General features: G+C 49.1%; 1 protein-coding gene across 2 annotated transcripts; it reads left to right on the forward strand.

Annotated features, from left to right (window-relative positions):
• The first annotated feature begins 12,480 nt into the window (after positions 1-12,480).
• UPF1 (UPF1 RNA helicase and ATPase) lies at positions 12,481-51,402 on the forward strand. Of its 2 annotated transcripts, none has more exons than XM_063147230.1 (24): positions 12,481-12,959; positions 22,875-23,017; positions 24,526-24,615; positions 25,755-25,922; positions 26,086-26,266; positions 28,043-28,204; positions 29,291-29,375; positions 29,576-29,674; positions 30,097-30,208; positions 30,318-30,477; positions 31,484-31,602; positions 32,956-33,120; positions 34,614-34,728; positions 35,054-35,197; positions 36,405-36,618; positions 37,536-37,653; positions 39,260-39,416; positions 40,462-40,604; positions 42,166-42,340; positions 43,719-43,800; positions 44,218-44,379; positions 45,792-46,009; positions 47,037-47,156; positions 48,822-51,402. In XM_063147230.1, exons 1-23 carry the CDS (start codon positions 12,687-12,689, stop codon positions 47,151-47,153), a joined length of 3,402 nt encoding a protein of 1,133 aa, XP_063003300.1. In that variant the 5' UTR covers positions 12,481-12,686; the 3' UTR covers positions 47,154-47,156; positions 48,822-51,402. The 2 variants fall into 2 exon arrangements, with proteins under 2 accessions (XP_063003300.1, XP_063003301.1); XM_063147231.1 differs by having other exon boundaries at positions 12,482-12,959; positions 30,100-30,208.
• Positions 51,403-52,734: the final 1,332 nt, after the last annotated feature.

A 52,734-nucleotide genomic window follows, 5' to 3' on the forward strand; every position in this document is an offset into this window, starting at 1 on the left:
TCCGTGAGCCCCTGCCAAAGGAAGTGAGGCAGGGGGCTACCAGGAGCAGGGCCTTCTCTGCTGTGGCACCCAGGCTGTGGAATGAGCTCCCTAAGGAGGTTCGCTTGGCACCTACATTATATGCTTTTAGATGCCAGGTGAAGACCTTTTTATTCTCCCAGCATTTTAACAGTCTATAAATAAATTTTAACTTGGTGTTTTAAATTCGTAATTTTGCATGGCTGCTGTTTTTATCTGGTCGAGCTTTTATATTGTTTTTTATATTATGGTTTTATACTGTTGTTTTATACTTTGAATGGTTTTAATTTTTGTGAACCGCCCAGAGAGCTATTGGGCGGTATAGAAATGTAATAAATAAATAAATAAATAAATGGTGTAGCCCCATGGGCTACACGATGTCAGATTTCGGTGGGATCACCGGTATGGAAGAAACAGATGCAGCCAGCAACAACGACATTGAACAAGATGGAGTATTAACGTAGTGACATTCCGAACCATCAATTGGAAAGTTAGGAGTATCCCACAAAGCCCTGCTTTTTAGTTTTTATACTGTTGCTGCTGGGTGTTTTATTGGTGTTGTTGTTGTTATTATTATTATTATTATTATTATTATTATTATTATTATTATTATTATTTTGTTTGTGGATCTGAATATTATGCATTTATTTAAATGTGATGAGTTTTATTGTATGACAATGCATTGCTCAGTCTGGGCGTTTGGGGATCTTTTTCTGTGGGCCCTGGATCTCTTCCACAAACTCCTGAGTGTCCTTTGAGGTCAACAGGAAGGGTTCCCCCCCCCCCTCAGCTTGCCAGGGAGGAGACAGTTTCCAAGAGGGATTGAAACTGGAGAGAGAACTATTAACTTTCCTCTTTTCACATGCTGCAACTCCACCCCAGTACAAAAATCTTCACCTGCGTGGCAATTAAGTTAAGGAGAACGAGAAGAAACCTTTTCCATTCATTTGGGATGATACGCCAATTAACTGAAGAATGTTTATTTTACTGGAGATAATTTGGATGAGAAATTAATTAGCCGTTTTTGCCTCCTGCGAAATCTAAACACAGCCGAGTGAGTATTTCTGAATTTGCATACATAGTTATCCATTAATGTAGGCAGATTATTATTATTATTATTTATTTATATAGCACCATCAATGTACATGGTGCTGTACAGAGTAAAACAGTAAATAGCAAGACCCTGCCGCATAGGCTTACATTCTAATAAAATCATAGTAAAGCAATAAGGAGGGGAAGAGAATGCAAACAGGCACTGGGTAGGGTAAAACTAACAGTATAGAGTCCAAACAACATCAGGTTTTAAAAGCTTTAGGAAAAACGCATCCCCGACAGATGATTGTCCAGCTGCCTCTTGAATTCCTCTAGTGTGGGAGACAACCTCCCTAGGTAACTGGTTCCATTGTTGTACTGCTCTAACAGTCAGAAAGTTTTTCCTGATATCAAGACGGAATCTGGCTTCCTTTAACTTGAGCCAATTAGTCTATGTCCTGCACTCCGGGATGACTGAGAAAAGATCCTGGCCGTCCTCTGTGTGACAATCTTTCAAGTATTTGAAAAGTCCTATCATGTCTCCCCTCAATCTGATCTCTGTCCCAATCAGGCCCTGGGCCCTAAGTTTTTGTAAGTGCCTAGAAACATCACTGCCTGTCCCTGCTCTATCTACCCGAGAATGATCAGGGGTCTGGAAACAAAGCCCTATGAAGAGAGACTGAAAGAACTGGGCATGTTTAGCCTGGAGACGAGAAGACGGAGGGGAGACATGATAGCACTCTTCAAATACTTAAAAGGTTGTCACATAGAGGAGGGCCAGGATCTCTTCTTGATCCTCCCAGAGTGCAGGACACGGAATAACGGGCTGAAGTTACAGGAAGCCGGATTCCGGCTGGACATCAGGAAAAACTTCCTGACTGTTAGAGCAGTACGACAATGGAACCAGTGACCTAGGGAGGTTGTGGGCTCTCCCACACTAGAGGCCTTCAAGAGGCAGCTGGACAACCATCTGTCAGGGATGCTTTAGGGTGGATTCCTGCATTGAGCAGGGGTTGGACTCGATGGCTTTAGAGGCCCCTTCCAACTCTACTATTCCATGATTCTATAAAGCAGGCAAATTTTGGACACACAACACGACAAACACAGACAGAGCCGCGTTAGAGTCTCGGAGGGACAGAGGCCAGAGTTGGCTTCCCTGTTGACGGCAGACGCATCACAGAGAAAATCCATTTATTCAGGAAACAGGATGAGTGAAGCTTCCAAGATGTAGGTTTTTGGTAACAGGGAGGCGATTTTTCTCCTGCCTCCAGGACAGGGTCTGGAAGTTATTTTCTCTCTCGGTTTTTTGTGGCAGCCAGCAAGACACGGTAGCCAGCACAGAGCCCCTGTGGATTGTTTCTCAGAACACATGGCGTCTCAGCAGGGTGAGATCACTCCCTTCCTTTATTTTCCTTGGAAAAATAATTTTAAAAAACCCACCCTGCATCGTTGTGCAGTTGGGTCAGGGAACTTGCCGATCCCTCCCGAGCCACTGTTTTCAGACAAAGACTGTATGTCCAGAAGTGGTGAGCAAGGAGGAGACGGTGGGCCAGCGGCAGCAAGAGATGAAGGCGATGGCGGTTGGTGCCCGTTGGAGCTGGTTGGTGCCCGTTGGCCAAGCAGGGCAGGTGCTACATATTGTATTGAGATTGTTGGAGGACTAGAAGAGAAGAACCCGGATGGCACTTGGAGCCAATATGCCTGTTTGTAGAGGGATCTCTCAGCCCCACTTGCCTCAAATATTGAGCTGCTTTTAGACACAGGAAGCTTAAGGACAGCCCGCAGGCTGCCCACTCCTGCGGCCTGCAGGCTGCCCACTTCTGTGACCCACAAGCTGCCCACTCATGCAGCCCGTAGGCTGCCCACTCATGCAGCCTGTAGGCTGCCCACTCATGCGGCCCATAGGCTGCCCACTCATGCAGCCCGCAGGCTGCCCACTCATGCAGCCCGCAGGCTGCCCACTCCACTCATGCAGCCCGCAGGCTGCCCACTCATGTGTCCTGCAGACTGCCCACTCATGTGTCCTGCAGACTGCCCACTCATGTGTCCTGCAGACTGCCCACTCATGCGGCCTGCAGACTGCCACTCATGTGGCCTGCAGGCTGCCCACTCCTGTGACCTACAAGCTGCCCACTCATGCGGCCTTCAGACTGCTCACTCATGCGGCCTGTAGGCTCCCTACTCATGCGGCCCCGTAAGCTGCCCACACATGCGGCCTGTAGACTGCCCACTCATGTGGCCCACAGGCTGCTCACTCTTTAATTGGATTTCCTGCATGTTGTAGAGGGTTGGACTAGATAACCCTTGTGGTCCCTTCCAACTCCACAAATCTATGATTCTATGATTCTTCTGTGGCTTTCTAGAGAACTAGATCCTGGTGAGATGGAAGCTTTGTGTTGCTTTCTGTGGCTGTGTCTTAACAGAGGCATGGCAGGTGACATTATTTAATGTGATGCCACTGAGCTGCCAGCATGGCTTCTTGTCCCAGGGGGAACGTGGCATGTCACTCAGAAGAGGAATCTTTTGCTCAATCGAAAGGTTAAATGTTACACGTTTATTTTTAATTGATTGCTTCATACATTTGCTGAATAGCTTTTAGGCCTCCTGTTTTGCAATTCCGTTGTTGTTCTTGTATCATATTTGTCTTCCGACCCCATGACATGCGCCGCCCTGGGGTCCCTTATGGATGATCAATTAAACCCATAGAACAAATGAATCAAAACATACATCCACATGCCAACCTGGATTTCAACTCAGGACGGCGGGCAACGATAAGAGGACTGAGTCAGTCAGAATGTGGGCCGGGAACGGGAAGCCGTGTTGTTGTCAGGCTGCGAAATTCTGGTAAAAGCCGGGATCCAATGGTGAAACGTAATGCCGAAATGTGTTTTTATGACCTGCTCAAATTCGGTCAGAGGTCCAGCAGTGGGCGAGGAAATTCCACATCAGCTGCAGAATTTTGCCATCTCTTCTTCTTCTTCTTCCAGACACCATCTTCTTTTGTCCGGGGTCAGTCGACGTCATGATTTCATTGCCATCTGCTCCCCGTCCCACATTTCCATCCCGTGGGACATCGCCTTTCCAAGCAGTAGCTGAACGGCTGCCTACGGAGTTCAGCCCAGGCGTTCTGGGGAGAGAAAAATATGTGATTGTCTTTTAATCGAAAACGGCATGAGCAAGGAAGGAAAAAATGCCTGACGCTTCCTGCCAGGCCCTTCGCTAACGGCTCCTCTGGGCGAGCGATTACGCCACACGCTGCATTGGGTGTCGGCGGGAGGGGGCAGGTTCTGGCAGGTGCCCCGGCGTCGCGAACGGCTGCAAATCTCATCACGGCGAAACGCTTTGCAAGGTGGAAGAACGAAAAGGCAAAAACACGCAACCATCAGCGTTCTCCGGGGCCAAAGCAAATCAGTCCACCGGAAGATCAAGGAGGAAGCCAGTGCGCGGCAGCTGTAAAGAAGGCAAACTTCGTGTTAGGCGTTATAACAAATTCAGAATAGAACTGCCAGTATCATACTGCCTTTATACAAATCTATGGTGTGACCACACTTGGAATATGGTGTACAGTTCTGGTACCCTAGAAAGGGATATTATAGAGCTGGGGAAAGTGCAGAAAAGGGCAACTCAAACGATTAAGGGGCTGGACCTTCTCCCCTAGGAGGGAAGGTGACAACAGCTGGGATTGTTCACCTTGGAAAAAAGGAGGCTGAGGGGAGACATGATGGAGGTGGACAAAATGATGCCTGGGGTGGAGAAGGTGGATATAGGGAGACATTTGTCTCCCTCTCCCATGATACTAGAACCCAAAGGGGTCATCCTATGAAGGGCGGGAGAGTCAGGACAAATTAAAGGAATTCCTTCTTCGCACAGCACAGAGTTAAATTATGGAATTCACTTCCACGCAATGTAGTGATGGCCACCAATTTGGATGGCTTGAAATAAATTCCTGGAGGAGAAGGCTCTCAAGGACTACTAGTCCTGATTGTTCTGTGCTACCTCCTACAACAGGTTCTCAGCTATGACACGCTGGAGGTTCCAAACTATGAGAAGAACTTTGGAGGTTCTGAGCTATGAGAAGAACTTTATGTGGCTAACCAACAAGATATATAAACACAGCTGGGAGTGGGGGGGAAGTGGCTGGGGGGGGGGGGCCAGAGAAGAGGCCGGACGGCTCACCGGCATGCACACAGGCCTCAGGTAATTCCTGGGGGTCAGCGGGCAGGGGGGAGCAGCTGGGAGGGAGCAGTGGGAGGGCCTGGGAGGGGAGTCCAGTGAACTCCTGGTCGGCCTCATGACCGGCTTTTCTGGGCACCCGCAGAAAAGCCAGAAAAGTTTGATACTGAGCAATAAAGTGAAAGTACGCAGATGGTCTGTGTGAGTCCAGTGAGTTCATTATATTTCTAGACTGCCCCATAGTTGAAGTCCTCTGGGTGGTTCACAGCAACAATAATAATATGCACCTCCCCCCTCCCCCACTCCAAAATTAGTCCCAGATATGTTTCTCCCAAGGAAATTTGTGAATTTGCAGAATTTGTGGTGTCTTTGTCTTTTTTTTTTACAGATGCTTAAGAACATCAGAAGTGCCCTGATGCTGGATCAGACCAAGGGTCCATCTAGTCCAGCACTCTGTTCGCACAGTGACCACCTGTATGAAGACCAGGAACTCATGAGCAGGACAGGGTGCAACAGCACCCTCCCGCCCATGTTCCCCAGCAACTGGTGCACACAGGCTTACGGCCTCTGATACTGGAGACAGCACACAACCATCAGGGCTAGTAGCCATGGATAGCCTTCGCCTCCAGGAATTGATCCAACCCCCTTTTCAAGCCATCCAGATTGGTGGCCATCATGACATCTTGTGGTAGTGAGTTCCATAGTTTAACTATGTGCTGTGTGAAGAAGTCCTTCCTTTTATCTGTCCTGGACCTCCCACCCATCAGTTTCATGAGATGACCCCATTGGGTTCTAGTATTTTGAGAGAGGGAGAAAAATGTCTCCCTCTTTCAGCCATTTTGTTCATTCATGGCCTCGTTCATCCATACGGCCGGCTCAGAAAAGCTCCCATATTTAGCCACTTGGGTTAGCATCAACCCAACGGTTGTTAATTCAGTAAAGGCGGGCAGCTCTGACAGCTTCCAAGATTTCACACACACACAACCCTACAGTTTCCTTTGCTCATCCACTGCTCACATAAAGCATCTCTTTGTGCTGCCTCTGTTTGCGGCCGGCCGGAGGTGGTCCGGGTTACCTTTCCATTCCTCCGGCTCATTCGCGGCTTTTCCTTCCACGACGGCGTCTTCTTCTACACTAGCCCCTTTCTACGGGATTGACGCCGCCTGTCCGCTCGCGACGGAGGAGGGAATCCAGATGGCATCGCTGCCAAACCGTTGCATTCCAGCATCTGCTGGGTCGTTCGCCTGTCTTTTTAGACCCCCTTTCTCTATTTCCCCCCTTCTTTTTCCGGATTTAGCTCATGGTGGGTTCCCCCCACGACTTGTACCCTGGCCAGCAAGGAGTGTCAAAGCACTATTGAGGCAACCGGTGTGAACCAGTTGCAGATGGGAGGCATGTGTATCCCACAATTCCTGTTGCATTGCCAATGGAATCTCCACCATTAATTTTGTTTGATCTCCATCCCGTCTATCCAGGACCGCACTGAGGCTTCCTCAGTTGTGGCACCCTCTTTATGAGTTCCTGTCCACAAGGAGCGTTGCCTGGCGCCTGCGTTGTTATCTTTCCAACCCAGGAGCAAATAAGAATAACTCAAGACCAGGGGTGGTATAGTGGTGTAGAGTGTTGATCAAGGCCTGGAGGCCCTAGCTTCCACACCTCGTTCAGCCATGAAGCGCATGGGGTGACAATGGGTCTATCTTACAGGCTTGTTGTGAGGTCCAGAACAAAGTCATTGCAATACCTTGCCCTGGAGTTCACCCCAAGAACATTGTATTTAAGGAAGTTTTGTCAAGATAAATGGTTTGGCTGTTTCAATAAACACAGTGAATTGCGTTAAACCACGGCGGCAGTCGTACGGTGACCACACGGAAAGGAGGACCGGGCTCCTGCATCTTTAACAGTGGCATAGAAAAGGGAATTTCTGCAGGTGTCATTTGTATGTATGCAGCATCTGGGGAACCCCCCTCCTCAATGCAGGAATCCACCCTAAAGCATCCCTGACAGATGTTGTCCAGCTGCCTCTTGAAGGCCTGTAGTATGGGAGAGCCCACAACCTCCCTAGGTAACTGGTTCCATTGTCGTACTGCTCTAACAGTCAGGACGTTTTTCCTGATGTCCAGCCGGAATCTGACTTCCTGTAACTTGAGCCCGTTATTCCGTGTCCTGCACTCTGGGAGGATCGAGAAGAGATCCTGGCCCTCCACTGTGGGACAACCTTTGAAGTATTTGAAGAGTGCTATCCTGTCTCCCCTCAATCTCCTCTTCTCCAGGCTAAACATGCCCAATTCTTTCAGTCTCTCCTCCTAGGGCTTTGTTTCCAGACCCCTGATCATCCTGGTTGCCCTCCTCTGAACCTCCTTCCAGCTTCTCTGCATCCTTCTTGAAATGTGGTGCCCAGAACTGGACGCAATACTGGAAGCCAGCAATCGATCCACCCTCTCTTTCGTCCTTCCCCACTGTCATGAGCTATGCTTCAGGGCCCAATGTGGAATAGGAATAGGACCCGGAGCGTGGATGAAACGCTTCAAACTTGCAGAATCGGGGATACTATAAATCCTATCTTTTCAGATTTGAATGGTCAACCTTCTTAGCGGATGGCAAGCACAGTTTTTTCTTAACACTTTTATTGAGCTTGTAATTTTTATTGCAATCAAAGTTGTGCATTGGGAAAGGCTTCTTTTTAACTTCTACATACATTGTAAAGGCCTACGCCCTACCAATCAAAACGTATCGTGTAACAGTCCTTCCTTCCTTTCATCCTTGAGAGATTGTTTTCTGGTAAGGGGTGGGGGAGCCAGAAGTGGGAAATTGCAGGAGGTCTCCAAATGAAAGCCGTTGTCCACATCTGGATGCCCACAAAATTCAGCAAAAGATCTTTGACATCCCTCTAGTGGAAGAAGAACGAAATGGAGTGGTCTGTTAAGACGCCAGGAATATGAACCGCCCACCGCCTGCGTATAGAATTACTACGGTGGCAATAAAGGCATTTTAACAGAGTTTTCGTCTGTCAGTTTGATGGATCTATTGATTTAAATGTGCATAGGGGTAAAAACAATATCCCCAAAGCAAGAATCCAACTTTCTGGGAGGTTTAAGACAAGGCGCCCACATGTCTTAGTGATTTCCAGGGAGGCAACTGTATTTGTCTACTGCAGCAGAAACAATTATTTCCAGGCCCGCGATTCAAAATCTCACAGCTGGCTTAGAGGCAACTCCCTGCACTTAGTGTAAGAGAGGAAAGAGAATGGCTCTTTTAAGAGGGGGATTCCTTAAAGCAAGACTACCTCTTACTGTTGCATCCAATAGCAGAGGCAGTAACCCTATGTACAGCAATTGCTGGGGAACATGGGTGGGAGGGTGTTGTTGCACTCATGTCCTGGTTGTGGGTTCCTGGTCAACAGCTGGAACTGCCTCATCTATGCCCCACTCCACAAAAAAGTATAGGCTTTTTTCCTGCAGAACTATTGCAGACATTTTGCTGATATGCAAACGTGTACAGAATTTTGTCTTTGCACTCGTAGGTCCATCCGGTGGCAATCCCAGGAAATGCTCTTTGAAGACGTACCTCTCCTTGCCGCTGTCACTGTTTGGGTGGGACGACAGCTCCGGATCGTGTCCCACTGGTGCTCTACATGCGCCACGAACAGCCATAATCAGTGAGCCAATATATGAGGGAACGTTACAGCAGCTGGGATTGTTCAGCTTGGAAAAAAGGAGGCTAAGGGGAGACATGATAGACGTGTACAAAATGATACCTGGTGTGAAGGTGGACAGGAAGACATTTTTCTCCCTCTCTCAAAATACTAGAACCCAGTGGGGTCATATCCCATGAAGCTGATGGGTGGGAGATGCAGGACAAATCAAAGGAAGGACTTCGTCACACAGTGCAGAGTTAAATTATGGAACTCACCACCACAAGATGTCGTGATGGCCACCAATTTGGATGGCTTGAAAAAGAAAAAGAAATCTGTTAGAGGTTTTTCTGCTGGGCTTCAAGTGGATATATATAGAATGATGTCTGGAACCCCTGCCTTTTCGGCCACAGCATTATCCCTATGGTTGTTGTAATTCTGAAGAAGCAAATCAGTGAAAACAGGATTAATTCACACCGGTAGCCTGTTTAATTTAATTTTTTTTTAAATTGTGAGATTTTGTCATTCTGCGAAAAGCCTATTGAAAGAAGTTTATTTATGTTAATTCAAAAAGTATTGTTGAGGTTTTGTTATTCTGTGAAAAGCAAAGAAGTTTATGTTAAAAGCCTATTAAAAGAAGTTTATGTTAATTCAAAAAGTATTGTTGAGATTTTGTGGTTCTGTGAAAAGCCTATTGAGAGAAGTTTATGTTAATTCAAAAAATATTGTTGAGATTTTGTAATTCTGTTTTTCTACAATTGCATAAAAGCGTATGAAAGAAGTTTATGTCAAATTAAAAAACAAAAAAACCCGTTATTGGCAAACCTTTGCTTGCCTTATCATGGTGCCCCAGGACAGGAGGGCGGCTGTGCTGTGCGGGTTCATTTTCAGACCTGCAAAGCGTGGTCGCAAGTGGTCTTTGCATAGGGAATGGATGAAAGAACCCACCAAGTTTCAGCACCCTGGACAGCTGCTGAGACTCACCACACGAATACAAAAGGCCTTGGTGGGAAGTGGGTCATGAAAAGAATTCGATTGCAGATTATCTTTTAATGTGTAATTCAATGCTGCTAGCACAATAACCAAGACTAAAAATCGGGTGGAGAAATGACTTGCACCGCTGTTCACGGAGCTGCGTGGGAAATACTATTTTTACCGTGGACAGGCACCTTCATAGTTGCATAAGGTGGTATTCAGTGCTCATTCAACATGGCAGAGTACCTAGCGGTTGCAGGAGAGTAAGGGAAAGTCTCACGGCATGAGCAGAGGTCTGCTGACGTGTCACTGGTTGTCAGCCGTAGGAAACACAGGCAACAGCAATGGTAGTATCTCACCTAGACTACTGCAATCCATGGTACGTGGAGCAGCCTTTGAAGACTGTTCAGAAACAGCAGTTAGCACAAAATACAGCCGTGCATGTGTTGAATGAGACTGGATGAATTGATCATTTTTATTGCTATTTTGAAACAGGTATATACTGGCTGCATGTACATTTCTGCCGTTCAAAGAGCCGATTTCGATTACCACACTGGTATATCAACATGTGGGACCTTTTGTTCTTGGGGGGAAATTACACACCCAATACACCGCTGAAAAATGGCCGCTCACATAGCCAGAGTCATTTGGAGCTAAATGACTCCTATTTATTCCATCCTCAACCAGGATCCTTCCATCCAAAGACGTGCTTTGAAACGGAAAATATTCTGGACTGAGTTTAGGTCCATCAAGTCAGCAACCACAAATGGCTGTATCGGTAGACTGGAAACGTTTCTCCATACCCTGGAGAAGAATATTTTTCATATTTATCGGTCAGGACTCCAGTCCTCAATCTCCGGACTGAAAAAAGTCCCAGTATTCCCAAGCCAGCATGGGAGGTGTAGGACTTTTTTTCGGTCTAAACATGCGTGGGAATTTGCCCAAAGCATCAGAACCCTCCCAGAGCCATCAGGACTAGTAGCCACTGGTCGCCTTCTCCTCCTGTGGGAATTCATCCAACCCCATTAAAGCCATCCAAGTAGGTGGCCATCACCTACATCTTGTGGTAGTGAGTTCCATAGTTTAAACTCTGCCTTCTGTGAAGAAGTCCTTCCTTTGATCTGTCCAGAATCTCCCACCCATCAGCTTCATGGGATGGCCTTGTTGGGTTGTAGTAGTATTATGGGAGAGGGAGAAAAATGCCTCCCTATATCCACATTCTCCAAACCAGGAGTAATTTTTTTATTCCCACAGGGGTAGCTGTTGCTATTCTGTTGCAACAAAACCAAGGAAGACTGGGTCTTTAAAGACTACAAAATCGATTATGGCACAAGTTTTCATCAACCGGCGTCCATTTCACTGCATCCATGAAAGCCATAAAGACTAACCTCTTCCAGAAGGCCTATCCAGTGGAATTTTAGGGTGTTGTTTAGGATGTTTTAACAATGTATACTGTGTTTTTAATCTGTATTTTATACTTACTGCTGTTCCTCCGCCTTGATCAAAATGGAGAGGCGGGTGAGAAATAAATTATTATTATTATTATTATTATTATTATTATTATTATTATTATATGAAGTTTTTTGTTACACACACACACACATATAATATGTATGACCAGATCCAAAAGAGGGCAGGGCTCCTGCAGCTTTAACAGTTGTATAGAAAAGGGCATTTCATTAGGTGCTATTTGAATGCATGCAGCACCTGCTGAAATTCCCTCCTCATCACAACAGTTAAAGCTGCAGGAGCCTTGCCCTCTTGACCAGATGCAAAAGAGGGCAGGGCTCCTGCAGCTTTAAATGTTGTGATGAAGAGGACATTTCACCCATTGCTGCATAAATACATATGACACTTTAAATTTATTTTATTTTATTTAGAGCGGAAAAGCATGGTGTGGACATATTAATGCGCATTAACTTGCTCCTCAAAACCCTTTAGCCAATCACAATCCAGCTATTGGCTTTGCCCCGCCCTCCAGCCTCGGGGAAGGGGCGTGGTCTCTATGAAGGCCGTCAAATTCCAGATTCGCTCCGGCTGAGTAGCTCGCGCATGCGCGTTACTGCCACGGCGTCCCTCCCTCGCGCGACTCATGCGGGGTTTACTTTACGTGCCCCGTCATCTCCCCTCACGACGTGTAGCGTCATCTACGCCTGGGCGTCGAATGTATGCGGCGCGCCTCAAGAGTGACAGGGGAGAAGGGCGGGGTTGAGTTGGCCGTGAAGCCCCCCCCTCCGCAGCGTCCTCATTCTGATTGGCTAATCGGCAGCGTCCTCTCCCGCGCTGGTTGGGCGGATCCTCCTCCCTCCCCACCCCTTCCCTAAGTTTCCTCGCCGATTGGCCCTTTCCTCCCTCCTCTCCCGCCCTCCCTCCTCTCAGGGTGAAAAACGATTGGGTAGCCTCTGCGTCTGTCCTTGTGCAGCGTCCCACCTCTTTTCTCACCCTTTCTTCCTTGGCTCGCCTTAGCCCCAAAAAACGGGGCGGAGCCGGCCCGCTGCGTGGCCGTTGGAGGCGGCGCGCGCACTCCACGCAGGCGCACGTCCGCGACGCCCGCGCGCCGGCACGCGTGCGCAGTGAAAACTATTCTTCTCTCCTTTCTGCCTCCCCCCCTCTCCCCGCGCGCTCCTTCCTGCCCCTCTTCCTGGCTCGCGCCACTCGGGCAGACGTTAGGCCGCGCGCTTATTGGCTGGCTCGTCCCAGCGCCCGGGGAACGGTTTGCGGCCTAGCGTGCCGCGCAGGCGCAGAAGGCCCGAGGCTCTGAGGGGGGCCTGTCGCCGTCGCCGCCGCCGCCGCCCGTCCTGAGGGGAAGGAGCACCGAGGAGCCGCCGCCGAAGACCTGGAGGACCCCGCCGCCATCATGAGCGTGGAGGCGTACGGGCCCAGCTCCCAGACGCTGACTTTCCTGGACACCGAGGAGGCCGAGCTGCTGGGCGCCGACACGCAGGGCTCCGAGTTCGAGTTCACCGACTTCACCTTGCCCAGCCAGACCCAGACGCCGCCCGGGGGAGGCTCCGCAGGCGGCGGAGGAGGCGGCGGAGGCGCGCCGGGAAACCCGGGAGCCCCAGGAGGAGGAGGAGGAGGGCCCGGCGGGCCGCCCCATGTCGTGGCGCCGGGGCAGCTGGACGCCCAGGTGAGGAGGAGGAGGAGGAGGAGGAGGAGGCCCCGCCAGGCCTGGAGGGAGGGAAGGAAGGAATCGCCGGAATCAACACACGCGCAAAACCCATTCCCGTATGTGTGCGTGTGGATTTGGTGACACGTGTCAACCGCGGAAGAGGCCGGAAGGAGCGAGTGCGTGCGTGTGCGTGCGTGTGTGTTTAAAAACGGGAATCGGGGCGTGTGTGCACGTGGGTGTAAGACTTTGCCTCCCTTTCCTCTCTCCCCCACCTCTCTTTCGTGTGTGTATGTGTATGTGTGTATACACGTGTACGCAAGCACGGCATGTGTCTGTAGTCCTCATGGCGAAAAGTCGGCTTTTCTAGGCAGGAGGGATTGGGGGGGGGCTCTTGTTGGCACGTGGGTGTAAGTCTGTGCCCAACCCCACTCACTCTCTCTCTCTCTCTCTCTCTATATATATATATATATATATGTGCTGTATTTATGTGTGTGTGTGTGTGTATGCGTGAAGGTTTACACACGCACATGCAAACGTGTCATGAATCTGTGTACAGGTAGCCTTTTGCCGTGAAAAGTAGGCTCTTCTAAACGGGAGGTAAAAGGGATATTGGGCAATTTGTAAACCACCCAGAGAGCTTTGGCTATGGGGCGGTATAAAAATTAAATAAATAAACTGTGAGCATGTGGCTCTAGGCCTATGTCCCCCTTTTCTCCTCCTCTCTCTAAATATACATATTGTCTGTGTGTATGTGCCTTGATGCATGCAAACAAATGTGTCATGTGTAGCGTGAAAAGTAGGCTTTTCTAGACAGAAGGTAAAAAGAATATTGGGCAGCTGTGTGAGCACATGAATATAGGTCTTCACACACACACACCCATTTCTCCTTCCTTCTCTATATGCATTGCATGTGTGTATATAATGTACATATACACACACGCAATGTGCTGTGTCAGATGCACACAAGCAAATATGCCATGTATCTATGTATACTTCTAGCTTTCTGTGGCAAAAAGTAACCTTTTCTAAACAGGAGGTGTTTACATTGTTATTTCTGTATATGTATGTATTGCGTGTATAATGTACCGCATGTGTGCCAGGGTGGTATGAGACATGTATCCTATCATGTCTTGTGTTTCTGTTTCTTAAGTAGAGCTATTTGTGGCTAGAAGACATTTCCGGAGGGGTAGCTGGGCTGGTCTGTTTCAGTAAAACCAACAAAGTCCTTACCCACTTATTATGGGATAGGCTTTTAAGCGGAGACACATGTCTATATAGTTCTGTCTATATACAACGTGTGTGTGTTATGACTATGCTGACTGGGAATTATGGGAGTTGCATTTCAACACATCTGGAGAGCCCCAGGTGGGGGAAGACTGGAGAACACATTGTATACACTTGTGGGTATGTGTGGATATTACATACAGTACGGGTGTACATCATGTCTTTTGGTTAAAAGCAGGTTATGGTGGCTTTTTAGTGGAAATTAGTCCCAACTAATGTTAGTTTGATTGGGCCAATGTGTACCTCTTTGTGGCTTTGGAGGAGATGTTGGAAGAATGTTGTTTTGTGTGTGTGCATGTCTATATTAGCAAGGAAATATTGGAGAAGTGTAACAGTCTTACAAATACACACACACGCACACACGCGCGCGCGAAGTCACTAGTTTTTATTGTTACTAGCCTGCCTCTTCTATACATAACTTTTAAGCTGCAATCCTATATGCACTTACTGGAAACTTACTTCTAGGGTTGCCCTGGTTGTCATTTTGTGAGTTCCAGAGCAGAGACCCAGCTCTCTCTCAGTTTCCAAAGTTTCCCTGTCAGGTCACCTGAAGGCAACTCTTACTAGCCATAGAGGACTGGGTGCATGATTTTTTGCAAGAGCAGAATATAATTGTGAATAACATTTAAAATAGTGAATTAAACAGTAGATTATTTGTGTACGTAGAATCTGGGGAGAAGAACAAATGTTGTGTGGCTGTAACGGAGGGGGCACTACAATGGAAATTAAGGGAAGTTGCATCCTTCCTCAGCCAAGGGCAGGGTTTCTTATCAAATTATGTAAGGGATATATTAATGCTGGGGGGGAAATGCAGTGTGGATAGAGCAGCGTCAAGATCAGTAGTTAACTCTGAGTAACTAGGTGTGGTTATAATCCGGAGGCAAGGTGTGTGCATGCATAATGAATGCATCTTAGCCAAGCAAGCGCCCTGGCTATTAAGAGTAGATTTCCACTCTGCTCTCTGGATTTGCTCTGCCCCTCAGCCTTCCTTGCAAGGTTTCTGGAAATTTAATCACCTCCTGCCGGACAGCTTGAGGCCTGTCGTATCTCTTTTAGAAATGCTTCTTTAAGGGTAAAACATCACTCTGTACGTGAGTTTTCACAGGTGCACTGTGTTGACTTTGCAGCTCCCTTTTAAGAACGGGTTTAATCGCGCTGCAAGCTCAGTTTTCACCTTGTACCTCCTCCATTGTGCGCTGTGAAAACAGACCACGGCGTTTTCTCTCTCTCCCTCTCTTGGCCAGGCAGTTTCAGGAAGGACTTCATGGTTGTCCCCATCCGGCTCTTATCTTTGCCCAACAGTTGGTGGCGAATGTTACAAAACACTCACGTATGAGGAGTGACATAATACGAGAGCAAAACTTGCTGCAGTGTTAATTAATGCACAGTTTCCTCTGATCGACCACCCAAAAAATCCTCCATGGAGTATGTGTGCAAATAATAAGTAGTTCTATTTCCATGGGTGTTGGGGTTTATTCAGACGTAAATTTGAAACCTTTGTGTCTCGTTTGCAGAAACCCTGTGCTGTGTGTTAACGAACAGGGGTCCGCAAATTCAGTAGCAACCGGAAACTTTAATCCTGTTGGTTGACAGGGAAAGACATATATTCCGACAGCAGCGTGAAGGTTTTGAAGTACTTATCACAACACAAGGGATTACAGTTGGTAGGTTCACATATAACGCTAACCCATGATGGGCCACTATGTCCTTTCTGCAGAGCATGGGTTCTCAGAGTGGAGTGTTTGGGGCATCATGGCTGGCGGAAACATCTCACAAACCCATCTTGGGTTCCGCCAGAAAATGAACCATCATGGCGTTGTGTGAACCCAGCCGCTATCTCTAGACTGCCGTGTTCTGTCTCCTGATGGAGCGCGGCGGCGTTAGTGTCACGAATCGGATGGGAAGTTTCCCCCCTGCACGCACCCTGCTTGTAACTGCTCAACTCTTTAAAAACAAACACCCCTTGTTGGGCAGGAGGTACAGTTCAATGCCGAACCTGAATAAGTTGCCCATCAGTATCTTAGAATAGCTGGTCCACAGTTTAATATCCGGATGTGGAAGTAAAGAGGTTCTACTGCCTTCGCTGTCAGTAACCTGGACCATCAACATTTCTCTCAAACTCTGTTTGCTGCATTTGACTTGCCTTAACTGGGCCTTGGTTGGTGATTTTTCAGTCTTTCAAGAGGCCTTTCCCCTTTGCTTTCGAAAGGAGGGGAGACCAAGCCCTAATGCAGAATGAGCATTTGGGTTGTGCCTTGCGTATTTGATCCCTGTTTTTGGAAAGCCTTTTCCATGTGAGTGTTTTTAAAAACAGTCGCTGTGTGGTCAGGTTATGGTGATGCAGGGTTTTCCCAGTACTAGCTGCCTCCACCCCTGAGCGCCAGAAGGACAATAGTTCCGTCTACTGGTGTTCACTGTTGCACAAATAAAACTCTACCAAACCCCGACCATAGCGAATAAAACACTTTTTCTTCCTTCCAAAATGTTGCCTCTTTTTTTTTTTAAGCAAAAGTCTGTAGCTGAACAGAATCCAATTATCTCTTTTGAAAGAGTTAAACGTAATAGATGATCACCCTGCCATTTCTTGTAGTTATGTGTGCAGAGATTGGCTCAAAAGAAGTGCGTGAGGAGCCCTGCTTCCCCCACAAAATCCCTCTTCCAGCTAAGAAGTGTTTTGGGACAAGGCCCTACAGACTGGTCTGTTCAAGAGATGGTGCAGAGGTGATCTTGTCAGCTCTTTTTTGACACCCCCCCCTCCAATAGCACCTCTATCATGTTGAAATCCATATTGTTGGATGGCACATTTTGTCTTAGGAAGAAGGCGAACAAAATTCGTTTCCTTAATCTGGTAGCAAATCTCCACTTTTGCATGCTTTTCAGTAGCTGCTCAGCTTGATTTTCTCTTTCCTGTTGCTCAGTGACTTCTATTTCACTCTTTCTGTGTGTCATTGTCCCTTTACTTCTGTTCTTTAGGGAGGATTTTAATGCATCTTTTAGTGTTTCAATTAATAGACGTTTAATCTGATCACATGTTACACTTCTAACGAGGCCCCAACTCAGGATGTAGCAGGGGAAGTACTATAATGGAACATTAAAATGCCCCCTCTTCTCCTATCCAAAGCTGAAGTGAAGGCTGTGTTTTTATACAAGGATATAACACACTTCCTCTAAGAAACTCAGTGTGATGTGCATCATTTTCTACACAGACACACACAACTTATTAAAACATTTGTATCCTGCCCTATATCATTAGGACCTCAGGGTGGCGTGCAGATAAAATCAAACAGTATAAAACAAATAACGTACACACCTAAAACATATTAAACCATTAAAATGCTAAAAGCAGTTAGAAACTTTAAAAGCATTAAAAACAATTAAAGCTATGGGCAACTTTAGCCCTCGAAGTCTTTGCTAAAAAGCCAGGTTTTAACTTGCCACCGAAACGAAGCCAGGGAGGGCGTTCCACATCCTGGGTTGCCTCAACCCTGTGAGGTAGGTTAGGCTAGGAAATATTGACTGGTCCAAAGTCACCAAGTGAGCTTCATAAGTGAGTGAGGATTTGAACGTTGGTCTCCCACGTCCTAGTTGAGTGCTCCAGTCAGTCCTGGATCCAGGAGAGACTGTATGTGTATCTGAGGATATTTACGTACCTGTGAGTGAGAATACATGTGCGCTTTCCTTCTTAATGTGACCCCTTGGTTAATTCTGGCTGGATGGTGGGTGTTCAACCCCTTCTGGTTGGGGTTGCACTCCCCTTGAAGGAGCAGGTTCGTAGCTTGGGGGTTCTCCTAGGTGGCCTCAGTGGCACGGAGTGCCTTCTACCAACTCTGTTTGGTGGCCCAGCTACGCCCATATCTGGACAGGGATAACCTAGCTTCAGTCGTCTATGCTCTGATAATCTCCAAATTAGATTACTGCAATGCCCTCTATTTGGGGCAGCCTTTGAAGACGGTTCAGAAGCTGCAGCTTGTGCAAAATGCAGCGGCCAGATTCATAACTGGAACCAGAAGGTTTGAACATATAAAACAGATTCTGGCCCACTTGCATTGGCTGCCTGTACGTTTCTGAGCCCAATTCAAGGTGCTGGTTTTAACCAACAAAGCCCTACATGGCTTGGAACCACAATACCTGACGGAACGCCTCTCCTGACATGAACCTGCCCATACCCTGCGCTCAACATCTAAGGTCCTCCTCTGAGTGCCTACTCCGAGGGAAGCTCGGAGGATGGCAACAAGGGAGGGGGCCTTTTCAGTGGTGGCCCCCCAATTCTGGAAAGATCTCCCCAATGAGGCTCGCCTGGCGCCAACGTTGTTATCTTTTCGGCTCCAGGTCAAGACCTTTCTCTTCTCCCAGGCATTAAACAGCATTTAACAACATATGCTAAGATTTGTTTGTTTTTTAATGGACCCCAGAACTGTTGTTGTTGTTGTTTAAATGGATGCTGTTATTTTATACTGTTGTTTTTTATGTTTTTTATGGTTTAAAATTTTGTATACTTTTTAATGTCCACTGTTTTTAACTTTTAAACTTTTGTAAACCGCCCAGAGAGCTTCAGCTATGGGGCGGAATATAAATTTAATAAATAAATAAATTGAGAATGAGCAAGGCCAAGCAGGAGGTCAGTACTTGAGCGTGTCTCCAGCCAGCAGGATAATTAAACACATGCAAGACCTCTTCCTACTGATACATACTCACTTTTCCTCCACATAGGCTGGGGGCAGAGGGGAAAACCATGTCTAGGGCCCAAAGGTTTCCTTCCATCAGTCCCCAAGAACAGACCCAGGTCCGAGGGTCACTGCTCCAGTGGGGGTATAAAATCCACAAGTTCCACTCCAGTTTAAACTAGTTGTTCCCCCTTCTCCGTAGCTTTCTAAAATTAGCAGCTGGGGTGGGGGGCTGGTTTCCTCTGTTATTCAAGCCCTGGCAAGGCCTCACACATTAATACTCTTGCCCCTTTCTTCCAGGCAAGAAAGAGGAGTGAAGGGTCTCGGGATGGATCGAAATCCATTGTGTGCGTTCAAAAATAGCTTGTAATTTTTTAAAAAACAACTTTAAGTAATGGTGCTATTTTAAATGATGTGAAAGGAAACTTGGATTTAGTACAGATGAGAAGCAGAATCATGATGAACTGTCAAGCTCCTGGGTGCCAATGAGTTTCCGGGTGAAGTGTAAAGTGTTGGTTATCACCTTTAAATCCGTACAGGGTTTGGGTCCAGGCTACCTGCGGGATCGCCTTCTCCCCCGTACAATTCACCCCGCACACTCTGGTCCTCTGGGAAGAAGCTACTTCAGTCAGCAAAGACTAGGCTGACAACCATTACCCAGAGGACCTTCTCTTCGGCTGCTCCCAGACTGTGGAACGGCCTGCTGGAGGAGACAGTCCTTTAGCATTTAAAAAAGCAATAAAGACTGATCTATTCCGGCAGGCCTATCTAGGGGGATTTTAGAATGTTTTTAGGATGTTTTAATCATGTATGCTATGTTTTTAATCAGTTTTTAATGTGCTTTATATTCACTGTTGTTCCCCGCCTCGATCCAAGTGGAGAGGCGGGTAAGAAATAAATTATTATCATTATTATTGGCTGCTTTTCAGTGTAAGAGAAAATCAGGGTGCCGGGGGGGGGGGGAATATGACTTCTAAGGTTAAGCTCTATAAATGGCACGAGCCAGTTCGCACCTAATGGCTGCATATTGTGGGCTAATTAGTTCTTAGGTTAATTTTAGGCTGTTTAACCCACAAACGACCCAAAGTGCACGTCAAGGAGCAGCCTATAGTAGGGCTGCATCGGAGGCTGCATATGGAATTCGGAAATGCAGCCCTGCGAATAATTGGTTTATTAACCGAGGATTTGCTGCCGTGACCAGTCCTAGAGTGGGTCTTAGCTCAAAAGCTGTGGAGTTGTTATTGATGCTTTAGGCAGCCTTTGACTTCAGGTTCTCTGGTTGCCTTGTTTGTGCATTTTGGGTAGCAGATAGACAATGCCTGGTTGAGGCTCCTGAGGGGAGTTTGTGCATTTGTAGGAGATTAATTCGGCAGGTTGTGCAGTTCTGTCTGGGTTGGGGCCTATAAAAGGCGGCCCTGGTGAGTTGTCTCAGCCTCTGTATGTTGTCTAACTTGTTCGTGATGATGACAGGACTTTATTTCTTGGCTTCTTTAATTATGATGTCAGTAATTTTCCGAGGCTGCAATTTATCGAGAGCTCAGCTCATATCTTTTCTGGCTTGAAAAGGGACAAAGGTTTTCTAGCATATTACTTGTGTTAATTAATTCACCAGTCCCAGGATGTCTGTTTTAAGTCACGGGGTTTTCCTTCCCCTATTCTCCCCCTGCTTTTTTGTAATGCCTTGTCTGGTGAAGAGATCTGCACATCTCAGAAGCTTGCATGTGTTCTGTGAATCTTAATAAAGGTATTTTGGAATCTTCCTTATGGCCAGCATGGCTACCATTGCTTTTTTAGGGTGCCTGTGCTATCCCCCATCAGCTGTTTTGTGAATGGCTACTGTTCGTAACAGCCTTGTCACTCATTTTCCTCTGAGCTCACTGTTGACAATTCCCCTCTCTAACAGTGTGTCCATATACCTGTAACTCAGAACAAGGCCTCGTGCTTCCAATGACGTGGACTGTAGCCCACGAAGGCTTATTGTGCCATAATGACTTCGTTAGTCTTTAAAGCGCCACAAGACAGCTTGTTTTAGATTTAAAGCAGTTATTTAAGCAAGGCTTCAAGCAAGGCTTCGGTTGCTTTTCGTTCTAGGGAGGGCTGTGTATGAAAGAGCGCTTTGACTCACTCCTCCGCAAGCTGAGATACAAGCAATGATGGCGGTCTGTCAGCCCTAGCTGTGGCCCTCTTAAAAGTGAACTTGCCAAGCAAGGCTTGAGGCTGAGGAGCTGCAAAAGTTGCCCTGCTTGCTGAGCAGGTGAAAATGCTGAGAGGTGTGGGCTTTTCCCAAAAGCTCCTGCCTTCTTTATTGCCGCTCAGGCATCCTGTGACTTTCGGTCTCTAGTTAGCCTCGTGCCTCAAGTAGTTAAGGATCAGCCCAAGGGAGGGCAGGAACCTCGTGTGGCGTGTGGCTTGTTCCGATAAAGTCAGGCTTAGAAAGTTAGAAAGTTGAAGCGTCTTTGTTTTGGCATGCGGGGCTGCCCTGAGGAATGTGAGCGAGCCGTGACGTGTGATGACCGAGGGGGATTGCGCTTTGAGACGAGGGGCAGCAGTGCGGAGAGCCGGAAGGAATAAGGCTTGTTGGGTGGATGGCGAACTCAGGTTATTTATTTATTTTATTTATTTAAAATAATAAATAATAGCCTGGCCCCAACCCTAAACAGCTTGGGACCAGGCTGTCTGAAGGAACGCCTCCTCCCATATGTATCTGCCCGGACCCTAAGGTCATCCTCAGGGGTCCTTCTCCGCGAGCCCCTGCCAAAGGAAGTGAGGCAGGGGGCTACCAGGAGCAGGGCCTTCTCTGCTGTGGCACCCCGGCTGTGGAATGAGCTCCCTAAGGAGGTTCGCTTGGTACCTACAGTATATGCTTTTAGATGCCAGGTGAAGACCTCTTTATTCTCCCAGCATTTTAACAGTCTATAAATAAATTTTAACTCAGTGTTTTAAATTTGTAATTTTGCATGGCTGCTGTTTCTATCTGGTTGTGCTTTTATATTGTATTTTATATTATGGTTTTATACCGTTGTTTTATACTTTGAATGTTTTTAATTTTTGTGACCCGCCCAGAGAGCTCCGGCTATTGGGCGGTATAGAAATGTAATAAATAAATAATTTAGAGTATTTTTATCCCACACCTCAACCAAAAAGGCTCTCGGAGCCTTTACATTCTAAAAAAGACATGACACGCAAGGAAGAGGGGGTGGGGAGGGAAGAGGGAGAAAATGAAAAGAAATTAAGGACACTGTTCAGGCTGGTGGGAAGGCTCTCCTCCGCCCTCTCATCTCCCGATGGAAAGGCAGACCAACAGCTCGTTCTTCTTCCCCACAGGGTCAAGATGACAGTTAGCCCTGTGTGTGTGTGGTGTGTGTGTGTCCCCAACTGAAGCAGGCTCTGATGGTCTCTGCGTGCTCCCGTCTCCCTCACTTCTATATGTAGGGCCTGTTCAGACAGCATGCTAAGCCACGGTTAGGCCACCAACTCTTTTGCAGCAAATGGTGAGTGAGCTTGTTTACACCGTGGTTAGGTAGCCACCATGATTAGGAAGGGTTCACACGGCACGCTAAGCCAGAAGGCTTAACCACCGTGGCTCAGCGTGTCATCTGAACAGGGTCATAGATATATTTACTTGCTGCTTCTTTCTAAAAGGGCCATGAGTTATTTTTTTTTTTAATCTGGCATTACAGTAACGAATCGTGTGCCTGCTTGTTAAATAGCCACTTGCTTATGGTATGTAAGAATTGTCTCCAGGCGACCAAGCGGGCAGCCTGCTCAAATACTTTTTGGACTAACAACTTACTTGCAAGGTTGGAGACTGCTGCGCCTGGCGAGGTCCCTCACCCCACTCGGGCTGGCTGTGTTGGGTGAACGGCAAAACGCCCTAGATTGCCTGAGTTCATGCCTGCGTGCGCGTGACATTGAAGCCGTTTCCCTCCTCGCCGTTGCTTCTGTGACTCTGGGCTGCGTGACTGAACGGCCTGTCTTGCTCCAGGTCAACGGGCCTGACGGCATCCTCCAAAATGGGGCGGTGGACGATAGCATGCCGAAGACCAGCCAGCTCCTTGCAGAGCTCAATTTTGAGGAAGATGAGGAAGACACTTACTACACCAAGGACCTGCCTGTGCACGCCTGCAGGTAAGCTGGTGGGGCCTGCAGCAGGGGGAGCCGGATAGAGTCTCCGGACCACAGCAGAGTGTCTCCACGTGCCCCGGGAGCCATGCCCGTCCTAGCCTCTTCTACCGTGTTGCCGCTGTCCCCCTACTGACCCGCTCTAGCAACTCCCTTCTCAGGCTTCCGGGGCCTACTGGTGTCCTCACCTACAGCTTTGGGCAGGGAGGCTGGGTTTGCAGGTGCGATCTCTGTCCAGGTGACAGGAGGTTTTGAATTTGGATTGGGCTGAGCCAAAGTTCTCTTTGTGATCCGAGATCCCTGCTCTTGGTGGTTCCACATGGACCTGTGGTCGGGTTGGAGTCCCACCAGGAGAAGAGCCTTCCGTGTGGTGGCCCCCTTCCTATGGAATTCCCTGCCTTTGGAGGTCAGGCAGGCGCTAATGTGGCATTGCTTTCTGTGCCTCCTGAGAACATTGTTGTTCCAGGAAGCTTTCCCTGAATGACCAGCCACGGTTCATTGCTTTGAAATCTTTGGATAGGGAGTGGTATATTAAATAAATAAATAAATAAATAAATAAATAAATAAATAAACAAAATAAGATGAGGCACCAAACCAGACAGCTTGGGAGCTGTCTCCCACTCCCTTCATTTCAGCACCTCTCCTGCAGTCCCCTCCCTGAACGCCAGGAAGAGGGGCCCTCTTCTGAATCCTCTCTGGCTGTGTGCGTGAGACCCTTTCCCCAGCTCGGAGCACCCGATCACCCTGGAAGCTGTTGCCTGCGGCACTATGAGAGCTGTTGATGCATCCACCAGGTTCAAGCTGCACCCCTCGTCTTCCCCAAGCTTAGGGGTTGTGAGCCACACATAGTGAAGTATTGCTCCGATGGCCAATTGCCTTTAGATGGCTAGGCATCAAAATGGGTTATTTATGGGTCTTTCAGATGGCAAGGGGTGAGGGAGGGAGGGGGGCTATTATCATTTAAAACATATACAATTAAAACATAAATAGAACTATACACAAGTTTAAATATAATTAAACCCACTGTAATATTTTTTTAAAAATCCAATGAAAACATTCAAAATTGCTGAAGTTCCCTAAGGCTTTCATAGGAAAGAAGCAAGCCTGTTTTCTTCAGCCTGCTTCATTCGCCCTGTTCTTTCTGCCCCGTTCCACCAAGCTCTCGAATTCTTCACCAGCTCGCTCCCCTGGGCGTAAGGTGGCCTCTGGCACAGCATTCTGCTTTCTTGAACACCTTCGCATGCTGCGGTGTTTCCAAGTTCAGGGCCGAGGGCTTTGGCACTCCAGCGGCAGACGCGTCCAGTGGTCAAGGCGCAACTCGCACTGTGATGGTGCAGAGGACTTTTCTGCTCGGGCCAGCTCTTCGCCGCGCAGAGAAATGAAGAACGCAAAGCATTTTTCCACAGCGGTTTCGTATCAGATCAGCTTGTGTCAGGGAGGATTGGGGGAAAACACCCTTATTTTTCTTTCCTTTGAAGCAAAACAAACTTACGGTCTCTCTGTGTTCTCCTTAGCTACTGCGGCATCCATGACCCAGCTTGTGTTGTCTACTGTAACACCAGCAAGAAGTGGTTCTGCAATGGACGTGGGAATACATCCGGCAGGTAACTCCGGAACGGCGATGCTAGCTTATGTGCTTCTCCTCTGTTTCCTGCCTGCTGTGACTGGCAGCAGCCTGCCAAGATCAGAGGGCCCCTTCCTTTCTTCCCACCTCTCAGTGGGGAGGCCAGAGATTGGATCCGGGACTTTTAACATTTAATGAATTCATTTTATGAGGCACCACCGGGGGCCTAGGCATCCCGAGACAGCGTCCGTCATACACGTATCAAATGTCAATATTTCATAAAACAATTGCCACGAACACACAGTAACTGCAGTGCAAGGCACAGCTTAAAAGCAGCCGTCGAAGTCAACAACACTGACAGTTCAACATGTTATCGTTAACGCAAATTAAATGGCTAAGCACCAGATCAAACGATAGCAGCTTTTTTCACATCAAGAAAAGCAGTACAGAACATGTAGGCTGTTTGAAGGCTTGCGACATTATACGAGCCTCTGTTGGAATACATTACGGGAAAAGGGGGGGCCACGACTAAAAAGGCCACCTTTCCTGTGCTTGTGCTGGTGGGGTGCAAAAGCGGCCCTCTGACGACGATTTCAAAGCACGGGCAAGTTCATACGGCTGTAGGTGGCCCTTCGCGTAACCTGGTCCCAATCTATGCACCATCGTGGAATGCAAGTATTATTTCTGTAAGGAGCCTGTCCCCAAACGCGTTGGGCTGTTATTTTCGGCATTGGTGCTGCTGAGAACGCGTTCCTCTTTTTAATAATAATAATTATTAATTATTTCTTACCTGCCTCTCCATCTGGATCAGCCTTCCTCAACCTGGGGCGCTCCAGATGTGTTGGACTACAACTCCCAGAATGCCCCAGCCAGGCTGGGGCATTCTGGGAGATGCAGTCCAACACATCTGGAGCGCCCCAGGTTGAGGAAGGCTGATCTGGATTGAGGCGGGGAGCAACAATAAGTATAAAATACATTAAACTGAATTAAAAACATAGTATAAACCGTTAAAACGTCCTAAAATTCCACTGGATAGGCCTGCTGGAATAGATCAGTCTTTATAGATCAGTCTTCTGCGTTCTTCCTGGGTTTGGTGCTTCTCGCTTGGTTTCGGGTGCTCCCCTCTCCGGGTTTTGCCGTTCATCCCCGGTGCGCTTTTTTTGGTCTATGTTTCGTCAGCCACATCGTGAACCACCTTGTGAGGGCGAAATGCAAAGAAGTGACGCTTCACAAGGACGGCCCTCTGGGCGAGACGGTCTTGGAGTGCTACAACTGCGGCTGTCGCAATGTGTTCCTCCTGGGCTTCATCCCCGCCAAGGCGGACTCGGTGGTCGTCTTGCTGTGCAGGTGAGAGAAATGCCTATGTGTGGAAGCAACTTCCTGGGCCGTGACGGGCACCCTCTTGCCTTCGGCAGCCTTAACGAACGATGAAAACATTTGCTTCTTTGTTTTGCTCCTTTTCTCATTCTTCCTCTTGCCTAATATTTTCTCTGACATCTTGGTTACGCAGGCAGCCGTGTGCCAGTCAGAGCAGCTTAAAAGATATCAACTGGGACAGCTCGCAGTGGCAGCCTTTGATCCAAGACCGCTGCTTCCTGTCGTGGCTGGTCAAAATTCCTTCTGAGCAGGAGCAGCTGAGAGCGCGGCAGATCACCGCTCAGCAAATTAACAAGCTGGAAGAACTCTGGAAGGTGTGTGTGAGAGAGGGAGGTCGATCGTAGCGGGAAAGACGGTGGAGCCGGAAAGGCATAGAATCACAGAATAGTAGAGTTGGAAGGGGTCTGTAAGGCCATCGAGTCCAACCCCCTGCTCAATGCAGGAATCCACCCTAAAGCATCCCTGACAGAGGGCTGTCCAGCTGCCTCTTGAAGGCCTCTAGGGTGGGAGAGCCCACCACCTCCCTAGGTCACTGGTTCCATTGTCATACTGCTCTAACAGGAAGTTTTTCCTGATATTTTGTCGTCCTGCTCTAACAGTCAGGAAGTTTTTTCCTGACATCCAGCCAGAATCTGGCTTCCTGTCACTTGAGCCCGTTATTCCGTGTCCTGCACTCTGGGAGGATCGAGAAGAGATCCTGGCCCTCCTCTGTGGGACAACCTTTTAAGTCTTTGAAGAGTGCTCTCATGTCTCCCCTCTGTCTTCTCTTCTCCGGGCTAAACATGCAGTCTCTCCTCGTAGGGCTTTGTTTCCAGACCCCTGGGACACTGGGCATAGAACTCAACTTCCAGAGAATCCCAGTTTGCTTTTTAAAATCAAGTTTCTAGCCCTTCTCGCTGTGACGATAGGCTTGAACAATCAAAGTCTGTGATGCCGGGGACGGGACGGGATAAGAGTTTCAGTTCTTGGGAGTTCAGCGCTCGCTCGCTCGCTCGCTCCTTGCACCTTCTGCCCGAGTAGCAAAACCTTAGGAATTCTGCCTTTGCTATAGTGCAGAGCTTGGGCTGTCTGGGTGCAGAATTTTTAAACGCTTTAGCAGGAATAACACTGTTGTAGGCAGCTGGGGAGGGTTTCTGCATGACCACCCCCCCTTAAGATATTTGATAGTCTGAATCGACCACCCTTTCCAATCCACCAAAGTCAGCAGTCCACTCAAGCCCACGTAGTTTGGTGTAGCCACCGCGGCTCAGAGTGCTTTTCACCATCTTCGGTTGGTTCGCCAACTACGGCCTCTCCTGGACAGGGATAGCTTGGCCACAGTGGTACAGGCATTGGTAGCCTCAAGATTGGATTACTGCAACGTGCTCTGTGTGGGGCTTCCCTTCAAGCCGCTCCAGAAGCTGGAGCTAGTGCAGAATGCTGCAGCTCAGCTGTTGTCCGGAGCTGCCCCTTTCCAGCATGTAACTCCTCTGCTGAGGGAACTGCACTGGCTGCCAAGGCCAGGTTGACGGTTCTTGTACTTGTGTACAAAGCCCTAAACAACTTGGGACCAGGATCCCTGAGAGACCTCTGCCTTCTCCCCTACCAACCTGCCCAGTCACTGAGGTCATCCAAGGGCCTGCTTCTGGTGATTCCACATAGACCCATCCTCTGATTGGAGTCCACCAGGGGAAGAGCCTTCAGCATGGTGGCCCCCCTCCTGTGGAACTCCCTGCCTCTGGAGGTCAGGCAGGCGCCAACTTTGTACTCCTTTCAGCGCCTCCTGGAAACATCATTATTCCAGGAAGCCTTTCGTTAATATCCAGCCACGAGTCGCTGTATTTGCTTCTTTTAAAATCTGTTTTAAGTGTTTTATTCTGTTTTTATTTTTTGTTTTATCTTGTACACCGCTCCAAAATTTTCGGTGGGGGAGCGGTATATAAATACTCTAAATAAATAAGTCATAAGTGTGGAAGGAGATCTTCAGTGTCCGTATTGGGGGCTGCTGTCCCTAGCTTTCCCCCTTGATTGAGGCAGGCCCGCTGTGAAGCCAGGTGAGTTGTGGTGTGGCCTCGTTCAGCCGCTGAACGCTCTCTTCTCCGTGACGGCAGGAGAACCCATCCGCCACCCTGGAGGACTTGGAGAAACCCGGCGTAGACGAAGAGCCGCAGCACGTCCTCCTCCGATACGAGGATGCGTATCAGTACCAAAACATCTTTGGGCCTCTGGTCAAGCTTGAGGCAGACTATGACAAGAAGCTGAAGGAATCCCAGGTGAGGTGCAGGATGGCAGAAGCGGCTGCGGCTTCAAAGCCGCCGGCCCGGTGGTCATTGGACTTGCTTGCTGGGTGTTCCTTTGGTTGAGGCCCCCTATTTGCATCGGGCAAAGCGCTCTGGGCTGGAGAAGAGTGGATGTCCTCTGTTCCTTGCAGTGCGAGAGAGAGTGTTTTTACTAGCTGTTTCAGTTGCGTCCCGGCCTATCCCGAATGGCGTACACGAAGGAGGGGGATTTATTTTCCCTGTGGGTGGGGTTCATCCTCCCAGGAGCCTCCTTGGCCTTCGGTCACAAGACCGCTGGACAACTGCGGCCAAGTTATTTTGGGGCAGCGGGAGAGGAAGCCGGCTCCCGGGCGAGCGATCCGTCCAGCCTCCTTGTGAGTGATGAGTAGAGGAAGAGCTGCCTTTGGAAGGAAGGAGGAAGAGCGGCTCTTCTGGATCCTACGTTGAGATGCTCTTTTCCTTGACACCGTTTCTATCGGGTCGTTTGGCATTCCCGGTTAGATCTTCTGACACCAGGCTTCGTGTCATGACCCAGGAGTCCAGCAGTGACACGGACTCGGAGGTCAATGATCCGGTGGTGCCAACAGAGGAAACTCCAGGTCTGAGCACTGCTGCAGAGACCCCGGAGTCCCAGTACTCGACCAGCACCCTCTATAAGAGCCCCACCTTCCAAGACCTTGTGCTAGGCATGAGGTCTTGGAGAGACGGAGGAAAGCTAGGCTACGAGCCAGACGCCTGTCCCTTGAAGACTTCCAGCCTGAGGGAAAGGGTGGAGACTGGGACCATAGCGTAAAAAGGCTTCTGTTTGACCTCGACCTTTGTCAGACCCCGTTGCTCACTAGGAACTCTCCTGGGCACTGCAATGTTCTGCTTTGCTGCCCTGGTTCCCGCTTCTTCTTGGCCAAGAACAGGACACTTAGCTCTGAAGTATCACCAGGGAGCGTTAGCAGCCCTTCCTGGGGTCGTTCAAGCCAGGAGCCAGCTCTGTAGCACCAGGGTCCAGGAAACAGAAAGCTCCAGGTTGGCTGAGGGCCACGCCTTGCCCGTGTGTAAAGTTGGGATCTCTTCGTTTACGTTTAGACCCAAGACAACATCACCGTGAGGTGGGATCTAGGCTTGAACAAGAAAAGGATTGCCTACTTCACCTTGCCAAAGACTGATTCAGGTCAGAATGGAAATTACCAAGGTTGACGAGCCAAAAAGTTTGGTTCAGGAGGACTTTGGAAAGGGTGGGGGGCAGATGCTGACCACACAGTGTCACTGCTCAGAAAGGGGGAGAGAGCTTCGGCTATTGGGCGGTATAAAAATGTAATAAATAAATAAGGGCGGGCTGGATGTCCGTAAAGCTTCTCCCTGCCTCCACAGATATGCGCCTGATGCAGGGCGACGAGATCTGCCTGAGATACAAAGGGGACCTGGCCCCGCTGTGGAAAGGAATCGGCCATGTCATCAAGGTTCCTGATAGTATCCTTTTAAGTTCATGAGAGAGTAAGGAGGGCTTGGACGGACACTTCACGTGGAGTCCTTGACGTGCCGACTGCAGGCATTTGAAGCAGAATTATGGGGGGGCCACAGGCTTCTCTTTCTCTGTGCCGTATCTCAGAATATCATCCAGTCACGTAAAAGGAAGTAAAAGGCCTGGATGTGTGGCTATTCTCCCCCCCCCCCCCCCATTCTTCCTCTGAGGAGGTCTGAGCAGCTTACATGCAATTCCCAGGCTGGTCTCTCATCCAGACCGTTAACCAGGGACCACCCATGTCAGCTTCCACAGCGGAAACGCCGCGTGACGTCTGCGCTCTGGAGTTGCACCGCAAGAAAAGGTCCAGGGAGGCGGGCGGAAAGAAACGTGCCGCTGTTCTGGGCAATTGCTACTTAACACGGTTTTGAAGATTACGGTGACGAAATTGCGATCGAGCTGAGGAGCAGCGTGGGTGCTCCTGTGGAAGTGACCCATAACTTCCAGGTGGACTTTGTGTGGAAATCGACGTCCTTTGACAGGTGGGTGAAGCCTTTTCTAGAAGGCAGGAACCGGTTGTGATGGGCCCTGCAAAACGTTTTGGCGGGGGCTGGTGACACGACGGTGTATCACAGCGTTTCCGCCTTTCAGAATGCAGAGCGCCCTCAAGACGTTCGCCGTGGATGAAACCTCTGTGTCTGGCTACATCTATCACAAGCTTTTGGGTCACGAGGTGGAGGATGTCATTATCAAATGTCAGCTACCAAAGCGCTTCACGGCACAAGGACTTCCTGACCTCAACCATTCTCAGGTAACCTTATCCTGTCCCACGGCAAAGGCAGGAGTTGGAACAGAGAGACAGCGAGAGCGTCAAGTGTCCTTTTCATGCTTTTTTATTTTTTATTGTGAATTTAACAAAACAGAACAGAAAACAAATCACGGAGAGAAAAAAAGACACACGCATAGAAATGTTGGGTGTGTTTTCTCTTCATCAGATACGCCATTATTTTTTAAAAAGGTAGAGAGTTATGCATAGGTTTCAAGAAAAGCAGACCAAATACCCATGTATTTATCCACTCGCACGTGGTGGCATCTATATAACACCCTCTCAAATGTTGATAGCGTTGTCCATTGCATTGAGGGAGGTGAACGTTTATCCTTCCAAAGTAATCATATACCGTATTTTTACGATTGTAAGACGCCATCGATTGTAAGACGCACACTAATTTCAGTACCACCAACAGAAAAAAAAACCCTAAGACACACCCGTGATTCTAAGACGCACCCCATTTTTAGAGATGTTTATATGGGGGAAAAAGTGCATCTTAGAATCGAAGAAATAGGGTAAGTCTTTTAGCTGTCATAATGGCTCAGAAAATCTCTTTGCACTGACCCTGCGTTAACTTCCAAGAAACCCGGTAGGCAGTTCAGAAGGACATGAGCTTCCTTCCGTATTAAAGACTGTTTCAATACAAAGTTTATCCTTATTATAACCTCCTCCCAAAAGGGAGTAACTACTGGGCATTGCAAAAACACGAATTAAAGAAGCATTAGGTGCGTTACATCTCCAACAATTCTGCAAATTAGACCAAGCTTTATTAAAAAGGTGTTGCGGCGTCCAATAAACCCAAAACAATTTTTCCTTGTGATGAATAAGGCGTAGCCTAAGATCAGTCGAAGCTTCAGGTACAGACATGAAGATAACGATCCATCGACTAGGCAAAACAGGGCACTCCAATTCTCTGCCCCATCCCTGTCTTAGTCCGTTTCATAACCTGTGCTCAGCCTCTGTGCATTCACAATCTCCTCCTCCTCAGGTGTATGCGGTGAAGACCGTCTTGCAACGCCCCTTGAGCCTTATCCAGGGCCCCCCGGGGACGGGCAAAACCGTGACGTCGGCCACCATTGTGTACCACCTGGCTCGGCAAGGAAACGGGTAAGGGCCCCAGAGCAGAGGGCGTTGAATCTTCCTCGCCAGAAAAACGTGCAGGGCTTCCAGGGCGGGACGACCGCTGCTAGGACAACCGAGCTTACATTTACAGAGCGTTTTCTGTTTATATAGCACTTTCCTTAAAGCTGCACCTGGGACCTATGGTCTGGTGCAGATGAAACACTCCAAACGCGTAACCGTGCTTGCAGTCTAGTTTGACGGTTTAGCTAGAAGTCATAACAAAGCAAAAGAAGATTCCAGTTTGCGCCCCCAAATTAGCTCTCTGTTTCCTAGCTTCCAGCCCAGGTAAGGGCCTGTCCAGATGACACTTCAGGTTCTGGTGTTAGCGAAACTGTGGTGCTCCGGGGTTAGCGCTAACCACAAGCCGTGCCGTCGCACACAACACTTCAAGCCATGGTTAGAGCTGCTCACCCTGCTGCAGGCCGACGGTGGTTCGTGAGAGAGCAGGGTCTAGCAAAACGCATCGTGCAAGACCCCTTAAACCCTGCTGCTGAACCAAAAGCCTTAACCTGCAGGTTTTAAGGTGTCTTCTGAACAGGGAGAGGCGGAAGGGGAAAGCACCACTGAAGCTGAGCAAGGAAGAAGAAGCGAGGCTCTGGTGCTGCTTTCAACAGTAAAACTGGCTTTAATGTGGGTTTTTTAAAAAAGTTTTTCTTGTATCAAAGATGCGCTCAACGTTTCGGACTACTGAGGACCCTTCTTCAGGACCTGTAACGCAAAATGTTTGTCAAGTATTCTTTTGGCGTTCTCTTGTGCGAGGCAGTGGCCCCTCTAGAATAACGGTCTGTCTGCATCCAGACTGGATTCTCAGTAATCCGAAACGTTGAGCCCGTCTTTGATACATTGTCAAGAAAAGCTTTTTCAAAAAACCACATTAAAGCCAGTTTTACCGTTGAAACTAGCACCGGAGCCTCGCCTCTTCTTCCTTGCCCGTCTTCTGAACAGGCCCAGAGGCAGCCAAGTTTCTAGCTCTCATGACCATGGAGAGAACCCCAGCCCGCGTTTTTCATTATCAAACAGCAGGAAACTTAATCACAGTTAGCGAGCCGCAGGGTCATGGATTCTGTTTCTTCTCAAGCGGCCTTATTCCCTCTGACAGCTTTAATCCTGCTTATGGAATGTGCCCGCGCTGCCCTTCGCAAGAGTAACACAAGCCAGGGCTTTGTAATCCTTCCCATCTCTTGAGTAACGTTAGAACAACGGTTTAAAGTTGAAGCCGGCGCAGCCCTGAACCGTGATGAAGAGCAAAGGGGGATCTTTCGTGGGGCCCGGTTGTTTTGTCTTGAATTCCCGCCTGATCAGTGCTTGTTTTCCCCTCTTTCCCGCTCTCTTTCGAAGGCCCGTGCTGGTCTGTGCCCCGAGTAACATTGCCGTGGACCAGCTGACCGAGAAGATTCACCAGACGGGGCTGAAAGTGGTGCGTCTGTGCGCGAAGAGCCGCGAGGCCATCGACTCGCCCGTCTCTTTCTTGGCGCTGCACAACCAGATCAGGAACATGGACAGGTGAGACGCGGCCTGAGAAGGTTCGCTCTCCTCATCCCCTGGATTGCCTGCCTGACACCAGCAGGGCTTTTATTTGTTACACTGCTAATTCCATCAGCCTGGACTTGTAAACCTCAATTTGCCACTGCTCAACCAGATGCCAGCCTTCCCCACAATGTGGCCAAGGTCCCGTATTTGTTAGGGCTGTGCTCGGCTCTGTTTCGGTTCCCCGAATCTGGAGCGAAGCGACCCGATTCGCCTCCGCCAAAGGCAGATCCGAATCGGGTCAGGGGAGCTGCGGATCGAAGTGAAGCAGTTCGCCTCAATACAGAGCTCCGAACATAGGTCAGTGGGGGGGAGGGGGGCTCACCTGGTGCTGCCGCCGCAGTCCATGCGGCAATAGCAGTGGAGCCAGGTAAGGGGGCAGGAGGGAGGGGGGCTTACCTGCCTCCGTCGCGGTCTGGTGGTGGCTTCAACTGAGGCCCAGGCCTCAGTTGAAGCCACCGCCAGACCGCGATGGATGCAGATAAGTGGGGGGAGGGGGCTTACCTGCTGCCGCCGCTGGGGGAATGGGGGACAAAATCTCAATCCGGTCCTCCAGATCTCGCTCCGCAGAGCGGGGGAGGGTTGGATCGACCTGAATTGGTTCGGGCCCGATCCAGAAGTTCCGGATCGGGCCACGAAGCGGTTCGGGGTGTGTGTGTCTGTGTAAAGCCCTAATACTTGTGGCCTCCCCGTGTCCTTCCAAAACGTAAAGCCCTCCCGGCTTCCTTAGCCACCTAAAAGGAGTTACAGCAAGACCACGCCAGGTGGGTCCTGCCCTCCGCTCCACTGCCACAGCCAAACTTCCACTGAAAAAGTCTACTAAACCCGGCGCTGAAATCCGTCTCCGGAGACGATGCAAAACCCCCCCGCCGTTACTGCAAAACGTCCCGCCAGTTCTCTCTCCGGAGCAGGCCTTCCCCAACCGTTTGCCCTCCAGGTGCTTTTGCATTGCAACTTGCCATTGGTCGTGCTAGTTGTGGCTGATGGGAGTTGGAGGCTGGAAACATCTGGAGGGCCCCAGGCTGGGGGAGGCTACGCTGAGGGACCCCTCTGAGAGGGCATCCCGTTGATGGGAAACTCTCTCTAACAGGACTGACTTCGTTAAGCATTCTAGGCCCCAGATCGACATCTCTTTATTTTCCTGAGCGTTTAGTTCTTTAGCAAACAGTAAACTTGGATATATATTTTTTACCTGAAGATCATTTTCAGGCAGGCCTTTTTTTTAAAAAAAAACCCCACTATTCCCTGATGCTCGTATTTATATCGCTGCCCAAGTGGTGCCTTTATTTCCTGCCCGCCGCTTCGCAGATCAATTTTTGCTTGTTGCTTCATTTTAATTGTCATGTCTTCATTGATCGTTACCCGTAAAAGCAGGATACCGCTTCTTTAAACAGGAACTTTTGTCGGGCCTTGGGGGTTTAACTGGAGTATTCTAGCATCACCAGTGTCTGTGTGTGCTTTCTTCTCAGTATGCCTGAGCTCCAGAAACTGCAGCAGCTGAAAGACGAAACCGGGGAGCTGTCGTCTGCAGACGAAAAACGCTACCGGGCGCTGAAACGGACAGCTGAGCGGGAATTGCTGATGGTAAAAAAACAAGACAGAAAAGGCCTCTTACTGGCTTTCCCTCTCGCAAGTCTGGGGCTGGCAGTTGCTCAGACCGAGCGAGTGGCTTGTGGCCAAATCCATTCGCTGCTGGAGACTGAGTCTCATCCGTGTTCACCCTCAGTGCAACAACTCCAAAAGGACTTTGATCAGGAAGAATCCCCGTGGGTCCAATAGATATGACGAGGGAACCTCACCCCATAGGTTTCGCACCCTCCCAGGGCTGCCGTTTGGGGCGGGGATGGGCGCTTGGGACCCCCACGCAGGCCGCCCTCCTCACATTCCGCGGCTTCGTCTACCCCCTTAGAACGCCGATGTCATTTGCTGCACGTGCGTGGGAGCTGGCGATCCGAGGCTCGCAAAAATGCAATTCCGCTCCATTTTGATCGATGAAAGCACGCAGGCGACCGAGCCCGAGTGTATGGTGCCCGTTGTTCTGGGGGCAAAGCAGGTGAGGTTGGAGCAGCTTTAAAAAAACACACCAAGGAGCCACCAAGTGGGTTAAAGAGCCAACGGGTTCCAACTGCTTATTGCTGTCTTGATATCCCCGTCGGCTTGGGCACGGGCGGTTTTTCTGAAGCGTTTGTCTTTCGGCAGGAGGGTTTTAATGATTCAGGGCCTGTAACATCTGAGATTGAGACCTGCCCCCCCCCCAAAAAAAACTTCATCTGCGTTTAAATTCAGCGCGTGTGCCGGGGCTGGAGGTGGCGTCCAAGGTTAGGGAAGGGATGGCGCTAGGAAAAAGCGTGTGAGGGATGGCTGTCGAGGCGGAGGGTGTGTGTGAAAGGGTTTTAAAAATCGACAGGCAAGAATCCGGGCAGTTGTGGAGAAGGGCAGCAGGCAGCGTCAAATGTGTTTTACATGTTAACTGGTGTTGTTTTTAATGTTTTTAAATTTAGTATATTGATTTTTAACATTCGGTCTTTTTAATCCAGTCTTTTTAACCTTTGTAAACCGCCCAGAGAGCTTCAGCTATGGGGTGGTATATAAATGTAATGAAATAAATAAATAAAGGAGGGAGAAATGCGAAGCAAGCGGAAGAAAGGCACGAACAGGGAGAGTGAGACACCGCAAGCCTTTAACTGGTTAATAATTCCAGTATTGTAGAGGCTTGTAGAGAACAGGGGCAGGGTTGCTGATGGAGAGGTTGCAGGGTTGCTGATGGAGAGGTTGCAGGGGAGGGATTGTGCAGGGACCGTTCTTCTGTAGCAGCGGCCGTTCCAACCCTGCCCTCCAAGGCGTTTGACTGCTGACGGAGACGGAACGAACGCGGCTGCGATCTTGTAAATAATAATAATAATAATAATAATAATAATAATGATAATGATGATGATGTTTCGAATGTAGAATTACATAGAAAAGTCATTCATTTCGTTGTGCAGCTCCTGACGAAGGATCCACAAGATCCGAAACGTTGAGCGTTGTACAAGTTTGGTTTAAAGGTTTTTAGAGCCTTTTTTTTCAATATTTCGTATAGAAAAATAAAGAAACCCTTCTTGACATTTCATAGCACCGGAGAGTAGTTGCCTCTTTTCCCTGTGCCCCGAAACCCGCCTCGAGTCTTTCGGCCCCCTGCCTCCTGGGGTCCAGCACCCCTGTGCCTCCTCAAGAGGCGGAGCGGCGCTCTCCTCGCTGACTTTGGCCTCCGTTTGCCTTAGCTGATCCTGGTGGGCGACCATTGCCAGCTGGGCCCCGTCGTGATGTGCAAGAAGGCGGCCAAGGCCGGCCTCTCCCAGTCTCTCTTCGAGCGGCTGGTGGTGCTGGGGATCCGGCCGATCCGCCTGCAAGTGCAGTACCGCATGCATCCGGCCCTGAGCGCTTTCCCTTCCAACATCTTCTACGAGGGGTCTCTCCAGAACGGCGTCACCGCAGGTAAAGGGCGCTCGCAGCGGTGGGGCGGGGAGGAGGAGTGTCAGCAGTGCAGGTTCCTGAGCAGGCTTCGGGTAATCCAGGTAGCTCCTCTCCCGGTGGCCCTCGCAGTGCTGCGCAACTTAGAAGGTGGCGCTTCCGGTCTGAAACAGATTTGACTCTAGCAATGCAGAAAGCCGGGGGAAAGCTGGGATTTCCCCGCCCCCCCCCCAAAAAAAATTGGGGGGTGTGTGTGAATGGATTATGAAATGTGTTATTTTAGCACGCTGAATAAAATGTTTAAGACACGGCGTTCATGTATTTACTTCTCGAAACGATTTCTAAAAACTATCAGGTTATCACAATTTCTGCGCACCAGGAAATTGTAGCTCCCTTCGTTAACAAAAAAAAGGAAAAGAAAAAAAAGAAAGAAAGTAAATTCGATTTGTGATAATTGAACACAGTGTACTTTTAATACACCAAATGTGATAATTTTATGCCAAGCCAACACGTACGAAATTACAGTTTATGTTCCTAAAGCAGCCTTCCTCAACCTGGGGCGCTCCAGATGTGTTGGACTACAACTCCCAGAATGCCCCAGCCAGCTGCTGGGGCATTCTGGGAGATGCAGTCCAACACATCTGGAGCGCCCCAGGTTGAGGAAGGCTGTCCTAAAGTAACAAAGTGACTTACAATCTATAAAAGGTGCTAATAACTGTATTCCCCCCCCCCCAAAAAAATCATTTTTTTCTGGGGGAGAAACCTTTCCCCCCGCCCCTTGGCTTCTATTTGACACAAAGCCTAAATGTGTCGAACTGCAGCTCCCACCATTCCCATTTAGCAGCTGGGGATGATGGGGGTTGCAGTCCAGCCCGTCTGGAGGGAGCCGTGTCTGAGAAAGGCGCCGATGCTGACAAGACGGCTTCTGTGTCCCTCTGCAGCGGACCGTGTGAAGAAGGGATTTGACTTCCAGTGGCCCCAGCCGGACAAGCCCATGTTTTTCTACGTGACCCAAGGGCAAGAAGAAATTGCCAGTTCCGGCACGTCCTACTTGAACAGGTAATGAACTGAGAAAGAGGGGCGGCTCCAGACGAGCCCCTGGAAAAAGGGATGCGTGTGTGCGTGGGCCTTGGTGCCCCTCCCAAAAGAGGGGGGCGGTTGGGCTCTCCAGAAATGAGAAGGTGCTGCCAAAAGGAACGAAGGAGGCTGAACTTCTGAGCCTGTGCGTTGCCCCAAAGGAGAGGCAAAGTCTTGTGGACAGACGGACAGGCGGTTGGGAGAGAGTCCGTTGCACCATGTTCTGCTTGCTGGTCCCTGGCCGACAGCTGCTCGGCCACTGGGTGAACACAGTGAAGGACTAGATGGAGCCTCGGTCATAGAATCGTAGAATAGAAGAGTTGGAAGGGGCCTATGAGGCCATCCAGTCCAAACCCCTGCTGATCCAGCAGGGCTCTTCTGAGGTTCTTACGCGTAGCAATTGGTAGCACACACCATTTTCACTCAACTCCTCTTTCCCCAAACGTATTATCCGGTGAAACCCACTCGAAATGGTGCACCCAGTTAAATTTGCTTGACGTTCCGTCTGGTCTTTGAAGACGGCCTAGAACGTCAAAAGGGCCAAGAAGCCAGGGGTTACGGCTGAGCCCGGGAGGCCCCGCTCCGTAGGGCCAGCTCTGCACGTGCTTAGGCACATGACTTCAGCCTTGACACCAACGAGAAATGCACCGTAGGGGTGCAGTCTTCGCTCCCCCCCTCCCCAATTATACGTGTCGTTTTTATAAAAAAGTGCTTTGAAAATCTGAGAGGTAGAATCAATGAGGGCTTTGGAAAAGGTCGATTGTGTTGAATGAACTGACAGGAGTTGCAGGCAGGTTGCAATAAGGGTCTTGTGGTCAATAATGACACCTTAAGAAAGGCATTTCAACTTTTTAGAATGGGATGAGAGGAGTTCATGCAAAAGCTTGGGACCAACTTGGGACCAGGAGAGAGGGCCTTGTCCCTTACCAACCTGCCCCCGGTCACTGAGGTCATCTGAAGTGCTGCAAAAGCAAAACAAAAAAGCAATCCTGGAGGGCCTCCTAGAGCGGCACTCGCTCCTTTCGCCGCTCTTGCCAGGGAACTCTGTGGCCAGTGGGAAACGTCAACGCAATGGAGCCCTCCACGCCACACAACGGTTGTGCAGGAACTCTCCTCTGCACAACGTGGATATTCTGCGTGGAGTGTTCTCCCAAAAAAAACACCCTCCACCGTTGCGTGGAGTTTTCCCGCCACACCAAACATTTCTCAACAGTGCAAAACCTCCACCGTGGAGTTCTAAAAACCACCGTGGAGAAACGTGTGAACTGAGCCAAATACTTAAATGTGAGCTGGGAAAACTTCCTGACTGTTAGAGCAGTGCAACAATGGAACCAGTGGCCTAGGGAGGTTGTGGGCTCTCCCACACTGGAGGCCTTCAAGAGGCAGCTGGACAACCCTCTGTCAGGGTTGCTTTAGGGTGGATTCCTGCATTGAGCAGGGGGTTGGACTCGATGGCCTTTGAGGCCCCTTCCGACTCTACTATTCTATGAAACCAGGGGCGATTGCCTGTCTCCTTTTGCTTAAACGAGGCCCCAGAGGTGAGATGGATTCCTCTCTTCCCGTTCCTGCCCTCTTCTACACCTTACAGAACAGAGGCTGCAAATGTGGAGAAGATCACCACCAAGCTGCTGAAGGCGGGCGCCAAACCGGATCAGATTGGGATCATCACTCCCTACGAGGGACAGCGCTCCTACCTGGTGCAGTACATGCAGTTCAGCGGCTCTTTGCACACGAAGCTCTACCAGGTATGACGCTCCCCCCTCTGCTGTCCGGCTTCCCTGCATCACCTCAGTCGCCGGAAAAAACCTGCTGGTTCTTTGCACTTCGTTCGAAGCAGCCATACCTGTATTTATAAGTATTCTACTCGGGAGGGCGTAGGAACCTGGCCACAGTTCCGTCGTGAAATAGGGAGGCTATATGGCGTAAGACGGAAGAGCACTGAAAAATAAATGCTAAAAGGCATGCAACAGCACAAAAATACTATGAGTGACAAAAAGTGGGGGAATAGGCAAACCAATGCAATAGAAAATAACTATATAGCAACTTCCAAATTAAGCAGACAGAGGCGGAGTGTCACACAGGTAATTGAACAGGTACACGTGCACACACAGAACACGTGCGAGAAATTCAGCATGACACAAAAGCGTGAATATTATTAAACCCAGATTCACTCTTTTGTGTCGGGCTGAATTTCTCGCAACTGCGGGTTTTTGTGTGTGTGTGTACCTGTTCAGTTACCTGTGTGACCCTGAAGCTTCTCTCTGCTTTGTATCCTGCAATATAGTTTGTTTTCTAGCGTATTGCTTTGCCGATCTCCTACTTCTTGTCACTCGCTATGATATTTTCGTGGAGTTGTATGCTTCTTGGCATTTATTTATTTTTTGGTTCTTACTCAACTGGTGCCCTGTTTTGGACTTCCTATAATATGAAAAAGAAACCTTGGAGAATGTGGCTGTTAACTTCTATCCCACCCTGCTGACTTGTGGAGTCTCCAAGACACCTGGAGCATGACACCTGGAGACACCTGGAAGGCACCAGATGGGAGTTTATCTGCTAAAGAGAATTCTCTGGCAGTAGGATATGAGACTCCAGATTGTCTTTGGGACTCAGAACCGTGTTGATCAATTGATTTTTGGAGTCGGAACGGTGTCTGAATCCAACGGGAGAAGTCCCTCACTCCTGAAAGAGAATGTGGTATCTCTGGGCGGTGTGAGGGGGATTAAAACTTGCTATAGCCAGACTCTTTTTCTGTGTTCTCCTCCCTCGCACGCAACCCCCCCCACTTTTCAGGAAGTGGAAATTGCCAGCGTTGACGCTTTCCAAGGACGAGAGAAAGACTTCATTATCCTGTCCTGTGTCAGAGCCAACGAACACCAAGGGATTGGCTTTCTGAACGACCCACGGCGTCTCAACGTAGCTCTAACCAGAGCAAGGTACAGAAGAAACATCATCATCATCATCATCATTATTATTATTATTATTATTATTATTATTATTATTATTATTATCCCTTTTCTCGCTCATAGAGGTTTTTCTAGCTGGACATGATGGGCTCTGCCAGGTCATGCTGTCTTTTACCGATTCAGGGATTTCGTGACAATTGAGCATGTTTTCAGTACGAGTGCATTATTATTAAAATTTGTATCCTGCCTTTCTCCCAACGCCGGGCCTTAAGGCAGCTTTACAAAATTAAAACATATACAATTAAACATAGAAATATACAGAAGTTAAACATATAATTAAATGTGGTTCAGTCTTAAAACATTTAAAATACAAATAACAGTTTTCAAAAAGTCCAACGCATAAACAGAAGTCCAGGCTATTTGCCAAAGGCCTGCCAGAACAAAAAGGATTTTGCCTGCGCACCAAGGAGGGAGCCAGTCTAGCTTCCCTGGGAAGGGAGTTCCAGAGCCCTGGAGCAGCCACCGAGAAGGCCCTGTTCCGCGTTCTCATTGTGATGGCGGTGGGACCCAGAGAAGGGCCTCTCCTGAAGATCTCAACGCACAGTCAGGCTTGTAAGGGAGGATGCAGTCTATAGAGCCTTTTGCTTCTGCCCAGCCAAGGCTTTCGGATTCCTGAGAACCTGGGCAAGGGGCGGTGGCTTAACACCACATTTCTGGCCCTCGTTCTTGGGTAGAAAAACCAGTGGTCTTCACCGGCTCCGAGTCCAGGCGGCTGTTGGTGGAGGTGCAATCTGCAAAACAGCTCTGCGAGTAACCAGTCAACCTGTGCGGACTGCCCTCGCATAGACATTTGGAAATACGTTGAGTTAAGGATTTAACTGTATTCCACTGGTCCTTAGCCATTAGCTCTGTGTGCCTTTATTTTAATGTGAGAAATCGCACACTGTTTCTGGCCGCTCTGAGAGAGGGCTTTAAAAATCAGAACAAAAATAAAATGAGTGACCGATTGGAAACACGGAGGGACCGAAGTAAGCAGGAACAACCGTGCCATCAGATTACAACCGACTTAGATGGTCTGCAGAGAGACCGAGGCGAACAGGCCTTTTTATTTTCTCCGCATTTTAACCCTAAATTTAAACTTTGCTGTTTTACGTCTATATTTTAACCTATATCCATTTTTGCTGTGTGGTTTTAATCCCGGTTGTGCTTTTCATATTGTATTTTGTATTCGTGTTTTGTAAATTGTTGGTTGCTTTGTGCTTTTCACGGTCTTAATTTTTGTGAACCGCCCAGAGAGCTTCGGCTATTGGGCGGTATAAAAAAATGTAATAAATCAATAAATCGGCACTGAAAAGGCATCAGGCACGTTTCCCTGGGAAGGCGTCCTATATGCAAGGTGCCACAACCGTTGAGGCCCTCTCTCCAGCCCTCACCTGCCTGGCTTCCAGACGCAGGGGATACGGCGAAGAAGGTCGTTGGGCGAAGGCCATAATGCTCGGAGTGGAGCCGGCAGTCCTTCAGAGAGCGGGCAGCGGCTGCGTCCCAGCTCCCCGCTTTGCCCAGCTGCAGTGCTTTGTCGTTGACCCTTCAGGTACGGCGTCATTATCGTCGGGAACCCGAAGGCGCTCTCCAAGCAGCCCCTGTGGAACCACCTCCTGAACTACTACAAGGAGCAGAAGGTGCTGGTGGAAGGACCCCTGAACAACCTCCGCGAGAGTCTCATGCAATTCAGCAAGCCTCGGAAGCTGGTCAACACCATCAACCCTGTAAGTGCCGCGTCTGGGTGCGTCTGGGGAGGTAGAGACCCTCTGCCTGCCTGCCTGCCTCCCCTTCTGAAGTAGGGCGCTACAGAATTGCTCGGTGTCAGGGTTCCGTCGGTAGCCTGGACTCCCTGAGGAACTCCGTAAGGATCTCTGCCCTCTTAAGAGCCCTCTCCTTCCTCCTCTTTATCTTCCCCCTTCCCAGTAATGTGGGGTTTAGGGCGCCGATGTGGGGGTGAGAGATTCTCCAGGCACTTGTGGCTTAACACAACGGTTTCCTAGTAAAGGCAAAGAAACAAATTACTATTGCAGGTATTTAGTCAATAGGTCTGAGTGAAACAAAAGGCACGGAAAGGAAATAAGAGTTGCGAAAACGCAAGTTCTTTTCCCCTGAGCTGCTCCTTCCAAACCCTCTGGTCTTTCTCTGGCTTTGGCCTCTCGCTCTTTTATGCTCCCTTCCCCCAAAACAGAAAGTAAAGTTCCCACTTTGAGGAAGTGAGCCTTAACTAGAGAAACGGAACTATTCCTCTCAGAGATTATTATTATTATTATTATTATTGCATTTATTTGTATCCCGCCTTTTGCCCAATGCTGGGCCTCAAGGCGGCCTTACAGAGTTTAAAACATACATTTGGGGGGGGGAAGGTTTAAAATACACAACAAAATTACTGCATTTCTTCGATTGTAAGACGCCATCGATTGTAAGACGCACACTCATTTCAGTACCACCAACAGAAAAAAACAACAACCCGAAGACACACCCGTGATTCTAAGACGTACCCCATTTTTAGAGATGTTTATATGGGGAAAAAGTGTGTCTTAGAATTGAAGAAATAGGGTATAAGTCATTAACATAAATGGAGGGCCAGATTATTCTCCAAAGGCCTGCTGGAACAACCAAGTTTTAGCCTGCTTCCGAAAGCCCATCAAGGAGGGAGCCGGTCTAGCTTCCCCGGGAAGAGAGTTCCAGAGCACCGGAGCAGCCACCGAGAAGGCCCTGTCTCCCGCGTTCCCACCTGGCGTACATGTGAAGATGGTGGGACTGAAAGAAGGGCTTCTCCAGAAGATCTCAAAGCACGGGCAGGCTCATAAGGGAGGATATGGTCTTTCAAATAACCAGGAGCCAAGATACCCTCTCCCAACAGAAAATTCCAGGCCCCTAGGCCTGAGTTTATGACCTTGCCTCCGCAAAGTCTTTTATATTGAACGTTCTACATTTCAAAGCGCTACACGTACATCACATGCCTTGTACTCCTAACCGCAATGCTGTACGGCAACTCAATATTATCTTCCTATGTCACGGGTGAGAACGGCCCGATAGGCGAAGGCGCGTCGTCGTCTTCCTTTCCCCTTCGTAAGCTTTGATTTGTCCCCCCTGTCCTAGGGAGCCCGGTTCATGACCACCGCTATGTATGATGCCCGTGAAGCTATTATCCCTGGATCGGTATATGACCGCAGCAGCCAAGGTAAGAGATCTTGGGGGGGGGGGGGGTCTCCCCAGGTCTCCCCCCCCCAATCAAAACAAAAGTTAGCCTTTCTCCCAAGCTGTGAATAGTTAAGCTGCCGCCCCAATCGCAGCCTTGTGGGGTTTTCTCCACAGCTCATCTTTGCTCCATAAAATGCATCCTATAGATGGGTGGAAAGGCAGCCTGGAGTGCGGGGAGCGGAGCTTCACAACGGACATTCCCTTGTGCCTTCCGAAGACCAGAAGTTGGGAGGCAGAGCATTCCCCTGTTCTCTGCCTCCGCAGCGGGTCGAAAGGCCTGAGGGAGGGGAGGGAAATGAACCTCTCACGGCTGCCGCCTTGTCCTGCGCTCCTGTTGCCTTAGGGTCGCCGGCTTCCCCCTAACCTCTCTCCTCCTCCTCCTCCTCCTCCTCCTCAGGCCGGCCCTCCAACATGTATTTCCAAACCCACGATCAGATCGGGATGATCAGCGCCGGGCCCAGCCACGTCACCGCCATGAACATTCCCATCCCCTTCAACTTGGTGATGCCTCCCATGCCGCCCCCGGGGTATTTCGGACAGGCCAACGGGCCGGCTGCCGGTAGGTCACCGTCTGGGGGTTGCCCTGCGACCGCTGAAACGCTAAGTGTGCGGGGCGGGACGAAAGAGCTATAAAGGAGCAGTTTGATCATCTTTTCCCCCACTAGTGAGATACGTTCAACGTTGAACCTTGCTCTTTAAGACTTAGTTTTCTGCCCTTCGGCCCCCGGGTTTTGAGACTTAATTTGGCAAGGGAAGCCCATTCGTTGCCCTGTTCTGGTGCTCTGCAGCTTCCGCCCTTCCCGGCTGGCAGGGAGTTGAAAACGAAATGAACTGAAAGGGATTGATCCTGCACACCGAATGAGTTTCTAAACAGAATCAGTTTGTAGGGTTGTGAGTTCGCAGAGGACAGGGGAGCAGCCGTCAGCTTTGGGGAGCTGCTGAGTTTATACTTTGGGGAGCGGCTTTCATGGTTTATTTTTTGTGAGCCGCCCAGAGAGCTCCGGCTATTGGATGGTATTTATTAATTTATTTATTAAATTTATATACCCCCCCCCCCCCCATAGCCAAAGCTCTCTGGGCGTTTTACAAAAGTTAAAAACAGTGGACATTAAAAAGTATACAAAATTTAAAACCATCAAAAATATAAAATCAACAGTATCCATTTTAGACAACAACAGTTCTGGGGTCCATTAAAAAACAAACTTAGCATATGTTGTTAAATGCTGTTTAATGTCTGGGAGAAGAGAAAGGCCTTGACCTGGAGCCGAAAAGATAACAATGTTGGCGCCAGGCGAGCCTCATCAGGGAGATCATTCCACAGTCGGGGGGCTACCACCGAAAAGGCCCTCTCCCTTGTTGCCATCCTCCGAGCTTCCCTTGGAGTAGGCACTTGGAGGAGGACCTTAGATGTTGAGCGCAGGGTACGGGCAGGTTCATGTCGGGAGAGGCGTTCCGTCAGGTATGGTGGCTCCAAGCCATGTAAGGCTTTATGGGTCAAAACCAGCACCTTGAATTGGGCTCAGAAACATACAGGCAGCCAGTGCAAGCGGGCCAGAGCAGGTGTTATATGGTCGACCCTTCTGGTTCCAGTTATCAATCTGGCCGCTGCGTTTTGCACAAGCTGCGGCTTCCGAACCGTCTTCAAAGGCTGCCCCACATAGAGGGCATTGCAGTAATCTAATTTGGAGGTTACCAGAGCATGGACGACTGAAGCCAGGTTATCCCTGGTGCAGAAATGCGAATGAGTGGAAGGTGTGGGCGTCCCAGAGACGTCCTCGGTTGGGAGAGGGGTGTCCTTGGCTCTCGGAGCCCCTTTCCCGGATTTTGGAGGCGGATTCCCAGACGGGAGAGCCTCTTGCCTGACCGCGAATGCCCTCCGCCCCCGGGTTTTGGCGGCCGGAGGCGGCCTCGCCGCTCCCTCCCGGACGCACGTCTCCTTCCCGTGTATTGAGGTCGGCTTTGCTCTTGCAGGACGCGGCAACCTGAAAGGCAAGACCGGCCGCGGCGGGCGCCAGAAGAACCGTTTCGGGATGCCGGGGGCCAGCCAGTCGAACCTGCCCAACAGCCAGGCCAGCCAGGACGTGGTCTCCCAGCCGTTCTCCCAGGGCCCGCTGACTCAAGGCTACATCTCCATGAGCCAGCCGTCTCAGATGAGCCAGCCGGGCCTCTCCCAGCCTGAACTCTCGCAGGTAACGGAGCCTCCTCCGCAGGGGCGGGTGGGGCCCAGCGCCCTGGCTGCAGAGGCCAGCCTTTCGAAGCCCTGGACTGGGGGCGGGGAAGGCCTAGCCCTTCCGATGCGGCTGGGCCGCAACTCAAGGCCACCCCCTGACCGTGCTGAGCAGGGTTGATGGGAATTGCGGTCCATGCGCAGCGCCTAGAATGCTCTACCTCAGGATGTGGCGACGGCCTCCCCTTTGGGTGGCTTTCCAAGGGGGTTGGATCAATTCCTGAGGGAGAAGGAGGCGATCCGTGGCTACGAGCCCTGAAGGCTCCGTGCTACCTCTAGGATCCGAGGTAGTAAGCCTGTGTGCCCCAGTTGCTGGGGAACATGGGCGGGAGGGTGCTGTTGCATTCATGTCCTGCTTGTGGATCCCTGGTTGACAGCTGGTTGGCCCCTGTGGGAACAGTGCTGGGCTAGATGGACCCTGGGTCTGATCCAGTGGGGATTTCTTACGTTCTTATGCAGTCCAGCATCACCTGGAGGGCTGTGCCTTCTTCACCCCTGCCCTACACGGCCTAGTCCCCACTCCCCCCATATGATGAGCCTGCCCAGTCTTTGGAGATCAAGGTCAGAAGCCCTGGTCCCTCAGCCACAGGATGGGTAGAAGAGACCGGAACGCCCTCCTGGTAGAGCTCCGACAGGCTCTCTCCTGTCCGCTTTCTGACATCTGTTGAAGAAGTCTCGATTTCAACAGACGTCACCACTGAGCCGTTCTATTTTTAAGGGATTTTTGTGACGGCTGCCTCTACGTTTCGTTGCTACCTCTTTGTTTTTACTTGTTTCATATTTTGCTTTAACCAAAATAGTATCTTCCCTTTTATTTCTGGAGATGGTTTTGATCAAATGGGAAGGGCATGCATTAAAAATCCGGTGTCCGTATATCTTTGTCCATATACACTGCCAGCCGGCCCAAGAAGTCCTCTCGGATGAAGAAAACAGAAAGCCCCTCAGCAGGAAAAAACACCCCTCTCTCTCTCTCTTTTTTGCCTCTTCAGGACAGTTATCTTGGGGACGAGTTTAAATCTCAGATCGACGTGGCCCTGTCACAGGATTCGACTTACCAGGGGGAACGCGCGTATCAACACGGAGTGACGGGACTGTCACAGTATTAGAGCGTAAGGCGGTTTGGTGGAGGAAGGCGGCAGGGTGGGCGGGCGGGGGAAACAGCCTGGCAGCACCGGCAGCATCCTTTGCTTCGTACACGCCGTGGAACGCCCAGGCGGCCTCTCCTGTCCTCTTCAATAGGGCCTGAGGGCTGTGCGTTAAAAATGAAATCCCCCCAAAGAACTTTGGCACCGGAGCGTTACAGGTTTTCATTCTAAACGTGCCCGGCTGACTTGGATCCCTGCCCTGCTTGTGGGGCTGCCAGAACGTTGCTCTCTAACCTCGCGACAATGGGGAGGGGCAGACTGGGGTGTGCTAGGGAAAGTCACCTTTTCCCCTATGCTTTTTCAGTGGCGTTTAAGAACGCGGCCTACTTCCTTTCTGCCTTTCCCAGTCCTTCGTTTTAAAACGCCTCCGACCCCGACCCCCCTTTTATTTTAAAACATCAGAATTTGGAGGGCCTCTCTGAAACTGACCGACGAGGAAGTTCAGGTGTGACAAAAGAAAGCAGAGGCCGTCACCTCTGAGGACGAGATACTGGGGGCAAATGGGATCGATGTCCTTTTTGTGAGCTTCACGTGGGGCGGGATCTATCTAGCAATGAGAAAAATTCTGCATTACTGTTTTGAACGGGTGACCTGTTTCAGGGCTAGAGATGTAAAATTTCCGGAAATTTTGAAGCCATGGGGAAAAAAACGGGTTTTTTTCGGGGGGAAACGGAAATTTTCGGAAAAATTGAAATAATGCAACATGAGCACTTTTTACAGATTGAAAGTCACTTTGTTACTTTAGGAACATAAAATGTAATTATGTCCAAGTTGGTTTGGCATAAAATTATTACATTTGGTATATTAAAAGTAGCGTATTCAAACAATTATTACAAATTAAATTTACTTTTTTTACTTTTATTCGGTAGCAAATGGAGCTACAAGCTCCTGGACTATTAGGAACCTCGTTGGTTCTGCCAGTTTATGAGGAGCAGGCAAAGAACGATTTAAAAAAAAAAAAAACTGAAGAAACTACCAACATTAGTAACAAAGAAAATTATTTATGTCTCTGCTAGTCCTCCAGTGTCAAGACATAAAGCCTCCATACCCATAAAAAGAACTGAGAAAAAAGGGGGAACCAAGATTCAATGAATATGTATGAAATTTAATCAGACTCATTTCCTGACCTATAGCTATCAGTATATTAGTTTCAGTCTCTGCTTCAGTGGCAGTGCTGCCCCCTAGAGGCAGAAATGCATCTTGTTCTTGCATTTGAGAGTTGTAGTCTCAGTTTAGTGCAGACAGTGTAATAATCTGATACTGTACAGTTTTTAGAAATCATTTGGAGAAGTAAATATCTGAACACCTTGTCTTAAACATTTTATTCATCATGCTAAAATAAAACATCCCATAATCCGTTTTTTCTTCATTTTTTCTAATTTTTTTTGGGGAAAATCTGTTTTCCCCCTGAATTTTTCCGGGTTTTTTCCGAGCCTTCACATCTCTACTCAGGGCACGCCGACGAAATGCCTCGTTTAATTGTCCAGGCTGTTTCTCGCAGTGAACGCAGCGTTCTCCGGTCTCCTCCTGGTTACGATGAGGCGTTTATGACGGGGGCTTTCTCGCGCTCAGGCGTCCTCCGCCCGCGGCACCCTCACTAACGGCCTTTCTCGCCCTCTTTTTCTTTAGGCTGAAGGAGATGAGCTAAGCTTGTGTGGAGCTTAGTTCAACAGCATTTTATTCTGGGTAATAAAAATAAAATAAAACGGATACCTGTTTTCCACTGCTAAAACTGAAGCAACTCTGTGAGAGCAACAGGAGAGAGAGGTAGAGAAAGAGAACGAAACCATCAGAGAGGAGGAAGAGGAAGAGAGAGCGCACGAGAGAGAGAGAGAAAAAGAGAGAGAGCGAAAGAGAGCCCACTGCTAGCTCACTGAGACAAGGAGACTGACCGGAGAGGAGAGAAGAGAGCACTGGAGGACCGACCAGCCACCTCGCTGTGGGGGGGAGCCAAGCCGCCCCGGAAGAACTGAGTGGTCAGCGGAGTTCCCTTCCCCCCCCCTTCCGCCGTTAAACACAGAGAGAGAAAGCGAGAGAGAGAGAAGGGCCTTTGAAGCAAGATTCACTTCATTCTGTTCTTCTCGTTGCCAGCAGGGCTTCACTTTGCAGAGCAGGGCGGGGAGAGGAAAAAAAAATACCCATCTCAGAGTTGTTGGTGTACCATTCTCTCTTTTTCGTTTTTCCTTTTTTTAAAAAAGAAAAAGAAAAAAGTGGCGTGTTGGCATATTTAGGAGCGAGCGCCTCATCCGGGAGGAATGAATTCCTCCGAGCTTGTTGGGAAGCCGGTCGGCCGGTACCCGGACTCGGAGATCCGCGGTTTTTGCTGTCCAGAATCCAGCTTGGCATCACCCACGTTCCGAACGGGCTTCTTGCGACAAGACGAGGCGGTTCCTTTCTTCTTCTTCTTCTTTTTTCCTTTTTAAAAAGAGAGAGCCTTTCAGAAAAAGCAAAAAAAAAAAAGCACTGGATATTTTTTTAGGAGTTTGTCTCTGGAATATTAGTCGTGGGGTGGGCGGGAATCCTTGTTCTGAGAAGCTTAAAAAAAAATTATATTATATAAAAGTTTAATGCCTGAATTAGCGCGCCAGTGGTTTCAAGATCTTTTCAGCATGATTTCAGTCCGTCGGCCTCTTCTTCCAAGGGAGGAGAGCGTTTAGCCAGGGAGCCGGGGGGCACCCTGGGGCCCAGACGGAGGAGGGTGAAAAACCGATTGTCTGCTTTAATCGGCTACTGCCTGGGCTTGGCTCTGTATGTTTTTTTTGGTTTTTTCCCCCCTCCACCACGTTTTCTGTAAGACATGCCATTTGCTTCACAAAAGGGAGACCGGGTATCTGTGTCCTCCATCCCCAGAGGGAAGAGGACCCTGGGGTTGGGCCTGCCCTTTATTAACTCCCACCGATACTGGGGAAACAGTCGTGGAAGCTGGGAATTATATTGGGTTTGAAGTTCAGACTCTCTCAAGAGACACTTGAGGGGCAGGTTCAGGAGGGAGCCAGGTCGGCAGGTGTTGGAAGGTGGCCGCCGATAGGGGTGTGGGTGTAATTCTTGCAGGGTGCGTTGTTTTCATTGTGAGTTCTCTATCCAGCAGGGAATAGGGGGGGTGGAATGAATTGACTACCAGAGATTTAAAAGCAGGTGGGGACAGGACATCCGTTCGGCGGGCTTCTTTGGACTCCCGCTTGGAGTCGGATTGGGAAAGGGCACTTTCCAACACCCCCCCGTCCATCGTGCTAGCAGCAGGAAGCGTTTCTATCCGCATCAAAAACTTACGGGGGGAACCAATGCCTGTTCCCCTGTTCTTCGTTGGGTTTTTTTTCCCCCCTTCCCCCTGCGATGATTCCCTTGACATGCATTGCGTGCCCTTTCCCCTCTAATTGAGACAGTCGTGGTTTTTAAAAGCTGATGAATTAAGTTAGCCTTTTTCTGATCAAAGGGCTCTGAGCATTTGTTTTAATTTCCTGCCTGCGTGTGGAGGAGGAACTTAAGGTAACTCACATGAATGTACTTAAGAGGACCCCTTGCTTTTGCGTTTTTTTCTTTTCTTTTCCCCCCTTTCAGGATTTCAAAATCAGCCCCGTTCCTTCTCTCTTCCCGCCCTCTGCCCATCACTGTTCCGCAAGAAATGTACTAGATCTCTTTTAACCCCCTCCTAGAACCTGCCAGGCCTCCACTTTACTTAAATGGGGAGGGGGGGCGTAAGCCCGTGGAAGGAGAACCTCTCGCCATTCCCATTCAAACTTCTCCAGAGTTCAGACGGCCTGCCGTGTGTAAAGGAAAAAGGGGAGGCAGGCCACCTTCCTGCCTGGAAGACGGACTTTTATTTATTCAGACTAGCCGAGGGGCTGTTCCCCGTTGGGTAGGGCTGCGTGGCTGCATAGGTTTCTGAGCTAGACTTTTAAGTGCTAACCCCCATTTATTTTTGTGTGCAATTGCAATCCACCGAGTAATGTAGCTTCCTCCTCCCTGATTCCTGTCTACCCCTTCCTCATATTTCACTGGCTAATGCCGCTTGCCTCTGCTTTTGTGCTGGGTTACTTTTCCCCCCCTCCCCTTTGTAGCAGTTATAAAATCCTGAGTTTTTATATAAAACCCACCCAAACATCAGTGCTAGCACGGTGTTAAGGCTCCTTTGATTTCTCCCCCGCCCCCCCTTGTCTGTTTATTTTAAAACCTGTTTGTCATCAAATTAATAAAGAGCTCTTGCATTCAATCTCTGGGGTTTATATTTCCGTGTCGACCTTCAGCCTTGTTCGCTACATGCACACCTGCCTTGTAGGCCCGGCTATGTAAACCTGCGAGTCGTCTTAACGCAGGTTAGGCGATAAATTTAAGTATTGCGTCGTCGTCTTCTTTGTTTCCTTTTGCAGCGCCCCTAACTCCCTTGAAATGCCTTTTTAAATGTCGCCTTTCTGCAAATAGCACTCAAAAGATGGCTAGCAAATAGTGCATACATAAAGTAAGAAATGCACCCGTCTGTCTTGGCTTCTTTATTGTGCTTAGAGGGTTGGGTTGGGAGGGGGGCCAGGAGGACTTAAGTTCTCAAAGCTTTTATCAGTTATACACACTTGAGAAACTTTGCTTCTGTTCATACTGCAAGGGGTGGCCGGGAGCGGAATGCATCCCTGCTAGCTATTTTTCCAACTGCTGCACGTAGAGCATGGAATTGTGGAGTTGGAAGGGACCGCCCGGGTCATCTTGTCCAGTGGTCCACCAAACCACATGGTTCCACAAACTCATGCCCAGTGCCCCCTACCCTACACTATAAAAATCATTATTCAGAATAGCGGTTTTCAACGACCCACTAAGGAAGATAATAACAATAAAATTCAAAACAGTAACAATTGAATATTTATTCAAAATCCAGTTACATTTTCTTTGTTTATTCAATTAAACGTGATCCAGTGATAGCATCTTTTCAAAGTCTGATAGTCATTTATCAAGAATATTAGATATCACATTTAATAACTAGGGTAGAGTACCTCACTATTCCGTAAATTCTTAATGCGATGGATGGCCTTGATGAATTGATACCAGTTTCCAAATGTCTGGTTTAAAGTCACTTAACACGAGTCTTAAATCACCAGGTTTAGTAACCTGGAGTCGATTTCTTTGCTTGGAGAGAAGCAGGCAGACCACACTAAAACCACATCCCACCCAATAGGATGTTGGAAATGCAACCAAGAGTTTCTGTACCACTCTCCATAGGGCAGGATAGCAAGGCACACCCAGCAGGGTCTGTCTCTTCATTAGCGTTTTGGTGCTTTTGAAACATTTCAATTCACTGTTAAAAGGACTCTTCTTAAACGGTATTAATACATGTGTGGATTCTTCCCTGATATGGCTTGGGACCAAACTACCTTCTCCCATAAAAATGTCCCTGGGTTTTAAGACCTGGAGAGGCGCTTCTCGGAAAAGACCACCTCAAGTGCCCCCCTGGCGTTCCCTTGCCTCTTAACACCCCCCTATGCAATCCCACCCACTTTGGAAACCACTAATCTAGTCCAACCATCCATGAGAGGCGGCCATCCAGCCTCTTCTTCAA

Source organism: Elgaria multicarinata, chromosome 23, assembly GCF_023053635.1.
Source record: "Elgaria multicarinata webbii isolate HBS135686 ecotype San Diego chromosome 23, rElgMul1.1.pri, whole genome shotgun sequence".
In the NCBI taxonomy this organism is placed as follows: Eukaryota; Metazoa; Chordata; class Lepidosauria; order Squamata; family Anguidae; genus Elgaria; species Elgaria multicarinata.

Excerpts from the sequence above, each read along its gene's own strand:
- UPF1 (XM_063147230.1), top strand. The coding sequence starts at position 12,687 with ATGAGCGTGGAGGCGTACGGGCCCAGCTCCCAGACGCTGACTTTCCTG. Across the intron at positions 24,616-25,754 it reads CGTGGGAATACATCCGGCAG|CCACATCGTGAACCACCTTG; the intron begins GTAACTCCGGAA and ends ATGTTTCGTCAG. Across the intron at positions 44,380-45,791 it reads GGCCAACGGGCCGGCTGCCG|GACGCGGCAACCTGAAAGGC; the intron begins GTAGGTCACCGT and ends TTGCTCTTGCAG.